The sequence below is a fragment of the Lagenorhynchus albirostris genome, chromosome 19 (genome assembly GCF_949774975.1).
Source record: "Lagenorhynchus albirostris chromosome 19, mLagAlb1.1, whole genome shotgun sequence".
Classification (NCBI taxonomy): Eukaryota; Metazoa; Chordata; class Mammalia; order Artiodactyla; family Delphinidae; genus Lagenorhynchus; species Lagenorhynchus albirostris.
Window position 1 is genome coordinate 41,130,041 of NC_083113.1, and position 72,089 is coordinate 41,202,129.

At 38.6% G+C, this 72,089-nt stretch overlaps 2 protein-coding genes across 6 annotated transcripts in view; both read right to left on the bottom strand.

Annotated features, from left to right (window-relative positions):
* Positions 1–1,614: 1,614 nt before the first annotated feature.
* On the bottom strand, positions 1,615–36,386 carry TERB1 (telomere repeat binding bouquet formation protein 1). The gene is made up of 16 exons (XM_060131762.1): positions 36,278–36,386; positions 35,960–36,088; positions 34,123–34,254; positions 32,926–32,986; positions 32,716–32,831; positions 32,491–32,613; positions 27,917–28,069; positions 26,360–26,491; positions 24,722–24,847; positions 23,437–23,594; positions 11,487–11,836; positions 10,111–10,175; positions 9,723–9,818; positions 4,311–4,460; positions 3,192–3,257; positions 1,615–1,808 (listed from the first exon to the last, which is right to left on the bottom strand). Exons 1-16 carry the CDS (start codon positions 36,384–36,386, stop codon positions 1,615–1,617), a joined length of 2,160 nt encoding a protein of 719 aa, XP_059987745.1.
* A 12,093-nt stretch (positions 36,387–48,479) lies between these two features.
* NAE1 (NEDD8 activating enzyme E1 subunit 1) overlaps positions 48,480–72,089 on the bottom strand; it is a 23,648-nt gene continuing 38 nt past the window's right edge. Inside the window, exons 1-20 of one of the 5 annotated variants that reach the window (XM_060130879.1) lie at positions 72,013–72,089; positions 68,736–68,839; positions 68,586–68,646; positions 66,845–66,875; positions 66,030–66,101; positions 65,710–65,789; positions 65,007–65,116; positions 62,788–62,897; positions 61,820–61,882; positions 61,360–61,423; positions 60,375–60,466; positions 57,846–57,905; positions 57,619–57,752; positions 55,289–55,364; positions 55,010–55,049; positions 53,673–53,759; positions 52,752–52,844; positions 51,392–51,506; positions 51,257–51,306; positions 48,480–48,720 (exon numbers count right to left, since the gene is read on the bottom strand). The exon at positions 72,013–72,089 is cut by the window's right edge and continues 38 nt beyond it. In XM_060130879.1, coding sequence (XP_059986862.1) covers positions 48,611–48,720; positions 51,257–51,306; positions 51,392–51,506; positions 52,752–52,844; positions 53,673–53,759; positions 55,010–55,049; positions 55,289–55,364; positions 57,619–57,752; positions 57,846–57,905; positions 60,375–60,466; positions 61,360–61,423; positions 61,820–61,882; positions 62,788–62,897; positions 65,007–65,116; positions 65,710–65,789; positions 66,030–66,101; positions 66,845–66,875; positions 68,586–68,646; positions 68,736–68,839; positions 72,013–72,065 — 1,605 coding nt within the window. In that variant the 5' untranslated portion in view covers positions 72,066–72,089 and the 3' untranslated portion in view covers positions 48,480–48,610. The remainder of the gene's footprint in view (positions 48,721–51,256; positions 51,307–51,391; positions 51,507–52,751; positions 52,845–53,672; positions 53,760–55,009; positions 55,050–55,288; positions 55,365–57,618; positions 57,753–57,845; positions 57,906–60,374; positions 60,467–61,359; positions 61,424–61,819; positions 61,883–62,787; positions 62,898–65,006; positions 65,117–65,709; positions 65,790–66,029; positions 66,102–66,844; positions 66,876–68,585; positions 68,647–68,735; positions 68,840–72,012) is intronic. The other 4 variants (XM_060130881.1, XM_060130880.1, XM_060130883.1 and 1 more) reach the window with 4 other exon arrangements.

The window sequence follows — 72,089 nt, forward strand, 5'->3', positions numbered from 1 at the left end:
TGATCTCTTCAATAATTGTAACAATCCTATTGCGATAATCTCAAAATCCTTCAATGAAGAAACACAAAATTTTATAAACATTTGATTGTTAATTCTCTCAACATTCCTGTGAGGACAGTTAACAAACAGCTTACCTATCTTACAGATACAGTCTTCCCAAAGGGCTCCATAACTTCATAGAATAGAATCCGCGTCCCCTGCGTTGGAAGGTGGATTCTTAACCACCGGACCACCGGGGAAGTCCCTTAAGCTTTTTAATTCACTATTAATGCACATTATCATTGTGGGTAGATGCAGATGAGGAAGAGTTTTTGTATTTCCAATTAAGTCTGCTATTTACTTTAGTAGGACCTTGAATAGCTATGCTGGGACATCCTTCGAAAATCTTGCCTTTGCATGTCATGACTGTTAGTCCATCTCTCCTCAGATAGGAGCCATAGTTCAGATCTTTTAAAGCAGGAGGGAAAAATCTTACCAGCAGAAGGCCAAGAAATCAATGAAAATAATGTCTAAATATTACTTAATGGTATTCCTTAGAATGCAGGCTCCATGAAGACTGGGATTTTTGTCTGTTTTACTCCCCATGTGTCCCCAGTGCCTAAGACAGTGTCTGACACATAGTAGGTGATCAATAAATATTTGTTGATGGAAAAATGTTACTACCAGTAAAAACTTTTAAAACTTATCAATGAAGTTAATTCTTACTTGGGTCTACTGGAAAACTGTGGTTATCCAAGAAACATGATTTCAACTTCACTTGCTAAATGATTTGAACTCATTATAATCAGGACCAGATGGGTTATTATAACATTCAAGATATTGGGTCCTGGGAGTGTTCATGTAGAGCCAATCCCCACTTTTCCCCTGCAGTTGCCATCTCACTGACTTCTACACTTAAATTAGCATCTGTGCCAAATACCTCAATGGTTACCACAGCAGCATAGTTGACAGACTAGAAGAAGGAAACAGCTCTCTACACCACAAGACTCTCTTCTGTGACTTCTTTAGTGCTCCTCCTAATACTGACTGGGCATTAGAAAAAAGCAGGGAAAAATAGGCAAGAGGGCTCAGTCCTAGAGACTCTTGTTTTTCAAACCCTCTCAAGATATCAATCCATCCTAAAAGAGAGCCTTGCCCCCAAGGCTCTTTAAATACTTAGATACTGCAAATGGTCCCTTCTCAAAAGAAGAGTCTCAAATTTGAGTGTAACCTATAACCAAATGAAAGGTGATGAATGTCTCTAGTATGAAAGGGAAATTTATTAAGAGGGGGAAACATGGCAGTACATCAAATATTCCTGGCCTGCTTGTAAAAGAGATATAAGACCAATCTAATCACTACCTCCTCAAGATGCCTTTCTAAATTTGAAAAAAGCAGGCCAACTTATTAACTATTGGATTTTAGCTAAGCAACTCGAACCTACAAAAAAGATGTAGGTATTTACGAGCTGAAAGTGACTTAAAAATATTTAGGATCCCTCTGTATAATCAATATATAACCATAATTATGTATATTTCATGATGCTCTGCAAATGATTTTACTATGAAAAATGATTATAGAATACTTTTAGTTGTTATATATTTGCTTTTAAGACATGCTGCTCAAGAAATTCTATTATTGGGCTTCCCTGGTGGCGCAGTGGTTGACAGTCGCCTGCTGATGCAGGGGACATGGGTTTGTGCCCCGGTCTGGGAAGATCCCACGTGTCGCGGAGCGGCTGGGCCCAAGAGCCATGGCCACTGAGCCTGCGCGTCCGGAGCACCTGTGTTCCGCAACGGGAGAGGCCACAACAGTGAGAGGCCCGTGTACTGCAAAAAAAAAAAAAAAGAAAAAAAAAAAGAAAAAAAAAAAAAGAAATTCTATTATTTGATGCCAACTCCTTGTCAAAAAGATTTCCAGGGCTTCCCTGGTGGCGCAGTGATTGAGAGTCCGCCTGCCGATGCAGGGGACACGGGTTCGTGCCGCGGTCTGAGAAGATCCCACATGCCGCGGAGCGGCTGGGCCCGTGAGCCATGGCCGCTCAGCCGGCGCGTCCAGAGCCTGTGCTCCGCAATGGGTGAGGCCACAACAGTGAGAGGCCCGCGTACCGCAAAGGAAAAAAAAAAAAAAAAAAAAAGATTTCCAACTGCAACGTTTCTATAGAAAAATACCCATTTTCTAACAGTTTCTACAGAAAATATTACTTCAAAAAGTGGGCTACCCTGTAGTGGTACTGCGCTTAATTTTAATTTGTATGCAGAAATTTTAACCTAGAAAAAGACCTAGTTATAAAAAGTAAATTTGAAATTTCTTTCAAGGTTTTGGCAGTGAAAATGGCCAAACAAAAGTATGTGGCAAAATGTTTCCTGGATGGATCAAGTCCAAATGTCTTCACAATAAATAACTGAATGGCTCTACAGATATTACTAATTTCAAGGTGACTTTGACAAGGAGTGTACTCAACTGCTTAGTCTTACTCTGCACATACTAATTCCATATGAACAGAAGATAATGGTAATGTTCTTTAAGTCTTGTGATAAATTTGAAATGGTGATTAACCCTGTAGTTAAAGAAAAACTCCTGTAAATTAACTCATAGTTTAGAAATATTTTAATTTTTAAACAGGGCTCTAAGGTTTATACTATTTGTCTCTTCAATTTTGATTGTTCAAAGTGCTACAGATGTGAACCAAAATCTTCCACAAAATTTGTCTGAAGCACTTGTGCATAGAATAATTTTGCTCTTAAAACAGAAAAGTGATCCGGAGGATAGAAAAGGGGATTCTGGAGAAAGACAGGCTTGCATTTGAATCTAAGTTCTGCCATTTGCCAACTCATTGGCAAATTTCAGCTATTTTCCTACTGCTATGCAACCTAAAAGAAAACAAATTAAAGTGGGAATAAAATAATACCTTATCTTACAATGTTATTATATCAAATAAAGCAAATAACATGTATAAAACACCTAACACATAGGAGGTTCTTAATAAATGTTAGTTTTCTCCTGCCCCTTCCCCAGACGGAAAGTAATAGATGAGCAAGCAACATGAAAAAGGGAAGAGGGAAGCCTCTTTTGTCAGGAAGTATGACGCTCATCAGAAGCAAGGGTTATCATTTAAAAGCCATTAATGATGTGACTGAGAACAATCATTCAGCTGTTCTTTTTCAGGAATATATGAAATTTATATTTATTTAAAAATTAAATATATTCACTTATTCCTCCAGGGGTAGTAGATTCATTATTGAGTTTTCCTCTTCTACGTGGGGTCAGCAGAATTTCTGAAAAATACAGAAAACATTTAGTGTACTTAGAGTATCAATCTGAGTAGTATCACATCAATTCCATTAGTATGATATTCCCTTTTTCCCTCTTCTAATGGGAATCCTTAGGTGGATTAGGAAGAATTTTTAAATTACTAGAGACTAAACCTACTCCCTGGGAACATTTTAAATCACAGTTGCTCAGAGACAGATTTTCTTTTTTTTTTTTTATTAATTAATTAATTTATTTTTGGCTGTGTTGGGTCTTCGTTTCTGTGTGAGGGCTTTCTCTAGTTGTGGCGAGCGGGGGCTACTCTTCATCGCCGTGCGCGGGCCTCTCACTATCGTGGCCTCGCAGCCTCTCGTTGTGGAGCACAGGCTCCAGACGCGCAGGCTCAGTAATTGTCGGGCCTGGTTGCTCCGCGGCATGTGGGATCTTCCCAGGCCAGAGCTCAAACCTGTGTCCCCTGCATTGGCAGGCAGATTCTCAGCCACTGCGCCACCAGGGAAGCCCCAGATTTTCTTTTCAACATTATTTTACCCTTTATCTTTTAATATACTTAATGTTCTAGATCATAGTTCAGAAGGTATGGTTATAATTACAGTTTTGGGTTTTTTTTAACATCTTTATTGGAGTATAATTGCTTTACATTGTTGTGTTAGTTGTTGCTGTATAACAAAGTGAATCAGCTATACATATACATATATCCCCATATCTCCTCCCTCTTGCGTCTCCCTCCCATCTTCCCTATCCCACTCCTCTAGGTGGTCACAAAGTACCGAGCTGATCTCCCTGTGCTATGCAGCTGCTTCCCACTAGCTATCTATTTTACATTTGGTAGTGTATATATGTCCATGCCGCTTGCTCACTTCATTCCAGCTTACCCTTCCCCCTCCCCGTGTCCTCAACTGCATTCTCTATGTCTGCGTCTTTATTCCTGTCCTGCCCCTAGGTTCCTCAGAACCATTTTTTTTTTTTAGATTCTATATACATGTGTGTTAGCATATGGTATTTGTTTTTCTCTTTCTCACTTACTATAATTACAGTTTTAAAATTGCTGAATTAATTACTTTTGTTACAGATAAGTGATTTCCTTAGTCCATTTTTATATCTGTCTTCAGCTTCCACAATGACTTTGTGACGATCACATTGGTATGGGCAAGAGTGTAAGAGCTTGCTAAAGGTTCGGCTATTCAGGGATTTTCCTACTGCTATGCAACCTAAAAGAAAACAAATTTAAGTGATGTATAGATGTTACAAAAAATCTAATAACAAATTTATGAAAGCAAATATCTTTATGATGGTAACTGAAGTGAAATCAGCAACTTAATTATAAATACATCAAGAAACTCCAAGTCATGTCATGTGAGAGAGTAAAGACACCAAATATAATACAGTGAAATAAGTGTTGCCATAGTGGTGTGAACAGAGTTATGGTGATATAGAAAAGCAGCATCTACCTTGGCCTAATTCTGAGCAGGAGTCACTATCAGGGAAGATATCCAAAGGAAGTGACCCTTATGCCCAGTCGTCTTTTTTTTCTTCTTCTTTTTTTCAATGTTTTACTATGGAACATTTCAAACACACGAGAATAAAGAGAAAAGTATAATTACCCACTACGTATCCATCATCCAGCTTCAACAATTATTAACTCATGGTCTGTCATATTTTATCTTCCCCCACCTACTCAGCTCTGCCTCCCATGTACACACTGGATTATGAAGGCTGCAATTTGCATTCTAGTATCATTTCATCTGTAAATGATATGCATTTACAGATTTGCATTTACATATGCATTCTTAACAGATAAGAACTCTTTTTAACAGATAAGAACTTATCTTAACAGATAAGAACTCTTTTTAAAAAAAAACCACTTACTTTGTTTTATTTTTTTAATGGCAAAACCACTATCACACCTAAGAAAATTATGCTTAATATCATCTAATATCCAGTCAGTGTTCAAATTTCCCCATCATTTCAAAACTTTCTCTTTACAGTTGGTTTATTTGAATCATGATCCAAACAAGGTCCACCATTACATTCAGCTGGTATGTCTCTTGAGTTTCTTTTAATCTACCAATTCTCCTCTCTTCCTCTTTGTCATTTACTTGCTGTAGACCCTGGGTCATTTGTAATGTGCAGTTTCCCAAAGGCTGAGTTTTGCTGATTACATCCTAGCTGCATCCTTTAAAATATTCCTGTGTGCCCAAGAAACTTGTAATTAGATCTAGATGATTGATCAGATTCAGGTTCAATTGTTTTTTTGTGTGTTTTTGTTTTTTTGCTTTTTCGATACACGAGCCTCTCACTGTTGTGGCCTCTCCCGTTGCGGAGCACAGGCTCCGGACGCGCAGCCTCAGCAGCCATGGCTCACGGGCCCAGCCGCTCCGCGGCATGTGGGATCTTCCCCGACCAGGGCACGAACTCATGTCCCCTGCATCGGCAGGCGGACTCTCAACCACTGCGCCACCAGGGAAGCCCAAGTTCAATTGTTTTTAGTAGAACTCCTCACAGGTAGTATTGTGTACTTCTTACTGCATCACATTAACAGGAACATAAAGTTTGACTATCTCTCTTTTTATATTAAAATTGATCAGTAGGTTCAGGTAATGTTAGCCGCATCCATCCATTATAAAGTTCTCTATCCACCTGTCACCTACAGGAAAAGTTAGCCAGGCAGAAAGTTGGCAAGGATGAGGACATTTCAAGTACAAAGAACACGTCAAAAGCACAGAAGAGTAAAAAAGCATAGTATGTTCAGAGAATCACAGTACTATGTGTGGCTGGAGTATAAGGTATGAGAGAACTGTGGGAGAAAAGTTGAGGTTGGTAAGGGTTGCAAGGGGCCAGGTCAAAAACGGTCTTGAAAGTCATCTTAAGGATTTTTAACTACTATCTTCAAGTCAATGGGAAGAACTGATGGATATTTATTAAGCAGGGAAATGACAAGATTTGTCTACAGAAAGCTCAACTGAAGGTAAGAGGATCAGTTGAGGGGTAACTTAAACAGTCCAGATAAATAAGGAGATTCTGAAACACAGCATTTGCAGGGAGAATGCAGAGATTTCTGAGGTAAAATTGGTGAATAATGAGCTGTCGGGGTAAGGGAGACATTTAGGACAATTCGATTGTAATGGATCGAATGGCAAAGTTTGGAATAAGCATGGCACATTTCTGGTGGACTTAAACAGAACAAATTGCAGTAAAATTTAACAAGTGGAAGCAGGACAAAATTCCACACAATTCTGAAAGCCAGGCAGAGAGTTTGATTTAGTGAGTTACAGAGAAGCGCTGAGGGTTATTTAGCATGGTGACATGATACAAAGCACATATGAGGAAGAGAAGTTAATAGCAATACACGTTACTTGGGGGTTGGTGAGACTTGAGACTGAAAGACTGCTAGTAATTTAGGCATGAAGGAAAAGGGGCCTGTGTGGGAAAGAAAGAAAGAACCAAATATGATAGACTAGAAATAGGGGATGTAAGGAGAAAAGATAGTTATAGATGATTCAAGGTTTGAAATCTGGGGGGCCAGAAGAATAATGGCAACACTAATAAAAATGGAGTGGCTGGAGGGGGGGCAGTTTAAGAGGGAGAAAGATGTTTTGTTTTGAATACATTAAGCTTGAAATAACAAAATATTAAAGTGAGTATGTCCTAGGTACAGCTGGATATGGAAGAATGAGGCTATAACCCGAAGTAGAAGTGAAGTGTGGAGATACAGATTTGAAAATCATTGGTAAAATGATAGATGATGCTAGCTGCATCTATGATGCTGCAGCAGAGTTGAGTAAGTGCTGTAGACTATATATTGGGGGGAGTATCTGTAGAAATTTGGCAGGAAGATAAGATAAAGGAATAAAGGTAATAAAACGGAGAGCTTTATAGACTGTAAACTTCCTGAAGTGAGGACTGAGTTCCATTCATCTCTGATTCCAGTGCCTGCTGCAGAATAAGCACTCCCTAAGTGTCTGCAAAATGAATGGTCACTGAGGGAGCAAAGCAACTAGGAAGGAACTATCTCAAACAAACTAAGGGATGAAAGGGAGTTAACAGTTATAGAGCATCCATTCTACGAACTGGAATATTTTTGACCAGAGGTTCCCAACTGTCTCACTCTGTGGCATCTTTAAGAGCTTGGTGATTGGGACTTCCCTGGTGGTGCAGTGCTTAAGAATCCACCTGCCAATGCAGAAGATACGGGTTCGATCCCTGGTCCAGGAAGATCCCACATGCTGCGGAGCAACTAAGCCTGTGCACCACAACTACTGAGCCCACATGCCGCAACTACTGAAGCCCCTGCACCTAGAGCGCGTGCTCTGCAGCAAGAGAAGCCCGCGCACTGCAACAAAGGGTAGCCCCCACTCACTGCAACTAGAGAAAGCCCGCGCGCAACAATGAAGACCCAACACAGCCAAAAAAAAATTAAAAAAAAAAGATCTTGGTGATTTTTTCACAGCACCCTTAGGCCAAAAGAAATACCAAATGTTCTGTTAGGTCCAAAACAACTCAATACGTATTTATGTTCTAACAACTTGGTAGCCATTTAAAAAAATAATAGACCTAAATTTGAAATATATATATATATTTGTATTTCATTCTTATTAATTACGATTACTTCCTAATGGGATTTGTGCAACAATTGGGTACAGCACAAGTTCTCAAAACTTGTAATCAGACTGGACACTGCCACCCTCATTTCCTGTTCCACAGATTTTCACGTGGTGCTTGCTTTTTAAAAATCACAACAACTGGGACTTCCCTGGTGGTGCAATGGTTAAGAATCCGCCTGCCAATGCAGGGGACACGGGTTCGAACCCTGGTCTGGGAGGATCCCACATGCCACAGAGCAACTAAGCCCGTGCACCACAACTACTGAGCCTGTGCTCTAGAGCCCGCGTGTCACAACTACTGATGCCCACAATGAGAAGCCACCGCAGTAAGAAGCCTGCACACCACAATGAAGAGTAGCCCCCGCTCGCCACAACTAGAGAAAGCCTGCGTGCAGCAACAAAGACCCAACACAGCCAAAAATAAATAAATAAATAAATAAATAAATTAAAAAATCACAACAACCACTGAAAACCCAGCTTCACAAAGATGTGACATCATCAAAAGAGATGTAGTACAATCTAATGGTGAAACTGTGAACTACTTTGAGCTAGTAGTTTACGTGGTGTCCAGAAGATGTTGACCATTTTGTGTTTCACTTATAAAATTTTAAATATTGTGTAGGGCCCTTGTGAGTTCACTGCAGAGCCCCAGGGAGCTCGGGTGGACAGTTTGGGAACTATGGTTTTCAAATGAGAGGAGAGGATTTCAAGGAATGGTAGTTGACAGTGCAGAAATACTAAAGACAATAAGAATCTTTTAAAAAGTCATTGGTTTGGGGGTTAAAAAAGAGGTTTCAGGTAACCTTTAACATTAAAGTTTAGTAGAATGGCAATAAAAGAAGCTAGACTGCAGGGGGTTAAGAAGGGAAAGAATACGCTGAAAGAGAAGGGAACAAGAGCAGGAATCTGGTAATAGATGGTGGAAGAAAGAACAGATGAATACTTGAAGGGACAGCAAATCACACAAAGTATTTGGGTATTTTTTAAGATGAGGAGAAATGAACATAGTTTAAGGTGGGACAAATGGAGGTAACGAATAGAAAGGGACTAAAGAGAAAGCCTACACAAGTATTATTATAAAATGGGGAGAAAACATAGATGGGATTTGGATTATAGCTAGATATTAGTTTTAGAGTAAAAGAGATAAACCCTTCATCTAAGACAGAAGAATAGTAATATTTTGAGCCTAGTGTGGAATAGCCTCAGTTTTCTCCAAAGAGCAGGGTGCAACAGTAAGAGTAAACGAAGAGCAAATACTGGGATATGAAGGAGAAGAAGGGAGGGAATAAGCACTGTGGAATTCTGGATTATTTATAATCCAGAACATATACCTATTTATTGGCTCTCTGAAAATATAAAAAATGTTTACCTTACTCAGTAAAGTTAAACTTATAGATGGTGACAGAAAAAGAATAATAAAGTAATTTTTTAAGAGTATTAGCTGCTGAACCGGCTTGCAGGGCAGAAATTGAGACACAGATGTAGAGAACAAACGTATGGACACGAAGGGGGAAAGCGCTGGAGGGGGGTGGTGGTGCTGTGATGAACTGGGAGATTGGGATTGACATATATATACTAATATGTATAAAATGGATAACTAATAAGAACCTGCTGTATAAAAAAATAAATAAAATAAAATTCAAAAAAAGAAAAAAGTATTAGCTGCATTGATTCATATGAGCAAATACTGGGAACACAGACTAATGCAGATAGAAGGTATTAATTCGAGTGTTTTATGAGACCCCAGATTGTTATTTCTCCAAAGGGAATGAACTTTAAATCACACAGGTAGAACTATTACAAATTCTAGTTAATTAACATCATATAAAGCTTTAATTATGAAACAACTACAATTAAAAAAATATTTACCTGAGCATCTATACTTCAATATTTTGGAACAATTGTCTGTTGCTAGAAAACCAATGACTTCTTTATTTATTATATCTGAACATAATGTCAATGGATCTGGGGAAAAAAATTGCAAAATGAAAGATATTTTTGATTAGTGAAAAGGACCTGACATTTATAAGATTTATTAATTCTCAAGAGTTTCATAAACTGTAGCCCAGTACTCCACTTCCAGTCATCCTAGTGGATATACGGAAAGGATATCAATAAAAGGTGACTAAGGCGTTTAGACCAGAAAGAGAGTCAAAGGCATGGCTTATATGTTAGAGGGAAGATATTACTTTTAGCTATATTAATCACCTAAATATGTTTTCTTGAACAATCAAAGAAGAAACATTTTTAGTCATACCTGTTACTGGTAACTGTTGCTTTGTGTTTTTGCCAATAGGAGTTGGATGTTTAAAAATATGGTCGCTAAAAGAAAATAGACACCAGATTAATAAAAGTAAACATATTGTTTGGTATGTGAACAAATCTTTCCATAAGCAGTAGTGTGATTCTGATGTTTGACAGGCAGAAAGAGCTGGAGTCAGGATCTACCAAAATCTACCAAATTCTGCCAAAGTATGGTATGCAATGGTTATAGCCTTGTTTCTAAAAGTGGAGTTAACTACTATATATAATAAAAAATAGATAAACAATAAGGACCTATAGTATAGAACAGGGAACTTTATTCAATATCTTGTAATAATGTATAATGGAAAAGAATCTGATAAAGTATATATGTGTGTGTGTGTGTGTGTGTGTGTGTATATAAGTGAATCACTTTGCTGTACACCTGAAACATTGTAAATCAACTCTACTTCAATTAAAAAAAAAAAAAGTGGAGTTAAACAAGACTCCAGAGGTCAATAATACTGATGCCAGCAGAAACATGGAAAAAAAAAATTATAAAAGAGGAAAACAGGAAGGAAGGAGAGCAAAAAAGAGGAAATAACAAATTCATTGGGCCAGAGGGCAAGAAGGTTGGCCCAAGAGCATATCCCACTACTTCCCAATTCTATATCCCTGAGAAATCGGGTTAAAATTACATGAAGAATGGTTTTGAAAAGGAAAAAGGGGGTGTGATGATGTAATCCATCTGTCTAACACTTAGTTTACCCTGCAGCCTCCCCAGAACATAGCACCATTCTCTTCAGTTTCCCTCCTAGCCCAATAACTATCAGAAGAGCAGAACACAAGAAAGGCTTTAGGAAGAAAAGCTGCAATTCCAGGTCCAGCCCCACAGGCTACCCATGAGCGAGAAAGGACATACACTGGAGGTGAGGTACAGGGAACAAATGAAAAGACAAGCCTAAACCAGATTTTCATCACTCCTTACTCCCTTTTATCAAGTTAAACTTACAAACTGGCTTTTGCTAAATTACTGATGGATTATCAATACGTGCATTGTTATTTCAGCTACAGAGGTTCAGTTTAAGTTTTCTGAGTATCCCTTCTAAAATTCAAATCTGATCGTGCCACTCAATTTAAAATCGTCAGCGGCTCCCTATACGCTATAAGTTATAACAGAAAATCTTGAGTAGTATTACATGCAAGGCCCTAGATAAACTGGCCCATACTGGCCCATCCAAACTCCTTTCCCAACATTTCCTACATTAGGCTCCTCCTAAAACCATGCTTATCATTTCTATATCCCAGTGTTTAAGAGTATGGCACATAGTACTACACACACACACACAAATGCTGAATAAATAAAAGTTAGAAACAATTATTAAACTATACCTTGATTGAGAAACAAAATTCTTTTTTTCAAAGGTTGTTTCTTCACGTAAGTTTTGATTGCAGCTTGAATTGGCTTTACATAAAGTCTTATTTTGCTCACTCTCCCTATAAAAAGCATTAACTGGATTTGCACTCTTTAACAGGGTCTTCATTTGATCATCATTTGTACATGCTTTGGACATGACTTCATGGGACTTATAACTCTGAAGCTTTCTAGACTGGCTTTTATCCCTATCTTCTGCTTTGGAACCTCCACCACTGCTATCTGCATGGAGGTGTTTCAATGTATTTTGAATATTTATGTTCATAGATGAAACATAATCCTTATATTTTTCTCTTTGTACTCTTTCCTGTAATGTAAAAATAAGTAAATAACTTCAAAATAATCATTTGCTTTATAATTCAATTTACACTCCCTTTAAATAATGCAGAAAAAGTTTATGATTGTCAATAGAATATACATTATAAAGGGGGTAGTTTACATTAGGAAGGAAGGGGAGAATATTCTTTAAATGATTTGGGGACATTGGGTAGTCAACTTGGGAAAAAGATAAACTGAATACATATCTCACAATTTACACAAAAATAAAGTAAAAATTAACTAAATATTTAAATATAAAAAAATGAAATTATATATGTTCTAAAAGAAACCATGATGTTTTAATATTCTCAATGGGAGGAATACCTTTCCAAGTATTACAAAAAAATCAATAAATCATAAAAGAAAAACCTATACTTTACCACATAAAAATTTTTTTTAAGTTCTGCTAGAGATGAAGAATATTGGGGGGTGGGGACCCAGAGGAAAAAAGGGCCAAAAGCAAAATCAAATACAAATCAAAACAGCTAGAAAGAATATGTATGTCATATCTTGAGTTACAGTAGAATTTTTCTAGTAACATTTATAAAAAGCTACTACAATGAACTATGAAAAAGATCAGTAACAGTGTAGAAACATAGGAAAGGAGATGAACAGTTCACAAGAAAGGAAATATAAATAAATAGCTCTTACACATATGAAAAATGCTCCATCTCACTTTAATAAGAGAAATAAACATTAAAGGCAAATGAGATATCTTTCTTTATTTTATTTTTTTTACATTTTGGCCCCACCGCACAGCATGTGGGATCTTAGTTCCCCGACCAGGGATCGAACCCGCGCCCCCTGCATTGGAAGTTCGGAGTCTTAACCACTGGACTGCCAGGGAAGTGCCATAGACATCTTTTTTTTCTTTTTTTTTGCGATACGCGGGCTTCTCACTGTTGTGGCTTCTCCCGTTGCGGAGCACAGGCTCCAGATGCGCAGGCTCAGAGGCCATGGCTCACGGGCCCAGCCGCTCCGCGACATGCGGGATCTTCCCGGACCGGGGCACAAACCCGTGTCCCTTGCATCAGCAAGCAGACTCTCAACCACTGCACCACCAGGGAAGTCCCTAGACATCTTTCTTCATCTATGACATTGGCAAAGACCAAAAGGGTATAGGGAAACATTCTGTACATTATGGGGGAGAGTGTAAACTGGTACACCTCTATGGAGAAACAATTTGACAGTATCTTTCATGATAAAAACTGTGGGACTTCCCTGGTGGCACAGTGGTTAAGAATCCGCCTGCCAATGCAGGGGACACCGGTTTGATCCCTGGTCTGAGAAGATCTCACATGCCACGGAGCAACTAAGCCTGTGTGCCACAACTATTGAGCCTGAGCTCTAGAACCCATGAGCCACAACTACTGAAGTCCGTGCGTTCTAGGGCCCACGTACCGTAACTACTAAGCCCACGTGCTACAACTACTGAAGCCCGCGCACCTAGAGCCTGTGCTCCGCAACAAGAGAAACCACCGAAATGAGAAGCCCACGCACTGCAACGAAGAGTAGCCCCCGCTGGCCACAACTAGAGCGAGAAAAGCCCAAGTGCAGCAACGAAGACCCAACGCAGCACAAAACAAACAAACAAAAACATTGTGTATATCTTTTAAAAAAATCCTATAGATATACTTTTACATGTGCAAAATGTTAATGTTATTAACTGCAGTATGGTTTGTAATAGCTAAAAGTTGGAATCTGAAAGTTCATCTCAAGGGGAACTAGCATATCCATCAGTGGAATACTCTGCAATTGTAAGATATATAGGTAGACAGATAGATAGATAGGACTTCCAGGTAAAGATGATGACTTTAACACCCATATTTATTTTCGTTCCTTCCAAAAACACAATTAGAACAACAGTTCTTAAAAAGGCATAGGTGGACTTCCCTGGTGGCGCAGCAACAAAGACCCAACACAGCTAAAAATAAATAAATAAACAAATTTATTAAAATAAATAAATAAAAAATAAAAAGGCATAGGGATTTCCCTGGTGGCACAGTGGTTAAGAATCTGCCTGCCAATGCAGGGGACACGGGTCTGATCCCTGATCCGGGAAGATCCCACACACCGCGGAGCAACTAAGCCCATGTGCCACAACTACTGAGGCTGCGCTCTAGAGCCCGCAAGCCACAACTACTGAGCCCGCGTGCACCTAGAGCCCGTGCTCTGTGACAAGAGAAGCCACCGCAATGAGAAGCCCACGCACCCTAATGAAGAGTAGCTCCCACCTGCCGCAACTAGAGAAAAGTCCTTGTGCAGCAATGAAGGCCCAATGCAGTCAAAAAAAAAAAAAAAAAAAAAAGGCATAAACCCACAAGGAGAAGCATAAATTCCACAAGGAAAAATGGGAGAAGATACAAATGCAACAAAATTTTGGAATTGGAAAGCAGATAGGTGAATGACAGCCTATTTAGCAGACTTGATAAAGTTGAATTTAAATAAATGAAGCAGGGCTTCCCTGGTGGCACAGTGGTTAGGAATCCGCCTGCCAATGCAGGGGACACAGGTTCGAGCCCTGGTCTGGGAAGATCGCACATGCCACAGAGCAACTAAGCCCGTGCGCCACAACTACTGAAGCCCACGCGCCTAGAGTCCGTGCTCCACAACAAGAGAAGCCACCACAATGAGAAGCCTGCACACTGCAATGAAGAGTAGCCCCTGCTCACTGCAACTAGAGAAAGCCCACACACAGCAACAAAGACCCAACGTAGCCAAAATAAATATAAATAAATAAATAAAGCAGACTTAGGCTTCCCTGGTGGTGCAGTGGTTGAGAATCTGCCTTCCAATGCAGGGGACATGGGTTCGATCCCTGGTCCGGGAAGATCCCACATGCCGCGGAGCAACTAAGCCTGTGTGCCACAACTACTGAGCCTGTGCTCTAGAGCCCGCGAACCACAACTACTGAAGCCCGCACAACTAGAGCCCGTGCTCCACAATGAGAGAAGCCACCGCAATAAGAAGCCCGAGCACTGCAATAAAGAGTAGCCCCCGCTCGCCGCAACTAGAGAAAACACCTTGCTTTAGATGCAGGGCCTCCCCATCCCCAGGTCTGCCCAATAAACTCTTTGGGAAAACCAGGAGAAAAAATTAGAATTGTCATTGATATATTTAAAAGAAGAATGCCTTTTAAGTCTTAAGTCCATGAAATGAGAATAAGATAATTGAAAAGGAGTAAAAAAGAGGCTTTGGTAACTAAGAACATAATAGCAGAAGTGAAAAACTCAATAGGTTAGTTTAAAAAGTAAATATGAGAACATTTCCCAGAATGTAGAACAAAAAAAGAGAAGAAAATAAGAGAGAAATGATAAGAAGGAAGACCAGCTCAAGAAGTCCAACAAATAAATAATAGGAGTCTCAGAAAACAAGGAAAGAGAAAACAGGGAAGCAATCATCACAGCATAATGCTATAAACTTTCCCAGAACTGAAGGACATAAGTCGACAGATTGAAAGGGCCCACTATGTATATAACACAATGAATGAAAAGAGACTGACACCACACTGTAAAATTTTAAAACACTGGGGATAAAAATTATATAAGCTTCCAGAAGGAGAACACAGGTCACACCAAAGGATCAGAATGGCTTTGGACCTCAAGAGTAACACTGGAAACTACAAGACTATGGAGCAACACGTTTAATATACTGAGGTGATTTCCAATCTAGAATATTTTGTCCAACCAAACTATCAATTAATTCTGAAGGCAAAATAAAATTATTTTCATATTTACAAGGTCTCAAAAAAATTACATACTATGTACCCTTTTTCAGAAAGCTAAAGAAGAATGTAGCCCACCAAATGGGAAACTAAACCAAAAAACAGAGAATGACACAGGATCCAGGAAATCAGGAATCAAGGAAAGATACAAAGAGAATCATTAAGATGATGGTAAAGGAGTATCCCAGGGTAACAGCTGTGTACATGACATAAAGGATGTACCAGTTCTTAATTTATTGCTCCTCAACTCCAAACCTATCCTCCTTTGTCCTGCATTGTAAAACTTAAACTAGACTCTATAGACCACTATTCTAGGGCTAGCCAGTGTTAGACTCTGACATCAGAATGTGCTAGAGGGGCAATACAAGGATGGAATAAAAAGAAGGGACTTTTTCTTCTTTTGGTGCCGTGTTGTTTTGAGTGGTGGCAAGTGGAGGCAGACTTGTATTATAGGAAATGCTAAAAGAGGTTCGTAGGGCTTCCCTGGTGGCGCAGTGGTTGGGAGTCCGCCTGCTGATGCGGGGGATACGGGTTCGTGCCCCGGTCTGGGAGGATCCCACGTGCCGTGGAGCGGCTGGGCCCGTGAGCCATGGCCGCTGGGCCTGCGCGTCCGGAGCCTGTGCTCCGCAACGGGAGAGGCCGCAGCGGTGAGGGGCCCGTGTACCGCAAAAAAAAAAAAAAAAAAAAAAAAGAGGTTCGTAATTTCTGGGACTTCCTTGGAGGTCCAGTGGTTAAGACTCCACGCTTCCACTGCAGGGGGCATGGGTTCGATCCCTGGTGGGGGAACTAAGATCTTGCATGTCGCACAGTGTGGCCCAATAGAAAAAAAAAAAAAGAGGTTCATAATTTCTTTAAAATATAATTGTCCAGTGATTTTGCTCTTAGGTATTTATCGAAGAGAAATGAAAATGTACACTACAGGCACAGAAGTGTACACCAATGTTCACATAACATTATTGCTAGTAGCCAAGATCTAGAAGCAACCCAAATGTCTATCAGTTGGTGAATGGATACACAAGTTGTGGTGTGTCCATACTATGGAATATTACTCAGCAGTAAAAAGGAGCAAAATATTAATAAAACAACATTGGTGAATCTAAAAAACATTATATATTAAGTGAAATAAATCAAACACAAAATATTATATAATATATGATTCCATTTACATGAAATTATAGAAACGGACACTAATGACAGAAAGCAGATCAGTGAATTGCCTAGGCTGAGGATGGGGAATGGGACTGTCTATAAAGGGACACAAGGAAACATTTTAGGGTGAGTGGACTGTTCTATATCTTGACTGTCCTGATAGTTACACAACTGTATAAAATTATCATAACTCGGGGACTTCCCTGACAGTCCAGTGGTTAAGGCTTTGCCTTCCAGTGCAGGGGGTAATGGTTCGATCCCTGGTTGGGAAGCTAAGATCCCATATGCCTCACAGCCAAAAAAACAAAACATAAAACAGAAGCAATATTGTAACAAATTCAATAAAGACTTTAAAAATGGTCCACATCAAAAAAAAAATAAGAAATAGAAATATGAACAGAACAATAGCAAGTAACGAAATTGAAACTGTGATTTAAAATATTCCAACAAGCAAAAGTCCAGGACCAGATGGCTTCACAGATGAATTCTATCAAACATTTAGAGAAGAGCTAACACCCATCCTTCTCAAACTCTTCCAAAAAATTGCAGAGGAAGGAACACCCCCAAACTCATTCTATGAGGCCACCATCACCCTGATACAAAAACCAGACAAAGATACTACAAAAAAAGAAAATTACAGACCAATATCACTGATGAATATAGATGCAAAAATCCTCAACAAAATACTAGCAAACAGAATCCAACAACACATTACAAGGATCATACACCATGATCAAGTGGGATTTACCCCAGGGATGCAAGGATTCTTCAATATATGCAAATCAATCAATGTAATACACCATATTAACAAATTGAAGAAGAAAAACCATATGATCATCTCAATAGATGCAGAAAAAGCTTTTGACAAAATTCAACACCATTTATGATAAAAACTCTCCAGAAAGTGGGCATAGAGGGAACCTACCTCAACATAATAAAGGCCATTTATGACAAATGCACAGCAAACGTCATTCTCAGTGGTGAAAACTGAAAGCACTGCCTCTAAGATCAGGAACAAGACAAAAGGAATACAATTGGAAAAGAAGTAAAACTGTCACTGTTTGCAGATGACATGATACTATATATAGAGAATCCTAAAGACGCCACCAGAAAACTACTAGAGCTAATCAATAAATTTGGTAAAGTTGCAGGATACAAAATTAATGTACAGAAATCTCTTGCACTCCTATACACTAATGATGAAAAATCTGAAAGAGAAATTAAGGAAACACTTCCATTTACCACTGCAACAAAAAGAATAAAATACCTAGGTATAAACCTACCTAGGAAGACAAAAGACCTGTATGCAGAAAACTATAAGACAGTGATGAGAGAAATTAAAGATGATACAAACAGATGGAGAGATATACCATGTTCTTGGATTGAAAGAATCAATACTGTGAAAATGACTATACTACCCAAAGCAATCTACAGATTCAATGCAATCCCTATCAAATTACCAATGGCAGGCTTCTCTGGTGGCGCAGTGGTTGAGAGTCTGCCTGCCGCTGCAGGCGACACGGGTTCGTGCCCCGGTCAGGGAAGATCCCACGTGCTGCGCAGCGGCTGGGTCCATGAGCCACAACTACTGAGCCTGCGCATCGGGAGCCTGTGCTCCGCAACGAGAGGGGCCGCAATAGTGAGAGGCCTGCGCACCGCGATGAAGAGTGGCCCCCGCTTACCACAACTAGAGAAAGCCCTCGCACAGAAAAGAAGACCCAACACAGCAAAAATAAATTAATTAATTAATAAACTCCTACCCCCAACATCTTAAAAAAAAAAATTACCAATGGCATTTTTTACAGAACTAGAACAAAAAATCTTAAAATTTGTATGGAGACACGAAAGACCCCAAATAGCCAAAGCAGTCTTGAGGGAAAAAAAGGGAGCTGGAGGAATCAGACTCCCTGACTTCAGACTATACTACAAAGCTACAGTAATCAACACAATATGGTACTGACACAAAAACAGAAATATATATCAATGGAACAGGATAGAAAGCCAGAGATAAACCCACACACCTATGGTCAACTACTCTATGACAAAGGAGGCAAGGATATACAATGGGGAAAAGACAGTCTCTTCAATTCAATAAGTGGTGCTGAGAAAACTGGACAGCTACATGTAAAAGAATGAAATTAGAACACTCCCTAACACCATACACAAAAATAAACTCAAAATGGATTAAAGACCTAAATGTAAGACTGGACACTATAAAACTCTTAGAGGAAAACATAGGAAGAACACTCTTTGACATAAATCACAGCAATAGCTTTTTTGATCCATCTCCTAGAGTAACGGAAGTAAAAACAAAAATAAACAAGTGGGACCCAATGAAACTTAAAAGCTTTTTCAAAGCAAAGGAAACTACAAACAAGATGAAAAGACAACCCTCAGAATGGGAGAAAATATTTGCAAACAAATCAACGAACAAAGGATTAATCTCCAAAATATATAAGCAGCTCATGCAGCTCAGTATTAAAAAACCAAACAACCCAATCCAAAAATGGGCAGAAGACCTAAATAGACATTTCTCCAAAGACATACAGATGGCCAAGAAGCACATGAAAAGCTACTCAACATCACTAATTATTAGAGAAATGCAAATCAAAACTGCAATGAAGTATCACCTCACACCAGTTAGAATGGGCATCCTCAGAAAATCTACAAACAGCAAATGCTGGAGAGGGTGTGGAGAAAAGGAAATCCTCTTGCACTGTTGGTGGGAATGTAAATTGATACAGCCACTATGGAGAACAGTATGGAGGTTCCTTAAAAAACTAAGAATTACCATATGACCCAGCAATTACCATATGACCCAGCAATCCCACTACTGGGCATATACCCAGAGAAAACCATAATTCAAAAAGACACATGCACCCCAGTGTTCATTGCAGCACTATTTACAATAGCCAGGTCATGGAAGCAACCTAAATGCCCATCAACAGACAAATGGATAAAGAAGATGTGGTACATATATACAATGGAATATTACTCAGCCATAAAAAGGAACGAAATTGGGTCATTTGTAGAGACGTGGATGGACCCAGAGACTGTCATACAGAGTGAAGTAAGTCAGAAAGAGAAAAACAAATATCATATATTAATGCATATATGTGGAACCTAGAAAAATGGTACAGATGAACTGGTTTGCAGGGCAGAAATAGAGACCCAGATGTAGAGAACAAATGTATGGACACCAAGGTGGGAAAGTGGCGGCGGGGGGGGCAGTGGTGGTGGGATGAATTGGGAGATTGGGATTGACATATACACACTAATATGTATAAAATGGATAACTAATAAGAACCTGCTGTATAAAAAAATAAATAAAATTTTAAAATTCAAAATAAATAAATAAAACTTAAAAGATTATCTCTTGTGGAATAAAAAAAATTATTATAGGGCTTCCCTGGTGGCGCAGCGGTTGAGAGACCGCCTGCCGATGCAGGGGACGCGGGTTCGTGCCCCGGTCCAGGAGGATCCCGCATGCCGCGCAGTGGCTGGGCCCGTGAGCCATGGCCGCTGGGTCTGCACATCCAGAGCCTGTGCTCCGCAACGGGAGAGGCCACAGCGGTGAGAGGCCCGCGTACGGCAAAAAAAAAAAAAAATTATTAAAAGAAAATATATCATAAGTCAAACTGAATGCTTAAAATGTGTGATTACCATTGTATGTAAATATTATTTTATTAAACATTAAAATATTTTTAGAAAAAAGATAGCTGTTTAAAGCAAAAATAATATTACTGGGCAGTTTATGACAAATGTAGCAGTAAAACGTATGGCAATAGCACAAAGAACAAATGGAAATGTAAGCACACTATTGCAAAGGTCTTACAATATTACATGAGTGGAATGATATTATTTGAATATAGACCATGATGAGTTAAAGATGTGTATTATAAATCCTAAAGCAATCCCTTAAAAAACCAAGAATATTTAGCCAATAATCTAACATGAAATATAAAAGAATATTTAAAAATAATATAAAAGGTGGCAGGAGAGCAGGAATAAAAGGAACAAAGAACAAATGGGACAAACAGGAAGCAAATAGCAATATGGTAGACTTAAACCCAAATATATCAGTAATTACATTAAATGGTAATGAAATGATCACATCAATTAAAAAGCAGAAATACACAGGATAATAAAGACCAAACTATATACTGAAACCCATGCTAACTATAAAGACATAGGCTATAGGTAAAAGAGTATGTCCAGGGACTTCCCTGGTGGCGCAGTAGTTAAGAATTCACCTGCCAATGCAGGGGATATGGGTTCAATCCCTGGTCCAGCAAGATCCCACATGCCGCGGAGCAACTAAGTCCATGCACCACAACTACTAAGCCTGTGCTCTAGAGCCCACAAGCCACAACTACTGAAACCCCCGCGTCTAGAGCCTGTGCTCCGCAACAACAGAAGCCACCACAATGAGAAGCCCGCACACCGCAACAAAGAGTAGCCCCTGCTCGCCGCAACTAGAGAAAGCCCATGCACAGCAACAAAGACCCAATGTAGCCAAAAATATATAAATTAAAAATAAATTAAAAAAAATAGAGTATGTCCATCAACTGATAAATGGATAAGTAAAATGTAGTACACACAGGGCTTCCCTGGTGGCGCAGTGGTTGAGAGTCCGCCTGCCAATTCAGGGGACACGGGTTCGTGCCGTGGTCTGGGAAGATCCCACATGGGGTCCGTGCGCCATGGCCACTGAGCCTGCGCGTCCGGAGCCTGTGTTCCGCAACGGGAGAGGCCCGCATGCCACAAAAAAAAAAAAAAAAAAAAATGTAGTACACACAATGGAAAACTCTTTGGCCATAAAAAGCAATGAAATACTGATACATGCTGAAAGATGAATGAGCCTTGAAAACATGCTAAGTGAAAGAAGCCAGTCACAAAAGACCACATACTATGTGATTCCATTCTTATGAAATACCCAGAATAGGCAAATCTGTAGAGTTAGAATAGAAGATTGGTGGTTGCTTATGGCTGCGGGTCAGAGTGTTCAGGGAAATAGCTAAAGGGTACAGAGTTTCTTTTTGAAGGAATAAAAATATTCTAAAGTTGACTTTGGTGATTATTGCACATATCTGTGAATAAAAACTACTGAACTGTACACTTTAAATAGGCAAATGGTATATGAATTACATCTCAATAAATCTATTTTTTTAAAAAAGGAAAGAAGTACTGATATATACTACAACATGGATGAACCTTGAAAATGCACTAAATGAAAGAAGTCAGTCACAAAAGACCACATATTATATAATTCAATTTATATAAAAAGTCCAGAATAGACAAATACAGAGAGACAAAAAATAGATCAGTGGTTGCCTAGGGTTGGGGGAGGATGGATGGGGGAATACAGAGGGTGACTGCTAAATGGTATGGAGTTTCTTTTTTGGGGTGATAAAAATGTTTTAAAATTAAATGTGGTAATGGTCACACAATTCTGTGAGTATACTAAAAACCAATGAAATGTATACTTCAACTGGGTCAATTGTATGGGATGTGATTTATATCTCAATAAAGCTCTTACAAAGATATAAATGTAGCAGGATACTTACTCTAGAGTTGGTTACACTGGTGAGAGATTAAATATTTTCTAAATGTCCATCAATAAAAGACTAGTTAAATCAAATATGGTAATCTATGATATTGAATACTACTCAGTCATTTAAAAGAATAAAATTACTATACTAAATTAGATACTGTGTTTTTATTTTTTAAATGCATGCACATACAAAGACACAAAGCATACATACATAGTAAAAATATGGAAATGGGGTTTCCTTGGTGGCTCAGTGGTTAAGAATCTGCCTGCCAATGCAGGGGACATGGGTTTGAGCCCTGGTCTGGAAGATCCCACATGCTGTGGAGCAACTGGGCCTGTGAGCCACAACTACAGAGCCTGCACTCTAGAGCCCGCGAGCCACAATTATTGAGGCAGCATGCCACAACTACTGAAGCCCACATGCCTAGAGCCTGTGCTCGGCAACAAGAGAAGCCACTGCAATGAGAAGCCCACACATGGCAACGAAGAGTAGTCCCCGCTCGCCTCAACTAAAGAAACCCTGGGGGCAGCAACGAAGACCCAACGCAGCCAAAAATAAATAAATTAATTATTTTTTTAAAATATGGAAATGTGTGTATGTGTATATATACATACATAAACATGTGTATATATACAGTTGACCCTTGAACAACATGGGGCAGTTGAAAATCCACATATAACTTTACAGTCAGCCCTTCATATCCACAGTTCCACATCCATTGAATCAACCAACCTGAGAGCCTGAGACTGTGTAGTGCTGTAGTACATATTCATTGAAAAAAATCCATGTATGAGTGGATTCAAGCAGTTCAAACACCTGTTCAAGGGTCAACTGTATGTGTGTGTATATATACACACACACATACAGAGAGAGAGAGATTATTACTTCTCCATTCTTTTTCCTTCTTGAACGCTTATTATACAAATGATAGATCTCTTGGCTCTATCTTCCATGTCTTTTATTTTTTCAGTCATCATTTCCACTTTTTAAAAATATTTTTTCTGTGTTCAAGGATGATTCCTCAAGTATTACTAATGAATTTTAAATTTAAAACCATTAAAATAAAAAGTAACTTGGCAAGAAAAATATTTTACCCTCCAATCTGTATTATTAAAAAATATTTGAAAAAAGCTCTACATTCTTTGAAACAAAGAAGCCAACCTCATTTCCTTCTCTTTCAAGCTGTTCTATTCTGTGTAGAATTTCCTTCGCTTTCTTCCAGTAATCTTCAAGATTCTTGTCTTTCATATTTATGTCCTTTAATTGTTCTTCATTTTCATCAAAAGAATATTCTCCTAGACTTAGAGATAACTTCTCAGCTTTATAATATGGGAAAAAATAGGAGTTTATCCATTACTAGAAATGTTATTTTAACACTTTTAATAAAGACAAACTCATACCCCATACCCCCTTCTCTAAATTTTGCACATCCATCTTAACTGCCTAAGTGGTACTGAAAATAAGTGGAAAGCAAGTGCTTGGCAGAGGCTGAGGACACAAAGAGTCATAAATTAGATTTTACTCTTCAGAATTATAGAGAAAAGAAAATAGCAAGAAAACATGTTATGCTAGGCATACAAACACCCTCAGGTTTATGGCTACTGGTTTTAGTTTTTTTTTTTTAACACAGTTTCCATAAAGTGGTTCCTTCCTATATTCTTTTAAATTCTCTTTTTACATATTGTGGCAGCAGTTTTCTCCCAAAAGACCAAAATCCTTTTCATGGCCACTTTCTCTATGCTTCAGCCATCAATTCCTTCAATGCACCAGGCTCCCTCCTCTCACAGGACATTTGTGCCTCACTGTTGCATATGCCTGAGACACTGGACCATAACAAACTCCCTTCTTTTCACCTAATTAACTCTCTACATTCAGATTTCAGATGAAGAATCACTTCCTCCCAAAGCCTTTTCTGCTCCAAGTCTAGGTCACAGTCCCTGTTACAGGTTAAGATCTGTGCTCCATCCATTCTTAACCTGTACGTTAATTTATAATAACACATTCATTTTTGGGATTATTCAATTACTACCTATTTCTGTAGTTACACTAACCTCTGTAAACACATAGACTATTGTTTCTTATCACTGTATCCCTAATGCCTAGCACAGTGCCTGACAAATAAGAGACACTCAAACATTTTTTAAATAAATTAATTAAGGTATTTTATGTTATGATTTAATCATAAGTCACTTGTAGCCCTCAAATTTAAGTCCTACAGCTAAATCTGTCCACACTGCATTAAATAAGTGAATTATCTATACTGTTGTTCTCTTCCATATAAGTTTTTTACACGCTGTAGTACTCTAGTTGTCACGTCAAAATTATATAATCTGCTTTTCAAATGTAAGAAGAGCTTGGGAGCTAAAGGGGCTTGGTTCATCAAAGCAGATATAATTCTCTTGCATAAAGTTTGGTTAGTATTTTTTTAAAGTAATAGTAAACTTACTAATTTTTTTGCAGTTGTGAAGCACAAAAGTGGCAGCTTTGTTTAGTTCCTCGTCCTGAGATTCAGTTAAGACTTGTATCATGAGTGGAAGCCCATTGCTTTTAAAAAGGTCATACTGATTTTCCTCTGGAAAACACATCAAAGATTAAAGCAGAAGATAGTTACTTTATTTATTTATTTATTTATTTATTGGCCACAATGCGCGGCTTGCAGGATCTTAGTTCCCTGACCAGAGATTGAATCCCGGCCCCGGCAGTGGAAGTGCAGAGTCCTAGCCGCTGGACCACCAGGGAATTCCCAATAGTTATTTTATCTTAAACTATATGCATGAGGTCATAATTCTTCCTTGTGATAATTATGAACATAGTTCAAATTTTAAAATACAGAAAAACAAAGTTTAAAGGTATTTTCAATTTAGAAAATAATCTACTTATATAAGATACCTAAGTCTCATAAGTGATAATCTCTTAAACACAGTGATAAACACAGCCACAGAGCAGTGTCACACCTCATAAGAGTAAAGAAACTGCCCTCACTTGGTTTAAAAAAAGGTTTTGTTGTCAATTATACCTCAATAAAAAAATAAAAATTAAATTAAAATTTTAAAGGTATAGTGAATCCTAAATTATACAGAGGTGAAGAGAAAGTATAGAGAAATAAACGAATGGAGAGAATGGAAAATGAGGGAAGAGAGAGCAGAAGAAGCAAGAGAGAATAAAAAGAGGGAAGTGGAAAAGTGGGAGGAGGAGAGAGAGGAGATTGGAGGAAGGGAGAAAGGAGAGAGGAAAGTGAAAAGTGTTGGGGGACTTCCCTGGTGGCGCAGTGGTTAAGATCCGCCTGCCAATACATGGGACACAGGTTCAAGCCCTGGTCTGGGGAGATCACACATGCCACGGAGCAACTAAGCCCGTGCGCCACAACTACTGAAGCCCGCATGCCTAGAGCCCGTGCTCTCCAACAGAGAAGCCACCGCAACAGAGAAGCCACCACAACAAGAGAAGCTACTGCAATGAGAAGCCCATGCACCACAACGAAGAGTAGCGCCCTCTTGCTGCAACTAGAGAAACCCCACATACAGCAATAAAGACCCAATGCAAAAATAAAATAAATAAATTTATTTAAAAAAAAAGTGAAGAGGGTTGGAAAGGAGGAAAGTGGAAAGAGGAAGAATGGCAGGAAAGTGGAGAGAAGGAGAAAATGGAAGGGGAAGAGAAAAAAGAGAGAGAGGAGAGAATGATAAGTAGAGAAAGAAAGAACTTTCTAAGGTTTTCAACAAGGAAAAACAGGATCGTATCTGTGCAGCAGTGTCAAGAGTGGATTGAAAAATGGAGATAGAAGGAAGAGGACACAGGGAGGAATCTATTGTAATAACATTGGTGAAAGATGTTGAGGGGCTGAGGGCTTAAATGGGGAAAATAGCACTGGAATTGAGCAGAAGGGAATAAGGAGGGGTAAACAGAAGTAGAGCCACAGGTCTTAGGGACTGACTGAATACCACGGCTGAAGAAGGATGAGGAGCAAAATGACTGGTTTGGGGATTAGGAGAAAGGCAATACTTTTAAGCTGGGTGAGTGGGAAGGAATAGTGTATTTCCACTCCACCGTTTTAACTAACACACAAAATAAATCCAATACTTACCACAATCCTCTGTACAATGACCAACAGTAAGTATGATACTAAATTTTTCTCCTGAATCCAGACTTTCATGAAGCAGTAATGCTAGAAGTTTTGAAACAATGTGGTACTTGGATAGTACTACCCCAAAAGTAGCTAAAACAGGAAAAAAAGAACAAGTACAAACTTAAAACGTATAGCTATACATATAGTATTTTCCAGATATTACATTATACTATTTTTCAGATCTTATCCTGGGAGAATGACATTATGTAACTACATAATATCTAAAATTCACATCTCATATAACATCTAATATATATGTATATATATGTGTGACTATAAACAAATTCATTGTAATAAAATGGTGGCTTATATAGCCCTCATTAATTCCTCTTCCCATACTAACGACATTATACTAAAGCAAGTTTTTTGAAGAATGCTTTCTTCTAAGTTGTGCTGCATAATGTTGTGAATATGAAGTAATAATACTACCTTCCTAAAAGCTACTTACTCTCACCTTACATTCCTCCTCTTATCTAGATTGACAGTAAAGACCTTCCTATGAAATCGATTCCTGCCTGTCATTGAAATACACTATTAACTGGCCACGGTTCTACTGACGTTAATGATGCAGTGGAGCATACCTGAAGCTATACTGAGATGTGAAAAATTCAAGAAGTCCACCAATTTAAGCTACACTTCTCACGGTTTTGTTCTTCGTGTGTATGTGTGGTGTTTTTTTTTTTTCTTTTGTAACAGAGTTCAGAGTCTAACTACTGACAGCAACAAAAAGGTTGTGAATTCCTCAGCAGACTACATCTTAATAATTTTTGTATCTCTAGAGCTCACATAGAGCCCAGCACATAGCAGGCCCTAAATAACTGATTTTTTAAAAAATGATCTATTTTTTTCAGTTATTTGTGAATGTCGAGAATTACAGAGATTTATAGACTATCATTCCTCAGTATCTGTACATGTGAGAAGCAGTCATGAGTTCAAGTGTGGTTCTGTTACTCACTGGTTACAGTAGGGTAAGTCTATCTCACACTTATCAGATAGAGGCATACCTTAATTCTTTATCTCACTTTTTAAAATCTATAAATTGGGCTTTCCATTCCCTATGTCTCCAAAATGTCCCTTGATTTCTCATCTAAAATTTTTTTTTTATCACAAGTTGCCAACAGCACTTTATTTTTTCTTTTCAACATCCTGTTCTGCGGCTTCCTTGGCCCTTTTTGCCCGGATGCCAAAGAGCCGGGCATTGGCACGGGCCATGTGGAGTAAACTTTTTCATTTAATGCAGCTTTTTAAGTGAAACAAAGGTTTAGGACTGACAGACTCTTATCTTGATTCTATCATCAAACCTGAACTCAGAAGACCTAGATTTGAATTCTTAGGGAAGTCATAACCTCCATGAGAAAATAAGGAGTTGGATTAGATAATTTCTAAGTTTCTCTCCCACTTATGAGAAACTGGAAGTCCAATCCATGTTAGCGTTCAATCTATCATTTTAACATTCACCATGCTGAATTGAAGCAAAATGCAATTGCAGAAAAATTACTAAGTGTTTTCACTCACGATTATCAGCAATACATGCATCCACTGTCTTTGTCACCACCACTGCAAGCTTAGCACTGGAAAGAGTCTTGTGTGAATCAGATTCCAACTGCACAAGAACTTGAGACAATATATCCAGTCCACCCACAGATATAAAGTATTTCTGCACGTATGCTTAAGGAATAAAGTAGCAGAACTATTATACTTCAAACAAGTATATGGTTTCATTAAATTAATTTGCACTAAATATAACATTAACTTGACTTTTTAAAATACTTACTAAAAATCCCAAAATGAAAAATCCAATCTTTACCTGTGCATATACATAATCACAAGATTGATTTTATTTACTTACATAAGAAACTCACTTTGACATAGTACAACTACATGTATAGTACAGTACTTCTTTCTTGTATGTTAGATATCTTGTTTCATTTAGCAAGAACTGGTATATTTTGCAAGAATGACATTAAATTCAAGTCCTTCAAGAGCTATAAAGAATAGATTCATTCATTTAGCTTGGTATTACAATTAGCAGGCTGACTACTTTCTGAATTCCAACATAACTCATTCCTCAAATCTGAATCAACAAAGGGCAGAGAAAATTAACTGTTTCAAAAAAACCACATATTTCATCCATCTTATTTAAGCCTAATTCTTTTACTTCTTGGAGCATAAAAGTATAACATATTGTTGAGAGTCATAACAACTATTCCAAGCAAAGATTGGATGACAGATACATTTTTAAAAAGCATTTAGTCTTTTGTTCCCCTGTAGGAAATGATTCTGATGGCAAAGTACCCCACAGGTCTGTGAATTCAACAGCCCCTATCCCAGCAATGGGCATATATCAAATGGATATATGGGCTAGTGATTATAATTCTGTCACAAACCTTCTTCCCAGTCTACCCTAGTACCACAAATTGAGCCAGGATGATTTAAACACAAAAATTACTTTTTGTATTGTTCAATAAAACACAAAAATCTTAATCTAAAAAAATCATGTTCAAAAATTTCTACATCAGAACAGAACTGTTAGGAAATGTTATTTAAGGATAAGCAAACATTTTCAATATTATGGAGACTCCAAAATAGGCTTCTTTACTACAAAGTATTTTCATTAAAAAAATCTTTAAAAAAGGAAGTATCTTAAAATTCTTAGATGAAATTGGGCACTATGTTACCACAAAGATTTTCATTTATAGTCTATGTAATGAAAATTCAGGCTTATAAGCAGAAGAACATCCTAGTCTACACCTGTACACTGAATATTTCAAATTACCTCTAATCTATTTCATGTCAGTTTGCTGAGAGTAATAAGGTCCTATAAGTAGGACACAGCAGTGTTACTCATCTAAGTTGGTACTTAAAGAAAGAGGAAATGTCAAAGCATCATGGAAATAGATTTCAATTTTTGAAATTATAGAGATATGTTCCTTTGCATGTGAAACATGACTATTTGCTTTAAACATCTGAATATAGATACACACCAGGAACGTGTGAGAAGGTTCTAGTTGTTCCACATCCTCATCACTATTTAATATCACTAGCCTTTCTACTTTTAGCCATGCTAGTGGGTGTATAGGGCTATCTCCTTGGGGTTTTCCTGGGTACAAGTTCTTTATCAGATGTACATTTCACAAATATTTTCTCCCACTCTATGGCTTGCCTTTTCACCTTAACAGGATCTTTTGAAGAGTAAAAGATTTTAATTTCAGTGCAGTCCGATTTATAATCTTTTCTTTAGTGGCTCATGCTTTTTGTGTCCTAAGAAATCTGTCTACTCCCAAATTATAAAGATTTGCTCCTATGTTTTTGTCTAGATGTTTTATAGTTTTAGTTCTTACATTAAGGTGTAGGGATCATTTCAAGTTAATTTGTGTATACTGTGTAAGGTAAGGGTTGAGCTTCGTATTTCACAGATAGATAAGTACTTTTTCCAGCACCATTTGTTTCTACCTTTTCCAACACAGAGTTACTGTGGCACCTTTATAGAAAATCAACATTCGTAGAAAATCAATCATATATATATGTCTATTTCTAGGTTCTCTACTTTTTCCATTGATCTATGTCTACACTTACACCAATGCTACACTCTTGATTACTGTATAGTAAGTATTGAAATCAGGTAATATAAACCCTACAATTTTGTCCTTTTTCAAAATAATTTTGACTATCCTAGCCCCTTTGCATTTCCATGTAAATTTTAGAATCAGCTTGTCAATTTCTGCAGAAAAGCCCATTGAGATTTTGATGGGGAGTGCCAAGAATCTAGAGGTGAATTTGAGAAGTGACAGTATAACAATATTGAATCTTACAATCCATGAATATGATATCTCTCCCATTAATTTAAAGTTCTATCTCAGCAATGTTTTATAGTTTTCAGCATATAGATATAGCAGATGAAATCATTAAATGTACCCCTAAGTATTTTGTTTTTTTAATATTATTGTAAATGGCAGTTACTTTAAGTTCCCAAGTGTTGCTAGTATTTCTGTATATGACCTTGTATCCTGCAACCTTGCTAAAATCGCTTATTAGCTCTGTAGCTTTTTGTAGATTCTTCGGACAATCATGTCATCTATGAATAAATACTATATTTTCTTCTTCCTTTTCAATCTCTATGCCTTTTATTTCATTTTTGTGCCTTACTGCACTGACTTGGATGTCCAGTCAAATAATGAGAGTGGCCATCCTTGTCTTTTTTACAATCTTAGGGGGAAAGCATTAAGTCTTTCACCATTTAAGTATGTTAGCTGTAGTACTTTGTAGAAGCCCTTCATCACATTGAGGAAGTTCCCTTCTATTCCTGGCTTACCAAAATCTTCTGTCATGAATGTATGTTGAATTATGTGAAAAGCTTTTCCTGCATCTTTGGAGATCATATAGTTTTTCTTTTCTAGTCTATGTATATTGTGAATTTCCTAATGTTAAACCAATCTTGCATGCCTAAAGTGAATGCCACTTGGTCAGAATATATTATCCTTTCTATATATTGCTGGATTGATTTGTTAATATTTTGTTATGGATGTTTGCATCTATGATCATAAAGGATATTGGGCTACAGTTTTCTTGTAATGTCTTTTTCAAGATTTAGTGTGGAAATAATGCTGCCCTTAAAAGTTTGTTGGGAAGTGTTTCTTCTACTTGTATTTCCTGGAATAATTTATGTAGAATTTTTTTTCCTTAAATGTTTGGTAGAATGCACCAGTGAAGCCTTTTTTCTTTTCTTTTATTTATTTTTGGCTGCGTTTGGTCTTTGTTGCTGCGTGCAGGCTTTCTCTAGTTGTGGCGAGTTGGGGCTACTCTTCGTTGCAGTGCACGGGTTTCTCATTGTGGTGGCTTCTCTTGTTGTGGAGCACAAGTTCTAGGCACGTGGGCTTCAGTAGTTGTGGTATGTGGGCTCATAGTTGTGGCTTGCAGGCTCATAGTTGTGGCTCGTGGGCTCTAGAGCACAGGCTTCAGCAGTTGTGGCGCACGGGCTTCGTTGCTCTGAAGCATGTGGGATCCTCCCGGACCAGGCCTCAAACCCATGTCCCCTGCACTGGTAGGCGGATTCTTAACCACTGTGCCACCAGGGAAGCCCCAGTGAAGCCTTTATGACCTGGAATTTCCTGTGTTAAGGTTTTAAACTATAAATTCAATTTCACTATTAGATATAGGAATATTCAGGTTATCTATTTCTTCTTGAGTGAGCTTTTGTAGTTTGTGTCTTTCAAAGAATTTGTCCAGTTCATTTAAGTTATCAAATTTAATGGCATAAGGTTGTTTCTACTATTCCTTTGTTATCCTGTTAATATCTGTTAAGATATAGAGATGTCATCTCTCATCTCTTATAATTTGGGCCTTCTATTTCATGGTTAGTCTGGGTAAAGGATCCATTTTAGTGATCTTTTCAAAGAACTAGCTTTTGGTTTAATTGATTACTCTGTTCTTTTTCTATTTCATTGATTGCTAATCTTCTCTTTGTTATTTCCTTTGTTATGCTTACTTTGAGTTTAACTTGCTCTGATTTCTAGTTTCTTAGGTGGAAACTAATATAATTGATTTGAGACCTTCCTTCTTTCCTATGCAAGCCTTATTGCTATAAATTTCCATCTAAACACTGATTTTGCAGCATCCCACTGTTTAATTTTGTGTTTTCATTACCATTAAGTTAAAAACATTTCTAATTTCCTTTATGATTTGTGATTCATAGGTTTGTATTTTTATTTTGATGTGGGTTTTTTTAGTACTGTGTTGCTTAATTTCTAGATATTAGGGACTTTTCTAGATGTTTTACTTTTATTAATTTCTAATTTAATTCTATGTGGTCAGAGAACACTCTCTGTGGGTTTTTACAGTTTTGCTGTGTAGGTGTTCTGTTTTGTGAGGATATATGGGAAGACTCAAAACTATGCTGCCACCACCATCTTCCCATATCTTCTTAACAACATCTATTTTTAAGATTTTCTATGTATAAGATTTTAACTTATACAATAGTATAAATGGATCCAAAATGACACAACTTACTGGAATTCATTAATTCAATAGGTTTTTGTTATGCTTTAAAATATGTTTTTTAAAGTATAACCTAGAGAATAATGAATACTTACTGTTATTTGCAAGAGTGAGTCCAATAAATGAGCAAATAGGGCGAATTATCTCAGGTTTCGTGCAATTTATTAGCCAGTCATTAGCATGTGGAAAAAGTGAAGAGCAAAGCATTTGATTTTCATCTGAAAGGAAAAAAGGCAATCATATTTTAATATACTTGGAAAATATCAGTTTTTTATTTGTTTTTATCTTTATTTTTATATGTAAATATTTGAGATAATTACCATTTTGAGGATTGTTGACACAGACACACAGAGTACTACACACTGAAGACCACAACTGATAACTCTGGAAAACATTTTCATCTGACAAATTCAACTCATATTTTGAAAGGACTGTCCTATTAGGTTAAATAGAAAAGGAAGTAATTAATACAAATGTGTTAAGGTCTTAAGAAATCAATAATTAATAACAAGAAATGTATATTTACTTACTTGAACAACTGTGATAGAACTGAAATACAACCTGTTTCTCTCACAAGCGTCTGTCCAGTCCCTTAAAAAAATAGCCATATATTACATGAATATGACTTCTGTTTAGAAAATAATTTTGTAGAAATGGAGAACAACATTTAAGTAGTATTTTTTTAAGTAGCTTTTTTTTTTTTTTTTTGCGGTACGCGGGCCTCTCACTGTTGTGGCCTCTCCCATTGCAGAGCAACAGGCTCCGGACGCGCAGGCCCAGCGGCCATGGCTCACGGGCCCAGCCGCTCCGCGGCATGTGAGATCTTCCCGGACCGGGGTACGAACCCGTGTCCCCTGCATCGGCAGGCGGACTCTCAACCACTGCACCACCAGGGAAGCCCAGTAGTATTTTTAATAAATAACTTTCAGTCACTTTAAAGTATTATAAAGTACAATAGAGAATTACAGTAGGTAAAAATCTGTAATCAAGATTATTACGGAAAATACATTACTTACGTTTAGAGAATGATAGTATTCAAATTTCCTCTAAAAATTGCAAAACACTTATTTTGCATGGTTCTGTGTTACAATACCAAAATATGCTCCAAAATAGAAAAAAAATTAATTCAAAACATAAAAATAGAAAAAATAAAATCTAGAAGCATTTAAAATGCATATAATATTTCTAACAATTTGAAGATTTAAATAAGCAATGTTAATAAAATAACCTTAGCCTGGGCAATAGGTATACAGGAACACTCTATACACTACCCTTGCAACTTTTCTGTAAATCTAAGATTGTTCCAAAATAAAAACTAAAACAACAACAACAAAAACAAAGTAAAACTTTCGCCAAGAGATACATGAAATTTAACACCATTGCTGACTGATAAAATGACCTTAAATACAATGATAATTAAATGGCCAATTCAGTGGAAAATCAACCAAACTAATTCATTAAACGCTCCCCTTTTGCTTTTAAAGCTGTTTCTTTTCAATGTTAATTAAATAATGCAAATCACTTTAGTATTTTTTAAAATACTAAATTAATAAATATCAAACAATTAAATGCATGCTATTAATTCTCTTTTCTTTAAAGCTGTAGTTCTCAGAAGTTAGTAAGATTAAAAAAGGTACTGACATAAAGACTAGAATAAAAGGACTAATAATGACTGTTCCAATTTATTATTTTAAAAATATTTCCATAACATAAGAGAATGTACTTACTATTATTTGAAACTAGAACCAAAATAACATAGACAGACATTCTTTTCAAATTTGTGTTTGAATCATTGTTAGATAAGAACCAAGTTAAGTCTTCAAACAATTCTGAAGTGCACAAAGTCTGCTGACAGTAAACTGAAATATGAAAATATAATTTTAATTTCTATGTATTAGCACAGACAAGTTTTAAAATATGCTGAACAAAATATAAAATTGCCATGTGGACAATTCTCAACCAATTCTCATTTCACTGACATTTATTAGTCATAAAACAAATTCTGACAAACTTATGTGCTTACTCAATTAACAGACCAAAGAAGCAATATTTTAATCAGAAGTAGTTGACTAGGTTCTAAACATGTATTGCAATCTCACAGAATTTCCAATAAAAGCCTAACTGAACAAAAATTTAAAATAAAACATGACCAAAAAATTGACGATAAGTAACAAAACATAGCCAAAGAAAAATTTAAGAAAATTCAGAAACCTGCTTTAGAAAAGAAGGACAAATGATACTTGTGGTATTTTTAAAGACTTTTCTAGATATAAAAATATCTTTCCCAAAGACAAAAATGATACCTACACGACAGGACAGGCTTTTTGGTGATAATCATGCAATAAGCAGAATTTTTAAAAAATAATTTGAACACATATATCCAGTGTCTAGAATAGCTTTTAGACACTCTCAAAGGCAAAGGCAATGTCTTATTTATCCCCAATGCCTAGCACACAGCTTGGTTCTCAACAAGTGGTGAAGAAATATTTGACGGTTGAAAATATAAGAATATAAAGTTATTTGACAAACTAATAGTTTAGATTTAACCTCATTTCAGGTATGCTACAGAAACATGTTTTTGTTGGCCATACAGAAAGCATATTTATCCACATGTAAGATGGCTGTAAGTTATCTTCATATTTTGATTCAAGTACCTGGATATATAGATAATGAACAGAATAGAAAAACTAGAAATAGACTCATTAAGTGATAATGGTAGCATCTCAAATCAATGTGAAAAAGATCTACTTTTAATAAGAAGTGTTGGGATAGCTGGATTGCCATATTAAAAAAAAGATAAAACTGGAACCTTCACCACATCATATCCCAGGAAAATTCAAAAAGAATAAAACATGTATAACTAAAAAATAAAATCATACAAGTACCAAAAGAAAACATGGGTGGATTCCCCTGTAATCTGGGAGTATGGAAAATTTTCTTATGATTCAAAATCCAAAAGCAAAAAAGAGAAAGAATGATGAATTTTTATTTTTATAAAAATAAAAAACATTCATATGGCAAAAAAAAAGCATAGTAAAAGACAAAGTAAAAAAAATGTTTCCAACTAATGGCAAGAAAAATTGTGAAAGATTTTGAAATGGATGATAACAATTACTGAATGTCCTGTCTAGCACACCCTTCTAGATTATTTGTCTTTTACTGTCTTTGGGCTATTTTATAACTCTGTAAATTGTAGAAAACTGATATTAATGCAAGTTATTCTTGTCCACAGAAATGCAAAACATTTCGACTGGTAGAACATAATTGATTTTTAACCTGCAGACACTGACCAGTTATGTGCCTATTCCTAAATTTCAGCTTTCCCAAATGCCTATAGTATTGTTTTTTGCCATTACTTTTGAAACAGTTGTAACATTTCACTCGTTCCCTCATTAGTTAATAAGATAAATAAAATCTTTGGTATGCATTAATTTAAATAAAATACCTGGAAAAAACTATCCAGACATGTAAAAAAGGAATTGAATTCTAAAATTATTTTTTAGTAGTTTGTTGAAGTATAACACAATGATTAAAGGATAGTGAAATAAAGTTTTCTTATTTTACCATTTTGTTCTGCAACAGCTCCTAATGTATATAATGCTGCTTCTTTTACCATACTATGTTCACTTGACTTTGCAAGATCTTTTACAAACATCAAACCACCAATTTCCCGAAAATAAAGACCTGCATTACCTGTAGAGTGTGCAGACAAAACAAAGAAGAATATTTATTGTAATTATTATTTTAAGGACAATAAATCACATGAACCCAGTAACATAATATGTAAAATAACTGAGTAGAAGAGAAAGAACTATGCATATTTCATATATCACAATACTAAACAACTAGAATCACAAATAAAAATTCACTATCATGTCTTACTGTTTTGTTGGCAAATTGAATGAATAGTGACCAGAGCTTCCTTTTGCGAAAAAGCATTGTCCATTTGATACTTCAGACACTCCAATAATAAGTTCAGGTCAGTCTTCATTCCTAAAGAACAAAAATTTCATTATTTTAAACCAAACATTTCCTTTCAAAATTTAACCATTTAAATTTCACACTCTAAATACATATCTTTGTATTTGCTTTTTAAATAATATGTATTACTTTTTAAAATCTAATAAGCAGGGGCTTCCCTGGTGGCGCAGTGGTTGAGAATCTGCCTGCCATTGCAGGGGACACGGGTTCGAGCCCTAGTCTGGGAAGATCCCACATGCCGCGGAGCAACTAGGCCCATGAGACACAACTACTGAGCCTGCGCGTATGGAGCTTGTGCTCTGCAACAAGAGAGGCCGCGACAGTGAGAGGCCCGTGCACCGCAATGAAGAGCGGCCCACGCTCACTGAAACTAGAGAAAGCCCATGCACAGAAACGAAAACCCAACACAGCAAAAAACAAATAAATAAATAAAATTTTTAAAAAATCTAATAAGCAATAAAGATATGTAAAAGAAAGATGTTCCTTAGATAATATAACTTGAAATGAACTTGTTATAATTATTTGATTTTCCCTTTGCATGAAATATATGAAAAGAAAATCCAAATATTATTCTCTTTAATTAAAGCCACATTGGTTTAAATATCTGCTATTTAGAATGAACTGAATGAAAATGAAAATACACTATATTAGGGGCTTCCCTGGTGGCACAGTGGTTAGGAATCCGCCTGCCAATGCTAGGGGACACGGGTTCAATCCCTGGCTCAGGAAGATCCCACATGCCACGAAGCAACGAAGCCCGTGCACCACAACTACTGAGCCTGCTCTCCAGAGCCCGCGAGCCACAACTCCTGAAGCCTGGGTGCCTAGAGCCCATGCTCTGCAACAAGAGAAGCCACCACAATGAGAAGCCCACGCACTGCAATGAAAAGTAGCCCCGACTCCCCACAGCTAGAGAAAGCCCGCGCACAGCAACAAAGACCCAATGCAGCCAAAAATAAATACAATAAATAAATTTTTAAAATACCTTTAAAATAAAAGTAGTGTTTTCTGAAGTGAAGATAAGCCACAAATGGAGAAAATACTTGTAAAGCACATATCTGATAAAAACATATCCAGAAAACATATAGACCTTTCAAAACTCAACGAGAGCAATAAAACAATGAGCAAAAGATTTGAACAGACAAAAAAGATACACAGATAGCAAATGAGCACACGAAAAGCTGCTCAACATCATTAATCATTAGGAAAATGCAAATTAAAACCGTAAGGAGACATTATTACATGCCCACTAGAATGACTAAAATTTAAAAGACTGACCACAACATATTTTGACAAGGATACAAAGGAACTATAACTCTCATATACTGCTGGTGGACACATAAAATAGTACAACCACTTTGAAAGTTTAGCAGTTTCATAAATTGTTAAACATACACCTAAAATTTGATGCAGTCATTCTACTCCTAAGTACTTACTCAAAATAAAAGGAGATATATGTACATACAAAGACTTGTACACAAATGTTCATGGTGACATTATATGTAATAACCAAAAACTGTAAACAACTGAAATGTCCATCAGCAGATGAATGGATAAAGAAGTTGTGGTATAACCATACAATGGAATACTATTTAGCGATAAAAAGGAACTAACTATTCATACATACAACCACATGGATAAATCTCAAAATACTTATGCTGAGTGAAATAAAGTACACACAAAGAAGAGTATATGATAGTATACTGTACAATTCCACATACTGAAAAAACACAAACTAGTCTACAGTAATGGAAGGCACATCAGTGGTTGCTTAGGGAAAGGAGGTCCAGGAAGGCATAGAAGGGAGGTATTACAAAGGGACATGAGGCTATGTTCACTATACTGATTATGCTGATGTTTACACAATGCTGGGTATATACACATGTTAAAATTTATCAAAATACAAAGTTTAAATATTTATTTACGGGCTTCCCTGGTGGCACAGTGGTTGGGGGTCCGTCTGCCGATGCGGGGGACGTGGGTTTGTGCCCCGGTCCAGGAGGATCCCGCGTGCCGCGGAGCACCTGGGCCCGTGGGCCGTGGCCGCTGGGCCTGAGCGTCCGGAGCCTGTGCTCTGCAGCAGGAGAGGCTGCAGCGGTGAGAGGCCCACGTACCGCAAAAAAAACAAAAAAACAAAAAAAACCATATTTATTTACAACTAAAAGGAAACAACAGACAATCATTTCCCTATAAAATTCTTTACAATAGCCTTTAAACAATTTCTTGTCTTGGTTTTAAGGATTTAAATAAAATTGTACATAGACTTTGACATAATGCTTGAATTAATATTTAAAGTTTTCAAAGATATAGGATGAAAGGAGGAAAAAAATATAGAGAAGCACACTAAAAAAAAACAACTAAGATCTATTGTGAATCAATTAGTCTTCCTCTTGACAGAAATTCAACTGGCAATTTGGTTCAATGAAATAATTCATGACTCAATTTGTTAGTAAAATATCATAGTACAAAGGTTATCACTGAGTTGTCTTGGAGTAACAGCAAACTTTTATTGATCATGTTCTACATTAATAGAAACCATAAGAAGGTTAGTGTGACTGTACAGATATCAATAAGCCATTCATCATCAATAACAAGCCAAAGAGGATTTTTGATGGGGCATGGTGATTTTCAATTCTAGGCACAGAAACTTTTTATGTACTTTTCTTAATTCCTTCTGTACTTCTTTTTCATACTTTAATATTTCCTATCATAATCCCTCCCTTCCCAGACAAAGCACCTACTGATAACTACAACTGGGTTTTTATCTTCTCCAGGCTATGCAAGCTAGCTCCTTCAATAACTCCTGAAGAAAATAAACAAACAAACAAAAACTGAAGTGTTTACAATACCAAAACCACAAGCAATAAAAGCAAATTCAATAAATTGGACTTAAAACTGAAAATTTCTGAGCTTCAAAAGGTATCATTAAGAATGTAAAAAGACAACGCACAGACTGAAAGAAAATATCTGCAAATCAGATATATCCAATAAGGAAGGGGCTTGTGTTCAGAATACATAAGGAACTCCTAAAACTCAACAATAAAAGACAACCCAATTAAAAAGCATGCAAAGGATTTAAATAGACATTTCTCCAAAGAACATATACAAATGGTCAATAAGTATATGAAAAGATGCTCAATATCATTAGTTCTTAGGGAAGTACAAACTAAAGCCACAATTAGATACCACTTCACAACCACTAGGATGGCTATAATCAAAAATAGTCTAACATTCTGACCAAAGATTTGGAGAAATTGGAACCCTTATACATTGCTGTGGGAATGTAAAATGGTACAGCTGCTTTGGTAAACAGTCTAGCAGTTCCTCAAAAGGTTAAACATAAATTTACCATAGATTCAGCAATTCCACTCCTGGGTATATACCCAAAAGAAATGAAAACATATGTCTACCCCAAAACTTATACATGGATATTCATAGCAGCACTATTCATAATAGCCAAACAGTGGAGACCCAAATGTCCATCAACTCTTGAATGGATAAATAAAATATGATATATCCATTCAATGGAATCATTCCACAAAAAAGAGGAATGAAGATACTGAGACAACATGGATGATCCTTGAAAACATTATGCTAAGTGAAAGAAGCTAGTCAAAAAGGCCCACATATTATATGATTCCATTTATATAAAATGTCCTGAATAGGCAAATTTAGAGACATAGAACAGCTTAGTGGTTGTCTAGGGTTAACAGGGGTGTGTGTGGGGGGGTGTGACTGCTAAAGGGTACAGGTTTCTTTGAGGGTGATGAAAATGTTCTAAAATTGATTGTGGTGATGGTTGTACAACACTGTGAATATATGGAAACAAGTGAACTGTATATTTTAAATGCGTAAATTATGTGGTATGTCAATTACATCTTAATAAATTTGTAGGTATATGTATATATTTTTTTAATTACTGGTATGCTCTGCAGTTGACCTAATGACTGAAGTGGCCCCAATCACAGTTCTTTTGGGTGATTGATATGGATGCTGGGAAAGACACAGTCTCTCTCCTTTGCAAGTCGCAAACTGTATGTAAATTTGGCTATTCACTTCCAAGGCCAAATCTGGACCCTTGTCATTCATTAGTCAGAACAGCTCTACCACTGATATTTTCAACTCCATTATTTCATTTTCTGAATATTACTCCTAATTCTTTCAACTGGCTTACTTCCTTATTCTTATATTTACTCCTTGACCCCAATGATCTCTACTTCCTTTACTCATGTTCTCAGAGACTTGGTTTCATTTCCTTCCCTCTTCATCCCAGATCCCATGATTCATCACCTCAACCATTATCTTGCTAGGATTCCTTGGACCCCTTCTCCTTCTACCAAACATGTTTTATAATCCTAATTGTGACTCAAAACAGTTTCTTTTCTCTGTTCTTTCAGCTCAAATTTAGGCATTGCTAAAAGGAAAAAAAAATTAAGCAGTTATGCCATTGCAGATATTTGGTATGCATTCCAGGTTACACCCCCCAACTCTACTCAGCAACCCCACATGGTCAGCTCCATCTCCAATTCCCTTCTGTTGATTCTCCCATTTTCCTCAATGGCTACTCCAAATCTTCAGCTCTCTTCAAACCTCATCTCCTTCTCTTCCACTTCATGTTTTAATTTCAGGCCTCCCAGAAGTAGACCATGAAACAAAAATTTGAGTGCAAGTACTTTTTTGAAAAGATGAAACAGAAAGGGAAGGTAGACACAAGCAACTCCACCAGGAAACTCTGGGAGCTAGGGTAGAGCCATGTGTCTCAGAGTCATCCCAGTGAAAGTGTGAAGAGTATTTATCTATCAGCTCCCGTCAGTTGTTTAGGGCTGATTCCAGAGAATAAGCCGTTAATTATTTGTCATCTCTGTCTCGGCCTTGCTCTCTGGGCAAAGCAGGTTATAAATGCTATAATAAACTCTCAGTCAAAAAGACACAGATGTTAGGCCTTCACAGAATTCCCAGAACACTTTCCACAACACAGAATTCCTACAAAAATATCTGCAGCCACACCCATTCTTACCTCTTCCTCTACAATATCACACCAGGACCCAGCTCCCATCCTGTTCATGGTTAACACATTCACCTGTGTTTTGGGATCCTGCAATGACTACAACTACAGTTGGCCCATGAACAACACAGGGATTAAGGGCACCGACCCTCCACTCAGTTGAAAACCCACATATAATTTGTAATCCGCCCTCCATATTTGTGGTTCCACATCCTCATATTCAACCAACCTCAGATCATGTAGTACTATCAAAAAAAATCTGAATATAAGTGGACCCACACAGTTCAAACCCATGTTGTTCAAGGTTCAACTGTACTATAGTTTTTTTCTTGCCCAGAATGATTTCCCTCTTCCTTCTTGTGGTTCCTTCGGAGAACATTTCCTCACAACTCTGAGTTTCCCAGTTGTATGAACTGATACGTTTCCTTTTTTTTCTTGAACTAGTTTGAGTTGTATTTCTCTCGCATACAACTCAAAAGGCACTATTACAGGCCTATGACCTTCTTTAAAATATATTCATATAACAAATCTTTATTGAATGTCTACTATGCATCCACTCTGTATCAGATAGGGATTCTGATTCCAAGGAACTCACAATCTGGTGATAGAGACAGAAGAGGATGTAAGTAATTCCCATAGTGTGATAAATGATCTGAGAGGAGCATCTCCAGCAATTATCCCGTCTTTCCAGTTTCCTCAATTTCTCCCTCTCCATAATCCCCACTCCCTCTTCACATATTCTCTTATCTCTATACCTCTTATAAGACTCCTTAACATTACATCCTCCCTCTAGTTAATGCCATATATCTTCAGACAAGCTTTTAAGAAGAGTAAGCTATTCATACTGTCTCCAGACTATTTCCCACCCAGACCTCAATATACTGCAATCTGGCTGAAATCTATTAAATTTACTATTAATAAAACAAAAGACCTCCTAAATGAAAAATCCAGTGGATACTTCAGTCTTCGTCTGTGATACTTAACACTGAGGCTCTTGGGTAATCTTTCTCAAAGCATTCTCCTAAGGCTGATTTCCAAAATACCACATTCCTGACCTTTCTGAAATGTTTTTCTCGGTCTTTTTTTGAGGGTCCTCTTCCTCAGTCAAACCCTGATGTGATGGGGTCCATTAGGGAATACTATTCCCCATCCTTTTCTATTTTAATATTTCCTCTCTGGTTAACCTCCTTTATGCCCATGAATTAAATTTCCATTTTTCGGAGGACAGCTCTGAAATTTGATGGTGGTCCTCTCAGGTTTCCACTGTTCTTATATATACCTCCATTAAATCAGCTATCATATGATATTCTAATTATCAACATGCCATCTCCCATTAGAATGTCAGTTTCCTGAAGTCAGTGTGACAGACACAGAGTAGATGCTTAATAAATATTCATGTAAATTGCTGAATAATTCTTTTATTTCCTGGAGCCTGTCAGATAATCTGCAGTATATCCCACAAATACACTATAAAACAAATTCCAGATATATGATCCATAAATTTCTCACCTTGTATTTTCTTTGTGTCCTCACTTTCCATGCTTGTCTGCATTCTTTTACCTATATTTCATCTATAAGATAAAGGTATTTTCTCAATTTAAATCAATTTTGAGAATTCCAGAATTATATATGCAAAGGGGTAGGAAAAGAATAGTTTTCTCAAACCAGAAGAGCAAAGATTGAATCTGAAACTTATTAGGTGTGTGGTATTAGGTATGCTTAAGTTCTCTAAGGCTCAGTTTCCTCATCTGTAAAATATAAATTTCCAACTTCATAGAGTTGTTACAAGAATTAAATTTGAAAACATACATAAATGCACCTCGCACTCAAGTACTACAGGCATTCAACACATTTTATTAAACAAACACAGGAATGATTGGTTGACTGAATCTAGTTGCTCCACTTCTGGTTCTCCTTCCTTATTTTCTTTTCTGTAAATTTTTATCCCATGATTTCAGATTGGGCACTCCTCCATGAACCAGAGGTTTAAAACACAAATATGCACACACTCTTCAGATGTGCATTTCTCTTCACAAGCTTAGCTTAATACTAAATATTTTTCTAACAACTCATGGTTATTTTCAAGCTTAAACCTCTGTTTATATTCATTAGATGAATTTTAAAAATAACTGGCAACCCTGATACGGCCTCTCACATTCTTTAAAATGCTAAACTGATTTTTTAGAAAAATACATCAGAGTCCAATTAATTTCTTAGAGCTATAATTCAGGACTCACAAAACTCTAAAATTCTTATTTACTAAAGCACTGGGTGGTTAAAGAGAGATAGTTAATTATCCTTTCTTTCATTTTAACTCTCAAACTGAAAATTCCCAAACAAAAAATTTAATGATAAATATGAGAATCTTTTATAAAGTAATATACAAATATTTACTAGTTTTGTCATTTTTTTAACCTAAATATTCCATTTAAAAAGGAATGGGTAGGTACATCATAGTATATCCACAGGACAGGATATTGTTACAAGAATATTGACATTTACTTGAAATGTTTGACAGTATGGAAAAATGCTTATGATACAACGTAATCAAGGGCTTCCCTGGTGGCGCAGTGGTTGGGCGTCCACCTGCCGATGCGGGGGATGCGGGTTTGTGCCCCGGTCCGGGAGGATCCCACATTACGCGGAGCGGGTAGGTCCGTGAGCCATGGCCGCTGAGCCTGTGCGTCCGGAGCCTGTGCTCCGCAACGGGAGAGGCCACAACAGTGATAGGCCTGTGTACCGCCAAAAAAAAAAAAAAACAACAACAAAAACAATGTAATCAAAAGAGCAAGACTCAAAATTTTATCTACAGTATGACCCCAATTATGTAGAGGCAAACATAAAATAAAACTTGATGGAAAAGAGCAACATATTAACACTTGTTGTCTTTAGCTGGTGGTGTTTTATTTCACTGTTTTTCATTTTTCACGAGTTTTATAATAGAAGCTTCTAATGTTCAGCAAGCCCAATGATAGACCAGGCTCTATAAACCCCTATAAACCTTATAAATACTATCTTTTTAGTCTTTACAATAACCCTACAAGGGAGCTGTAAGGATAAAGATAGATGAGGAGAAAGTAAACAATTTGCTCAAGTTCAAACAGCTAGTAAGTGCCAGAGCTAGAATGGGAACCAAGAAAATCTGAGGCAAGGGCTACACTCTTATCTTGTTATACTGCCTCCTACATATAATTTGGAGACATATTATAAACAAACATACTATATGTCTGTTTCATTTATACTATATATAAATGAAAATTTACAGGAAAATTTACATCCTTTTTTAAAGGCTGCATTATCTTTGAGCAAATGGGTTAGGATTTGGAAAAAGACTAGATTAAAAAACAGCCTGTTAAAAAAAAAAGACGTACCACACATGGAGGTTTTTGCTTTGTGAGGGAGTTTAAGGACTATTTCCTTAATTTTAATTAGTCAATCTATTCTGCTTTTTAATATAATTTTCATATTTAAAGAGGGATATGTTTTAAATTGAAGCTGACAACACAAACTACCTTCTGTTCCCCTTTGCCTGTCTTTCTTATACTGTTTTCTAATAAATGGTTACTTTGCACAGTAGAATAAGATAAAGTTTGCCAAATATCTAGTAGTATTAATACAAGTCATCTATTTACCTGCTACATGCTTAAAAACATCCACAGCAAAGGACAAGTTATGACTTCTAAGGGAGGGATAACTATAAAATTATATTTAAAAGTATAAAATATAGTATAATCCCAAGAACAAAATCATCTGCCCAATAAAACATATTATTAAGTATTTTCAGTAACTTAGTGAATAGATGCAGACTGCCATGAACAAGATTTCAAAATTATTTACTGTATTCTCACAGGGGGAAAAAGGGATTTTTTTTCCCGGTAACAGGAAGAAACTATCCTACTTACAGTTTGCGCTCAATCAATTCCCCAAAACACTACTGTTAAATTCAAATTTAAGCAAGAAAATGAGCTGAACATTCCTCTTTTACGTGGCCTAGAAAATGTTAACATGAAAAGCTTTTTGAAATCTAAATAGCACCCTCAAAATATCTGAAAGATAAATGACATCTTTCTGTGCATAAGGCTGGCAGGGCTGAAAATCCCACCATATCTGCCACCACTAAGTTGTTGACAGTGGATCCCCAGCTTGGGCTCATACCAAGTGGAAACTTTCCCCTAAAGTAGGAGAGGCAAGGGAGAAACGGCCAAGATGCAAGTAATGTAACGTAAACTTTCTGTTACAATAGTTTAGACTGAGAAAAAACAGTCGATCAGGTCCAGAAACAGGCTGAGGGTACCAGGAGCCATTTCACTACAACATCAACACTCCCGGCCTCAGGAGACTGGAGCAGCCGTTCCGCATTCATCCTCATCACCTCATCCCAGTTTCCACAGGTAACCGATAGACACCTTTCCCAGGAGAGAAGACTAACTCCACCCTGTTTCGTCCATTTGCGCTCATTAACACCACGACCTGGCTCACCTAAAGAGCTGGAGGAACTCCTTTTGAAGAGCACAGGTGGTCCCTCGGCCCTTCCCTCCTAGACCAGGGTTCTCCAACTCCTGCAGGGACGTGGCCGCTCGTTAGCGACCCGAGGCCGGCTCCACCACGGGCGATTCACCGGCAGGGCAGCGGGTGGGTCTGAATGTCCGTCCCGTTAACGTGCCCTCCCCCTCAGGTGATGCGGAACACAGGTTCCCACCCCCCGATCTGAGAAACAACTGCCCCAGCAGCGCCCACCCCCTTCATACATCAGAACCACCTAAGGAGGAGCCCGAGAATTCTGAAGTACAATCGGCCAGGCTCTAGCCGCCTAAGTGGTACGCGACAATTCTCTTTTTCCCTGTGCGGGCCTCAGCCCGGGGCAACCGCCTCCTCAGAAAGGCCTCATCCCGCCTCATCGCCCCATCCCCTCATGTGGGTCGGTTAAGAAGGTTAGAGGGGGGCGTTCTGCATCCCAGACCTTCCACAGGAGGCGACGGGCGGGTTCCGAGGCGGGGCTGAGGCAGGACCCAAACGCGCAGGGAGTGGAGGCCGCGGCCTTTACCCTTAAGTCGCAGCGCCCTGGGATTCGCCCTTTCTCCCTCGCCGCCCGCCTCGCACGACGCCCGACCTGGTTTCCCGCCGAGAATACCCGGCGGACTTCGGTGGGGCGGGACTTCCGGCCGCACCGCCCCCACGCCGAGTCTCTCGCCGGCCACTGCTCACCCACATTCCAAAGGGCAGCGGATAGCAAGTGTGCGCCTGTTTAAGTAGTGGAAAGTCGCAATATGAAGGGGAAATCCTCTAAACTCACTGCTCCCTGTGTAAAGGGCTTTCTTTGCTCAAAGGGGCGTTCGCCCGAAGGAGTTAGAACGGGCTCTGGGGTCGCTGAGGCCGGCGTCGTGGCCTCGGGTAGGTGTGCGCAGGCGTGGGGAGGAGGCCGTCTGAACCCCAAGCACTGCCATCATTAATCTTTTACAACCTTCCCTCCTCTTTGTATCCTGTTCTTGTTTTCTGATAAAACTATACATATGAAATATGACTTTTTAAAATTGTATTTAAAAATAATTTTTTAAAATTTATTTTTATTTTTGGCCATGTGCGGGCTCTCTCTAGTTGTGGCTACTCTTCGTTGCGGTGCGTGGGCTTCTCACTGCAGCGGCTTCTCTTGTTGCAGAGTGCGGGTTCTAGGCGCACAGGCTTCAGAAGTTGTGGCACATGGGCTCAGTAGTTGTGGCTTGCGGGCTCTAGAGCGCAGGCTCAGTAGCTTGTGGCACACGGCCTTAGTTGCTCTGCAGCATGTGGGATCTTTCTGGACCAGGGCTCGAACCCGTGTCCCCTTCATTGGCAGGTGGATTCTTAACCACTGTGCCACCAGGGAAAGCCCCTTTTATTTTTAACATCTTTATTGGAGTATAATTGCTTTACAATGTTGTGTTAGTTGCTGCTGTAAAACAAAGTGAATCAGCTATATGTATACACATATCCCCATATCCCCTCCCTCTTGCATCTCCCTCCCACCCTCCCTATCCTATCCTTTTAGGTGCACACAAAGCACCAGCTGATCTCCCTGTGCTATGCAGCTGCTTCCCACTAGCTAGCTATTTTACATTTGGTAGTGTATATATGTCTATGCCACTCTCACTTCCTCCCAGCTTACCCTTCCCCCTCCCCGTGTCCTCAAGTCCATGCTCTACATCTGCATCTTTATTCTCTACATCTGCATCTTTATTCCTGTCCTGCCCCTAGGTTCTTCAGAACCTTTTTTTTTTAAGGTTCCGTATTTATGTGTTAGCATACAGTATTTGTTTCTCTTTCTGACTTACTTTACTCTGTATGACAGTCTCTAGGTCCATCCACCTCACTACAAATAACAATTTCATTTCTTTTTACGGCTGAGTAATATTCCATTTCATATATGTGCCATATCTTCTTTATCCATTCATCTGTTGATGGACACTTTGGTTGCTTCCATGTCCTGGGGGAAGCCCCTTTTAAATTGTATTGTAACAAACAGTGACGGTATTAAGATGTCCACAGCTAAAATCTGCACGTGCCTTAAATTCATTAAGATTATAAGAAAAAATATTTTAAGCTATTTCTAATGTAACACAAGAACTTTTTTTAAAATTTTTTAATTTATTTTTGGCTGCATTGGGTCTTCATTGCTGTCTGTGGGCTTTTCTCTAGTTGTGGTGAGCAGGGGCTACTCTTCGTTGCAGTGTGCAGGCTGTGCGGGCTTCTCATTGCGGTGGCTTCTCTTGTTGTGGAGCACAGGCTCCAGGCGCGTGGGCTTCAGTAGTTGTGGCACACGGGCTCAGTAGTTGTCGCTCACAAGCTCTAGAGTGCAGGCTCACTAGTTGTGGTGCATGGGCTTAGTTGCTCCACGGCATGTGGGATCTTCCTGGACCAGGGATCGAACCCATGTCCCCTGCATTGGCAGACGGATTCTTATCCGCTGAATCACCAGGGAAGTCCATACAAGACATTTCTATGTTAAGTAACTTTGAAATAGCAAGCCAGAAATAATGAGCTCAGTTAGAAATGGATAGCTTTTATTCTCTGAGAAAACCGTTTCCTTCCTCCCTCCACCTCAGCTCCCCAAAGAACAAGACTACATTATTACAAATGAGAAAAATGTTTATTAAGGAAACAACTTAACAGTTCTCCCTTAGCAGAACTTTACAGACTGGAGCACAACCTGAAGGCAATTACAGTTTCAATCATTAACACACTATAGGGTACTTATTCTACAACTGGAAAGTTGCTGAAGTTTGTGACATGCCACTATAAATGTAAGTGTTATTAAAAATTACAAATTGTTTGGTGATTACTTTGATAACCTCTTGAGCAGCAGCTCCTGCAAGGAAAAAGGAGAAAAGCAAATCTTTGAAAAAGGTAAATTTCAAGAGTTCTATAAAAATATTCAATTCTGTACAGAAAACCTTTCCTTTCCAAAACCAAAGATGTTTAAAAGCAATCCAAAACAGACATAACTTACTGAGTCATATCAAAACAAAGGACTACAATTTTTTATAACTATGTTACTAAAGGAAATAAAAATTTTGTTATATACATTCACACCCTGGCATATTATGCCACAGTTTAAAAGATGTATTTTTAATTATGGTGGTTTAAAAAGACTGGCAAAATATATTAAGCAAGAAAAAGTCAAAACAATAGTATGGATGACTGCACTTTTTTTAACGGCTAAATATAGGCAGAAAGGATTCTCAAAGGATACCCTTCTGTTGCATTTGAATTTTACCCTGTGCATGTTTTATAATAAAAAGGGGGGGGGCGTTTCCCTGGTGACGCAGTGGTTGAGAGTCTGCCTGCCGATGCAGGGGACGTGGGTTCGTGCCCCGGTCCGGGAGGATCCTGCATGCTGTGGAGCGGCTGGGCCCGTGAGCCATGGCCGCTGGGCCTGCACGTCCAGAGCCTGTGCTCGTAACGGGAGAGGCCACAACAGTGAGGCCCGCGTACCGCAAAAAAAAAAAAAAAAAAAAGAGGGGATAAAGGGGCTTCCCTGGTAGTGCAGTGGTTAAGAATCTGTCTGCCTGCCAATGCAGGGGACACGGGTTTGAGCCCTGGTCCAGGAAGATCTCACATGCCACGGAGCAACGAAGCCCGTGTGCCACAACTACTGAGCCTGCGCTCCAGAGCCCGCAAGCCACACTCCAGAAGCCCGGGCGCCTAGAGCCCGTGCTCTGCAACAGGAGAAGCCACCACAATGAGAAGCCCGCACACCACAACTAGAGAAAGCCCGCTTGCAGCAACAAAGACCCAATGCAGCCAAAAATAAATAAATAAATATTTTTAAAAAGGGAGGGTAAAGGAATATCTGTAATTTGGAAGGGATCTATATTAGATACCCAGACTGCTATACTCAGTAACAGTCTAAGTATATAGTAACAGTAACAAGTTTTAAAGTTACTATTCAAAACAAAACAACAGAAAAAAAAAAAAAAACGACCAAGAAAACAATTTTTCATCTTTTATAATCTGAAGCTTCCGCTTTCACATTCATTGATTCAATAAAATTTGAGACTCTACTGTGTACCAGATACTGTCCTAGGCACTAGGGATACAGCAGGGAACAAAAGACAAAAATCCTTATCCTCATGGATCTTACTTTTCAGTAGTGAGGGAGAGAGAATTTACAAATAAGTAAAACGTCAAGTGACTAAGTGCTAAGGAGAAAAAGCAAGGAAGGGGGATATGATGCAAGAGGAGGGACTGTTTTAAATGAATCAGGGATGGCCTCACAGGGAAGATAATATTTTTAAAAAGACCTGAAAGAAATGACTTGTGCAGAATGATTATAGAATGCACATGTTATAGACCGAATGCATGTCCCCAAAAATTCATATGTTAAATAAAGCCTTAACCCCCAGTGTTACCATATTTGGAGATGGAGTTGAAGTCTTTGGGAGGTAATTAGGTAATTGAGGTCATGGGGGTGGGGCCCTCATGATGGGATTAGTATACTTATAAGAAGAGACACCAGAGAGCCTCCTCACCTTCCTGTACAAAGAAGAGGTTATGGCACACAGCAAGATTGTGACTACCTACAAGCCACAAAGAGAGGCCTCACCAGAAACCAACTATGCTGGCCCTGACCTCAAACTTCCAGGCTCCAAGGAGTTTTATTTAAGAGATGGTATTGTTGAGTTGGGTCCTGAAGAACAGGTAGATTTTAGACATGCAGGCAAGAGGGAGACTTAAGGCAAATGGGCCCAGATTGGGGTAAAGATTCAAGGAGCGGGAAATCAAAGGGCATGTCTAGGGGAAAAGCAAGTAACTTGAAAAAACCAAGGCCAGAAAGGCTGGGTAAAACCAGAACACAGAATTTTTTTTTTTTTTTGTGGTACGCGGGCCTCTCACTGTTGTGGCCTCTCCCGTTGCGGAGCACAGGCTCCGGACGCGCAGGCTCAGTGGCCATGGCTCACGGGCCCAGCCGCTCCACGGCATGTGGGATCTTCCCGGAACAGGGCACGAACCCGTGTCCCCTGCATCGGCAGGCGGACTCTCAACCACTGCGCCACCAGGGAAGCCCAACACAGAATGTTTTAAATGTCAAATGAAAGACTCTGGATTTATTTTCCGAGGACTACTGTAGTGTATATGTGTGTACTGCCAGGTGAGAGGGTTAAGTGAGAGACACAATCAGAGTTATGCTTTAGAAAGATTAATTACTCTTCAGGAGTTTAAAATGGACAGCAGTGGGAGAGATGGAAAGCAGGGAGACCAGTTTGGGGGGGTACCAAAATAATCTAAACTCAATATTAACATTGTGCTTCACTGACCTCCCTAGTTAAAACAGCTGGGAAAACAAAACTTCATAACTGTACTATATAACAACAGGTGACAGTCTTCTCATCTCTGGAACTCACCCCCTAAGAATGCAGCAATGGTGTGTGGTTCAGCAGCTCCGTATCGGCAACTACAGGAAAGGATGGAGACATGAACATAAATTAGCCTTATGACAGGACAGTATTGTCTCTTGCATTCCCTAAAAAAATACTCACAATTCATGGACATAATCATCTTTCACTATTATGGATAATCCATATTCCTGAAGGAAGCCAGTGAGACAAGACTTCAACTTGCCTATATCTTCTTCAACTTGATAGTTAGATACCCCTAAAAAATATATATGCAAATTAATTTTCATTAAAATAAATATGTGACTCAAAATTATTGGCTATCTCCTTTATTTAATCCAGTTTTAGGTATTCTAGTCAAAACATTAAGGTGTAAAACTGAATTAAGAACAAAAATAATGGAAAGTATGAGACAAATATTTGCAGCTATCACAAACCTGTAACAATCAAAGAAACCATCTAAAATCTATTAAAAATTTGAGTTTGACAAATCTGCTTTGTTCAGTGCTCCTTACCCAGTATCTAGAAGAGTATCTGACACGTAGTGGTGCTCAGTAATTATTTGATAGAACTGAATGAATGAGAAAGTAATGTCCTATTTATACCCTTTATAAAACTTACAGCGTTTATTACCCATTTCCAGGAGATTAAATGACATATATAAAACTATAATAATAGGTAACACTTACGGAGCATTAATAGATGCTGGACATTGTTCTAAACACCATCTAAAATATTAATTCATTTAATCCTTACAGCAACGCTACGAAGTAGGCACTATTATTATCTTCATTTTACAGATAAGGAAACTGAGGCACAGACAGATTAAGTTATTTGCCCGAGTTACTTAGCTCATAAGTAGCAAAACTGTGATATGAGCCCAGGCAGTTCTTAATGATGAAACTATGATGTCTCCAAAGGTAAGCTATTATTATTATTACTACTGGAAGGAAAAATGTAACTGCCATAATATCCAGGTATTACTAAAACCCTCTAGTTTATTTTTTAACCCCTCTAGTTTAAAAACTATCATTGGGACTTCCCTGGTGGCGCAGTGGTTAAGAATCTGCCTGCCAATGCAGGGGTCATGGGTTCGAGCCCTGGTCCGGGGAGATCCCACATGCCGCAGAGCAACTAAGCCCATATGCCACAACTACTGAGCCATGTGCCACAACTACTGAAACTTGCATGCCTAGAGCCCGTGCTCTGCAACACAGACAAGCCACTGCAATGAGAAGCCCGCACACCACAAGAAAAGTAGCCCCCGCTCACTGCAACTAGAGAAAGCCTGCGCGCAGCAACAAAGACCCAACGCAGACAAAAATAAATTAATTAATTAAAAAAAAAAGATTTTATTGGGAATTCCCTGGTGGTCCAGTGGTTAGGACTTGGAGCTTTCACTGCTGTGGCCTGGGTTCAATCCCTGGTCAGGGAAGTAAGATACCACAAGCCATGCTGTGCGGCCAAAAAACAAGATTTTATTGTATTTGATTGCTATTCTTACCTGGATATCTACCATGTTGTTTATGAAATCTATCAACAGCCCGTAACATTAAGTATAATACTATCTCATTATCTGGATTGTCCATGCTGGAAACTGAAAGGAAAAAAATTTCAGTATAATTTGTGTAATTCACGACATAAAAACAAGGAAGGACTGAATTTACTATATACTCAAGTTTCAGAATACAAGGCAATTCTATCATAAAATTTAAATATTTTGAGACAATAAAATAGAAAATGATAACTATAAAATAAAGGGAGATACGTTACTGAGATAAAACCCAAAGGTCTTATAGACTATTACCTATGGTCACATAACCTCTACTATGGTAGTAGTATGCTGACTTCAGCTCTTCTACATATCACACAACTTACTCAGTGACCTAAATAGGATTTTATGTATGTATATATTAAGTTTTATATTTGAAATTATGACTTCTTGGATAGGTTTATAGAATAAAATTTAGAGTATAAATATTTACATTATCCTTTATGTTATCACCATACACTCTACTATACATTCTGTTATACATAAAATATTTATATCCTTAGAATTAATTAATAACCTAGCATCAAAAGGTTATTACTGGGGCTTGCCTGGTGGCGCAGTGGTCGAGAGTCTGCCTGCCAATGCAGGGGACACGGGTTCGAGCCCTGGTCTGGGAGGATCCCACATGCCGCAGAGCAACTGGGCCCGTGAGCCACAACTACTGAGCCTGCGTGTCTGGAGCCTGTGCTCCGCAACAAGAGAGGCCGCGACAGTGAGAGGCCCGCGCACCACGATGAAGACTGGCCCCCCCCTCGCCACAACTAGAGAAAGCCCTCGCACAGAAACGAAGACCCAACACAGCCAAAAATAAATAAACAAATAAATTTTAAAAAGAAAAAACCTCACTTTAAAAAAAAAAGGGTTATTACTTACTAATTTCATCCTTGTTAACTGTATGCAAGCCATATTCTTCAGCTAAGGATCGACATCTCACCACTCGAAGAAATGCAGAATTGCTGCCTGAACACAGAAAAGACATTATGGAAGTAAATGGTTAAGATACATGACTATCCCAATTAAGAAGAGGAAATTCTGTGTATCCTCTTTACAGACATGGAAGTATGAAGAAAAGGTTCTAATAGTTAGCAGAGATGGCACCAGAACACAAGTTATCTTAAATTCATGTCCTTGGCATTACAACCAGTTCAGCACTGACTACACAGGTGATGGCACTTCTCTGAGCCTCAGTTTTCACTTGTGAAATGGAGATATACTGTTTACCTTTGAGCTGTTCTGTGGATCAAAAGTGTAACTGTGTACAGTACGTACCAAGCAGAATGCCTGATAGGGCTCAATGAATAGTAGTTTTTATCATTATTATGGATGAGCAGTACTGAAGGAGTGTTATACATACTGTGCTCTGAGAATATGTAAGGCTTTAAAAAAAAAAAAAAAAAACTTTGTATTACGGAAATTTTCAAACACATTCCAATAGAGACCAGAATAATAAACTCTCAAATACCCAACACATCCAGCTTTTAATCTGGTATCATATAATCTAGTAGCACAAACACTAATGCATAAACACGGTATAAGATTAGTAGTGGAACAAAACATTGAAACTAAGCCTAAACAAACATGTTGAAGAGTCTTAAAATGAATAATTTGGATAAATAATTTTAAGGATGGGTAATATACAAAATGTAGACTTTTGCAGAAACTAGGGGTCATAGCTACAGGGAAAAATCCTCAGATGGCATGTAAAATAGATTTTATTACTCTTAAACTAACTCTTAAATTCTCTGGGTCTACTCAGGAGTTATCAAGAAGACCCCGGGCGCCTAGCCACTCTGAAACTAGATGGCAAAATTCTTAATTCTATCACAGTCATTTAACACTGATCGAAGTTAGTATTTAAACCAATACTGTCAATGTACATGTGACTCAAGACTTCACACCCAAAGTCTTCAGATAAAACTTTCCCAAGTTATTTAAAATGAGTAAGCTGAAAATAATTGTGTTACTGATAATTTTCAATTAATTGATCTTCATGTCTTTTTAGCATTAGATAAATATGCTCTACCTCTGACCAGTCTTAGAATACCCTCTCCATTTATTATGAGAAAAAAAACCTTACCCAATAATTACCTATGTCAATACCACTGAGACCATGGAAAATTTTTAATTTCAACCATTTAAAATTGCTGGGAACATTTCCCATGGCACATTTTTATCAAACAAAATAAGGAAATTAAGTCAAGGTGACTTACAGAGTAATTTTAATTCTTTCTCTGAAATGGACTCTGGTGCCTGTAAAGAGATAAATGCAGATTTTGCTCCAGTATAAAAGCAGATTAACAGAGGGTGCAGCACAAAGCCCATCACTATGACAGGCCTTCTCATTAGCAGGCAAGTGAGGACACCTCTAAAGAAGCTTTGAGGCAGTGCCACACCTTCTCTCTAAGCCTTTTCTGGCTGGAGTTACATGATGCAATCAGGCCTATATGGAGCTGTACTGTCCATCAAAGGCAGTGTGCCCGGCAGCTTACCTGGCCTATAGACTGAAGCAATTTGGCAACGTGATTACCCACAGCAGCAGCATCTTTCTTTGCTTTTTCACGGTAACTGGAAAAGAACAACAAAAAGCTACTATTAACGAATATTTAAATTACCAAATTTGGGGACTTCCCTGGTGGCGCAGTGGTTAAGAATCTGCCTGCCAGTGCAGGGGACACGGGTTCGAGCCCTGGGCCGGGAAGATCCCACATGCCGCGGAGCAACTAAGCCCATGTGCCACAACTACTGAGCCTGAGCTCTAGAGCCCATGAGCCACAACTACTGAGCCCACGTGCCACAACTACTGAAGCCCGCGTGCCTAGAGCCCATGCTCCGCAACAAGAGAAGCCACGGCAATGAGAAAACCGTGCACCGCAACAAAGAGTAGCCCCCACTCGGCACAACTGGAGAAAGCCCGTGCGCAGCAACAAAGACCCAACGCAGCCAAATATAAATAAATAATTACCAAATTTAAATCTCACCATGAATCAAACAAAAAATGTCTTTCCCTTTCATGAAAAAATACTGATCTGAAAACACATCAAATGTGACAATGCCATGGAAATTCTACCAGCACCTGTTAGTGGTTGGTGATGGATTCTTGGACTGCACTAATAACCTAGGCTCCCTCAATACTAACTTAAAAACTGCCCTTCTAGAGAGATCCATGATCCATGCTTCTCTGACAGAGGACCTAACAAAATATGTTGCAAAAGAACACAATCTCCTTGAAGTCAAGTCCAAGGAAAGTTAAATACTTCAAAACTGTCCATCTACAAATTCATGTAAAACTTTTAAGTCTATTTACATTTTCACCCTCTAGAGATGATCAGTGTTAAGCTGACTACCTCTGATATGAGGTCATAATTCTTTTGTCCTCAACTGACTTTTCCCAAGTTTTAGGTAGTTGAACTTTTAGGCTAGGGCAATAAAGATGTGTTAGAGAATGACTGAGATGAAGCGTACAATCTGTCTAGGGAACAGAGACCTTCTCTGTGTGTCATTATCTGGCCCCTGAAGAAACAAGGCCAGTGGCCCTGGATTCATCAGCACCATGCCCGAAGTACACAAGGGTAATATCCATTGAGACCTGTCCTTATGACAATCTACCTGGGTTCAGGCTAGTGATACCTGGATAGCAGGTGTCTATCTATAGTCATGAACTCTTTAAATTATGAAAATTAATGACAAAAAATTCATCAAAACTAAAGACTTCAAACTTTTAAATTACAGATAAAAGAGAGTATAGGGCCATGGTTAAGAGTATAGAGGTGAGTTGCATAGATTCAAATCTTGGTTTTGCCATTTCCCAGTTGTCAGACCCTGAAAAAATTACCTCTACTATGTCTTAGTTTTCTCACCTGTAAAACTGGGACAATAATAGTATCTCTCTCATAGGGCTATTGTGAATACTAAATTAGTTAATACATAGAACAGTTGACAGCACAGATTTAAGTGTTCAAATGTTAGGTTTTATCTTGAAATATGAAAAACAAAATCTGACCCTTCAGGGGGTATATGGGAACTCTATACTTTCTGCCCAATTTTGCTGTGAACTTAAAACTATTCTTAAAATTAAAATATGGGCTTCCCTGGTGGCGCAGTGGTTGAGAGTCTGCCTGCCGATGCAGGGGACACGGGTTCGTGCCCCGGTCTGGGAAGATCCCACAGGCCGTGGAGCGGCTGGGCCCGTGAGCCATGGCCGCTGGGCCTGCGCGTCCGGAGCCTGTGCTCCGCAACGGGAGAGGCCACAACAGTGAGAGGCCCACGTACCGCAAAAAAAAAAAAAAAAAAAATATATATATATATATATATATATATATATATATTTTAAAAATCTGCCCCTAAGTTTTTTAGCTTATTTTTATAAATTTATTTATTTATTTTTGGCTGCATTGGGTCTTCGTTGTTGCACATGGGCTTTCTCTAGCTGTGGCGAGCGGGGGCTACTCTGTCGTGGTGTGCAGGCTTCTCATTGCAGTGGCTTCTCTTTTTGTGGAGCACGGGCTCTAGGCGTGCAGGCTTCCATAGCTGTGGTTTGCAGGCTCTAGAGCACAGGCTCAGTAGTTGTGGCGCACAGGCTTAGTTACTCCGCGGCATGTGGAATCTTCCCGGACCAGGGATAGAACCTGTGTCCCCGCATTGGCAGGGGGATTCTTAACCACTACACCCCTAGGGAAGTCCCTTAGATTATTTTTAAAGTGATAAGATTATAACAGGTTTCCATTTGATTTCTGATTTCTGGTAGACTGATAAAATATGTTCATCTCTAATATAAACAGATTGATTTTTCTACTACACAGTTTGAAAACAGGTGACTTACACATTTTGCAGTTTTATATATTTGCCTGAATCTGCAATCATATCAGGAATTGTGCCTCGAACAGGTAAATTTCCTTGACCCTCTTTGGCCACAAATTCCTTTAAGGCACGAGCTAAAATCCAAAATGTTGGAGTCTAAAAGAAGCAAAAAAAATTAATATTAAGTGACATCTGAATTTGACCCAAAGGTTAAGGTGGCATTATTTTTACTTTTTTTGTTATTGTTACCTGTTTGGTGATATTTATGCAGCGATCATCATTAAATATATCTTCAATACTGCTTGGGATCTAACAAAGGAACAGGAAACATTTACTTATAATAAGAATTAATATAAGTTCACTTTTATTTTCACTGCCCACTTTAACTTCCACTGCAATTTTCCAAACAAGTTCAAATACAAACTTAGACTTTTATTCAGAATCACCACCAGATGGATTTATTAGCGAAAGAGCGAATGGAAGAAAGTCCCCTCCTGCCCACTGCTGTTAGCATTAAAGACTGACCTATTCTCTTACATCATAAATAGAGTAAAGAAGGAGCCTAAGTAAATCTTTTTATAGATATATTTGAAGACAGAACAAAGATAACAGACATTAATACCAAGCTAGATTTGTAGTCCTTCATGTTTTTCCATCTTGCCAAAAATCTGAAACCCTTACACCCTAATTAGTGACTGCTGAAAGAGACAACCACTCTGACAGAAATAAGGTAGTTAAATTAAGGACGTTTAATGCTAGTAAGAACATCATACATTAATAAAAACTATAGAAATCTTAGGCTTTGATTCTACTGTTGTGTGGAAAATAGAACTTTCTTACTGGTAATTCCTAACTGCTCTCTCTGCTTCCACTCCCAGTCCCCTACAGTCTTTTGACCTCACAAGAGCCAGAATAATTTTTTTAGAAATATAAATCAGGTCACTCCATTCCCCTGCTCAAAACACTTTAGTGGCCTGCAGTGCCTTTATGATCAGGCCCTTTCTGCCTCTCCAAACTTAAATCCCTCCCACCTCTTTCCCCTTTGTTTACTTCATTCCAATCACAGTGCTTTCATACTGATCCTTGAACAAATGCCAAGCATCATCCCACTTCTGGGCCTTTGAACATGTGCTTCCTTGGCCTGAAAAGTTCTTCCTCCAGACCTCTGCATGACACTTCACTTAGGCTTCTGCTTAAACACATCTCTTTGAGAGTCTCCCTGGGCCCTCCTGATCCCAGACCTCCTCTCCATCATACTCTACCCCTTTGTTCTACTCTAATTTTGTTCACAGCACCTGGTACATTTGTCTGTTTGCTTAGTTCACTGTCCCCCAACCATGAGAACCTTGTTTTTTTTAATTGGGGTAAATTTTACATTCAGCAAAATGTACAAATCTTTTTTGTTTGGGGTTTATTTATTTATTTATTTATTTTTGTGGTACGCGGGCCTCTCACTGTTTTTTTGTATTTTTGTTGTGTCCATTATAACTTCTTTTTCATTTCTAATTTTATTGATTTGAGTCCTCCCTTTTTTCCTTGATGAGTCTTGCTAAAGTTTTATCAATTTTGTTTATCTTTTCAAAGAACCAGCTTTTAGTTTTTTTTGTTTCTGTTTTTGTTTTTGTTTTTTGCGGTACACGGGCCTCTCACTGTTGTGGCCTCTCCCATTGAGGAGCACAGGCTCCGGATGCGCAGGCTCAGCGGCCATGGCTTACGGGCCTAGCTGATCCGCGGCATGTGGGATCTTCCTGGACCGGGACATGAACCCATGTCCCCTGCATCAGCAGGCGGACTCTCAACCACTGCGTCACCAGGGAAGCCCCAAATGTACAAATCTTAAATGTAAAATTCAATGATTTTTGATAACTATACACATACTTCTAACCATCACCCCAACTGAGACACAGAAAATTTTCATTACCCCAGAAAACTGTGTGATTCACAGAGCACACACTTTTAATCACTCAGCAACACTACCTCATTGTCTCCAAAAAGTATGTAATGACACCTTGAGTGCTTTCCTAACTGGAAAGGTAGCATTTTTTCCTGTTTTAAATTATAAGAAAATTCTGGGAATTCCCTGGTGGTCCAGTGGTTAGGATTCCACACTGCTAACTGTTAGGCCCTCACTGCTGAGGGCCCAGGTTCAATCCCTGTCAGGGAACTAATATCCCACAATCTGTGTGGTGCAGCCAAAAAAAAGATTAAAAAAAAAAAAAAGGATTAAAAAAATTATAAGAAAATTCTAACTTACACTACCAGTTGTATTATTCCAAAGTTCCCCAAAGAACTCACTGGCCAGAATTCAAAAACAAAACAACAACAAAACAAAGGGCATCTAAACTAGGTTATCCTCCAAGTAATTTTTAAGGTATACAATGTCATTAAGAACATCTTCCTATATATCCAAATAATTACTGTCAAAAGCAAAGCAGGGTAAGATTTAACTTTTCAGGCAACACTATTTTGGACCAGCAAAATACCACCTTCATTATATAATTCCTACCCCAAAACACTTATTATTCACAAATCATGTACTTCAAACAATTAATTTATATAAATCACTGTATCAAATTATATGCTGAAGCACTGAGATCCATTTTAACAAGGACAATACAGAATCTTATTAAAAGAATATTCAAGCTGTATTATAGACATTAACTTCTAACCAACTCTACAGTTTGAGAAATATTAAATTAAAATTAAAATCAACTATTTCACGTATGAGGACTTCAGAAAACACCTTTCATTTGTGAATACCTCATCAGCTCTTAATACCTGAGTTGTATTTAGTGCTGTGTTCACATTTTTAATAGCTTCTTCAAAATTCTCTTCATCTTCCGGAGCCCCATTTTCATTCTTTAGAATTCCTATTAAAATAGAAATTGATTAGCAAATGACAGCCCTTTTCTTTTCACTCTTTCTCTCCCCCCAGCATTATGGAGATAACCTTGTCAGATTCTGAAGGGAGGACTGGATACTGAACCTTAAGAAGAAATATCGCTAATCACTAGTCATTCTTTTTTTTTTTTTTTTTTTTTTTTTTTGCGGTACGCGGGCCTCTCACTGTTGTGGCCTCTCCCGTTGTAGAGCACAGGCTCCCGACGCGCAGGCTCAGCGGCCATGGCTCACGGGCCTAGCCGCACCGTGGCATGTGGGATCTTCCCAGACCGGGGCACGAACCCGTGTCCCCTGCATCGGCAGGCGGACTCTCAACCACTGCGTCACCAGGGAAGCCCACTGGTCATTCTTAAAACTACACAAGGAGTGGCTCCTTAACCTCCCGAGGAAAATAAAATAAAAGCTCATGATGGGGGCTTCCCTGGTGGCACAGTGGTTAAGAATCCGCCTGCCAATGCAGCGGACACCAGTTCAAGCCCTGGTTCAGGAAGATCCCACATGCCGCGAAGCAACTAAGCCCGTGCGCCAAAACTACTGAGCCTGCACTCTAGAGCCCACGAGCCACAACTACTGAAGCCCACGCGCCTAGAGCCCGCGCGCCTAGAGCCCGTGCTCCTCAACAAGAGAAGCCACCGCAATGAGAAGCCCGTGCACCGAACCAAAGAGTAGCCCCCGCTCACTGCAAGTAAAGAAAGCCCATGTGCAGCAACGAAGAACCAATGCAGCCAAAAATAAACAAATTAAAAAAAAAAAAATCTCATGATGGCATCATCTGACAAAGGTGTTGACAGAAATTCAATAAACATTAGCTTCAAGCAATATGCTTTTCCAACTTTATACATTTAATCACATCCCATATTACCTTGTCTAATCAAATCTCTGAAGTCTTCTTTTTCTTTATACGTTTTAGGTATTCGTCCATTTGTCTAAATTGGGTTAAAAAAAATTTTAATCTAGTTGTAAAAACTCAAAATATGGAAACTGAAAGTCCAGTTTCCCCCTACCCATATGAGATTTCATCAGCAAATCTATACCTTGGTGAAATCAGCTGACTTGATAGAAAACAGAAACTGTGGGCCATTTCTCTACATTCATTCCCCACTGCCAGTTTCAGAATGACATTTTTTCAAATTTCATTTTGTTAATAAAAATGTCAGTATCAAAAGAGAAACTGCTAGATTTAAACTAGCAGTTTAAATCAGCTGCCCTATAACCACATAAGGAAAAAAAATCAATGTCCCACCCCCTCCAATGAAATTCTTTATAATAAACTGAAAAAATACAGTCATATATGGAATTTCTCTTTTCAAGAAAGGACATACTTCACTATACCACTGTGCTAAATATTTAGCTATGATCACAATCCATGGAGTGTGGCTATGGTCCTAAAAATAAAAGAATCAAAGGAAATATCAGTATTAGTTAACATTAATTAGTTAACATTTATTTTTCACTATACCATATCATTTTCAACAAATTCAACAATATTTATTAAATTCAATTATTCAACAATGTTTACATCTCTCAGTATATGTGGAATAATGAACGAAGGAAAATGAACTGGGTTAACAAAAACTGCTTTACAAAGATTTTGAAGGCAGTGTCCAATTTAATTCTAATAAGGCAGGTATATACTATGATTGTCCCCATTCTACCATTAAGAAAACTGTCTCAGGGACTGCCACCCAAAAATAAAGCTCAAGTATCCTGATTTCAGATACCAATCCTAGACTAAGGAAAAGGGATCCTTTCTGTGTTTTCTGATGAACCAAATACCTGCATTTAATTAATGGGTAGTCAGGGGGAAAAATATGTGTGTGTGTGTGTGTGTGTGTGTATGCCTTAAATTACATGGCCTGTTATAAATATCATTATTTCTATAATGAAATATGCAGTTGCCTTGGTAATTCTCAAACACTAAAAATAAGTTTTAAGAGGAGTCAGTTTCAACAAACACCACCCCAAATTCAAACTGTTTTAAAAAGGACATCTATTTGTTTAGGAAAGAGCCATGAAGAGGGCTTCTGGGATATGTTAATGTCCAATTTCTTGATCTGGGTGTTGATTACACAGATATGTTCAGTTAATGTACTTTTCTTCAATAAAAAAGTTTTTAAATTTTGGGGAAAGATAGATTTATTTAAAATAAATTAGGTACAATGTTGTTACTATGTGACCTGGATGACAGGACTATGGAGGTTTATAGTATTTCCTTTGTAATTCAAAAACCTTAGGTTAAAAACAAAGTTTTAAGTATACCTATAAATGGAAGGTCACTCACACTACCAACCTTTTTTTCCATATGATCCAAATCATAAGACTGAAAATGTTCTCTCAGTTCAGGAAATGGCTTATCCAGTCGTAGATCCTCTAATGCATTATCTGGATGAGATTCTATTACTGTGAAACAAATAATCCCAAAAGATAAACTTACTTCTTTAGCAATACTGCTGGCAGTACATACATTATAGGAACTTAGGAAATCTGTAATTTTTTTTTTTTTTTTTTTGCGGTACGCGGGCCTCTCACTGTTGTGGCCTCTCCCGTTGCGGAGCACAGGCTCCGGACGTGCAGGCTCAGCGGCCATGGCTCACAGGCCCAGCCGCTCCGCGGCATGTGGGATCTTCCCAGACCGGGGCATGAACCCGTGTCCCCTGCATCGGCAGGCGGACTCTCAACCACTGCGCCAGCAGGCAAGCCCGGAAATCTGTAATTTTTAAATGGGCATAGGGCCTACAGGTTTTTCTCATTGTTTTGTTCATTATTGAGTTAAATTTACATATACATATAAATTTGTATTTTACTAAATGCATAAATTTTAAGTGGACTATAGTTTTTGTTTTGTTTTGTTTTTTTTATTTTTTTTATTTGCTGTACGCGGGCCTCTCACTGTTGTGGCTTCTCCCTTTGCGGAGCACAGGCTTGGGACGCGCAGGCTCAGTGGCCACGGCTCACGGGCCCAGCCGCTCCGCGGCATGTGGGATCTTCCCAGACCGGGGCACGAACCCGTGTCCCCTGCATCGGCAGGCGGACTCTCAACCACTGCGCCACCAGGGAAGCCCCTGGACTATAGTTTTAATAAAAGTAAAACGAAGACTCCTTTAGTGAAGAATTTTCTTATTACAATTGGAAAAGATCAAAATAGGTAAAATTTGCGCTCCGATAGCACCCAACAACCTACCCTTCCTCCGCCTGTGGTCTTCAACAGACAGCATCACCATCCACCTAGACCTCTTCCCTAGAAATGTGATGGTCTTCCCTGACTTCGAGCTTCCTTGGCCCAGTATCAGTCCCTCCCCACATCCTGATGTCACTTCATACACAGCTCTCCACATAGGGGAGCATGGGAAAGTGTGTAGTTTCAGTGAGTGTTTAAAGCTAGGCTCCATTCTGTCACTTGCTAGCTGTGTGACCTTAGGCAAATAGCTTGATCTCTCTATGCCTCAGCATCCTTATCTGTAAAAAGCAGATAAAACAGTATCAGCCTTACAAGGATGTTGGAAAGATTAAATGAAATAATCCACATAAAGGCAGGCACACAGCTAGCAATGTTAACCTTCATTACCATCTACCCCCTCTTCCCTATCCTTATAACATCTGCCCTCAGTCAGGGGCTCTCTCTCTGTCTCTCTCTTTCTCTCACCTAGACCACTGAAAATCTCCTAAAAGCAACCCTTGTCTCCAATCTTTACCCCTTCAAATCCATTCATTCTCCACCGGGTTTCAGAGTGACCTGTTTAAAACAAAATGTTTGCCTTGTCACTTTCCTACTTACAACTCCTAAATGACCCAGCACCACTGCCAAAAACTTATCCTCAAAAGCCACTCCTTAGCTGCCCAGGCAGATACCACTTTTCAGTGATGCTACCAATGCCAATGACTGGCATTACACTAGCAGAGTACCTGGCTCAGAGCAATGCAGGAGTACTGAACGAAAACTTTATATGATGATTTAAGATTAAAATTTTCTAAATAAAGGGACTTGAACTGATGCAAGCCTGCCTATGGATGAGTTCAGTCTCCTATAAACACTGTTTCCTTGGAACAGTAGTTAGGTAAATGCCTTGCTTGCTGTGTGCAATTACACCTGAACTGGGGAAGCCTAATGCCTGTATGAGAATGGAATAGAATACTGGTGGGGGAAAAGGTGGCATATCCTTTCTGTGTCAGTGTAACCCACATACCTTGGCTCTTACCTGTGCCAGACATACATGCCCTATGTAGGTTAGGAGGCAAAAAAAGCTAGGTATTTGCATAGCTGCTGGGCCTCCTAATAAGATGAAGCAGCTGCACCTGTTGTATCTCCTGCTTTGTATCCTTCTATAATGCTAAGTAAAGGAAATACAAAGATTAAAGCCTACTGATTCTGACTGCCACTTTGAACGTGTAACCAGAGTTGAGCTGCTACAAATTTACTCTGTGATTTAAAATTGACTTTCTAAATTGTCAAGTTCCTAAAATTATAGCTAAAGCAACCAATAGGAAGCCCCATATGTGCAACAATTTTACCTGGATGTTCTTTTATAATGATCCTCATATAACCAACTAGTCCATATGTCCTACAGATCAAAAGAGGGATTTGGGAACTCCAGAGGACATCTGCTAAACGTAGTAATGTACTGTAAAAGAAGGCACAAAAGATAAGAACATAAGCAAATGGAAACATGCCAAATGTGAAAATGCTTTAAAATAAAGCAACTTTCTTACTAAATAATAAATGCAAAGGTATATCTATTGAATTTACATAAACAGCATATTTACATAAACATATGCTGAAAAGCAAGAAATTCCACAAGGTTGCAGTCTCAAAGAAAGTATAGACTAGAGAGATATGAAAACCTAGTCCTTTGTATTAGGGAGAATGCTACTGAAAGACATCTCCTAAACATTTCCATAATAAAGAAGAAAATATTTATAAAACCTTTGTATACAGCGCCAAGCACTCCCTATAGTTAATTCTAACTAGTTTTTTTTTTCACTAAAAAAATAACCAATGTTCAATTTAACTGTTCTAAATATATTTTTTTTAAAGTTTCACATCTCAGTATTTTTCTCTTCCCTATCTTTTTAGTGCTGGAGATCTATAAGCACTTCTAATTAAAGATTTCTATGGAGTTTAAGAATTTTAAGGACCACAAACTCTGCAGTGAAAACAAAACTATGCAACTCTAATAAGAGATTAAAATAAAAACAAATTAACTTAAAAATTTACCTTTCAGGAAGCTGAGTTGCAACTACAATGGTAAACCTACAGAAAAATGAAGGATCATTGTCTAGAAGGTTTTCTGGACTCTAAATAGGACAGGGGAAAGAAAATCCAACAATTTGACAATCATATTAAAGATGACAGAAACAGTTAAGCTACTTTAGAACAAGTGAGGTAAATGCTAGACTCCAATGTTAAAATAATTCAACTCTCAACATAAATATACAAAGATTCAAAATTCTAAATTCCTAGGGCTCTGAATTACTAAAAAATTAAATTTCTGATCAGAAATAATAATGTGTATATATATACATATATATATATACCTCTTCCACAAAATTCCCAGAGACATCGTTATTTAATTCTTGTAAGAATTCCATGGCGGCTTGAGCTCGGTTCTTTTTAAAAACAAAACATTTTACTTGAATTAGAAAAAAATTTGGTTAAAATTAACCCCTTAATTTACAGATCAGGCAAAAACACTGTAAAACAACCCAAATTCCATGCACAGATATGACAACTCTGCTTTACATATTGTGTTTAAACTGGGACTAAACCAGAGTATTACTTAAAACAGAGCTAAACCATCATTATTCAGAATTCTTAAATGCTTACATGACTTGCACTCTACTTTTCTGATTAGGCAAATGACCAGAAAACCCTGGGGAGCAGGTAGGGAGATTCTGAGTCAAGCTGAGACTTACTCTAACCTCCCACATTTACAGTCCTGCACATGAGAGGTCAGTCATTAAAGAAACAGTCATTTCTATTCAGAATACTACACTAAGTTGACCCATATGGTTTTGTAAGATTTTTAATATGAAATACAAAACTAAGACACATTCTGACTAACTCTTGGTAAAAAAAAATCTTCTTAACCAAAATACTCCAACCTCTGAACATTAACATCACTGAATATTTAACTTTAATACAGGATAATAAAAACACGAATAGTACTTCTAAGTTCTTAAACTACCAAGCATATAAAGATTTACGAGATCAGAAAAAAAATGAGATAATTAGCTTTCTTCTCAGAGGAATAGTAAGCTCTTTTAAAGTAAAGCTTTTCAAACAATCGAAACACAGTGGCATCACTAGATGTTCAAATACAACTATATTCTATAACAAACTGATTTTTTACCTTGCCAATACTGCTTCTCTGAAGGAAAAAACTAAAACAGAATAAAAACAAATTTAATGGCTTCTCTGACTATAAAGGAAAGGTTATTTGTAATACCAGGGGCATTTCATTCACAGTTTAAAACAAACTATATTTTAATTTCAGACTGTAACAGCCTTCCTGGAGGAAGAAAGCTGGATGAAACTTGTAACCAAAGACAGGCTAATAAATCAATGTTACCCAAAGTATGTACCACAGAACATGGATTTCACAAAATGCTCTGAGAAAAGGGTTCCCGGGCTTTAAAAAGTTTGGGAAACAACATATGTTATATTCTCTCTTGGAAATTCATAATATATGTAATACGCATGATGTTGAAGTCTTACACTAAAGAAATATTTAGTTTCATTTGACCCATTTCCCAAACTCATTTGACCATGGAATCCATTTGCCCATTTAACAGCTACTGACCACACTTGGGAAATGCTGCATTGAATAGTCTGCTTTTGCAGGTAACTATAACAGATTTATTCAGGCTTCCTCCCACACATACCCTTGTTATGCCCCAAGGTCCAGATCTGAGTCTGCTGATCAGAGTCAGGGTACCCTTGGAGCACAAGCTCAGCAGCTCCACAAGAGAAAGAAACCTCATTCTGTTCTAACCAACCAAGCAAGCAAAGATAAAAGGACTTTTTCTTTATAGATACCAATAAAAGGGTGTTGTGGTAGTGAAACTTGTATTACCACCCAGAGAAAAGATAACAAAGCTCAATGTGAACCAAATTCTGATTTCCCTTCTATTTACTCATTGTTGTTGTTTACTGACAAATATAATGAGAGACCCCAGATTCCAAGTCCCTGAAAAGGCAAGCATGAAATCCAAATTGGGGAATGCTCTGAAAGCCTAAATATGATCATCTTTAAAGAATGATATGCAGGCCATCTTTAAAACAGCATTTTTAGGGCTTCCCTGGTGGCGCAGTGGTTAAGAATCCACCTGCCAATGCAGGGGACACGGGTTTGAGCCCTGGCCCGGGAAGATCCCACATGCCGCAGAGCAACTAAGCCCGTGCACCACAACTGGTGAGCCTGCACTCTAGAGCCCGCGTGCTGCAACTAGTGAAGCCCACGCACCTAGAGCCCGTGCTGCGCAACCAGAGAAGCCACTGCAATGAGAAGCCTGCACACCGCAACAAAGAGTAATGCCTGCTCGCCGCAACTAGAGAAAATCTGTGCACAGTAACGAAGACCCAATACAGCCAAAAAAATAAAATAAATTAAATAAATAAATTTATTAAAAAAAAACGAACAGCATTTTTACAGACAGTGTAGTGTAGAAAGAGATATACCTGGACTAAGCTTAGAAGACACCACAAACAAAAGGTAGCTTTTACTATCTTATAATCCGAAAATACAATTATTGTTAATTATATACTAACATCTAGGAATCAATATAAGGACTCAGGAAGGATCCAGATTTCACAAATAAAGTAATAATGACTACCCTTTTTCATTAATAACAACAATAAAGACAGTAATGATGGGTATCTTTTACTAAAGGCCTATTTGCCAGACACTGTGCTAGCACTTTACCTATATTAACTCACTTCATCCTTGCCATGATCCTAAGCATAGGGACTATTTCCACCTGGAAGTTAAGTCACCCTGATTGAGGAGTTGAAGCTGGAATTCAGGCCTTGCTCTCCCATGACAAGGCACTGCCTTCCCTAACATGCAGGTATTTGAAAAGAATAGAACATACTTATTTCCAGCATCTTCTCCGCTGACCTGATTTCCATCAATAATCGTAAATGAACCAATACCTGGGAGACAAAACAAGAGTCAGTCAAGAATATATATTTCTAGCTCAAAACCTTAAAGAAGTAAATTTACAACAACAAAAGTATAATACCTGGTAGTACTAAGTTTTTAAGAATTTCAGTTCCTGTAGCTGTTGCATTTATTAGGCAAACATGAGCAGATTCTAAAGCCTCTTGCCCATGATCACCCCACAATCTACAAAAGAACACACAAATTTAACGTTTTCAAAGCTTTCATGAAAACACAACTTTATTTGAATCATGATCTTTGATCTTTAAAGTGTTCTCGTATAGAATAACTGATGTGACAACCACGGCAAATATGCGAGACAGGAACAGCAGGAGGTGTTACGGGGATTATATAGCTGACTAACCTGAGACTCAAACAGGTTGATGCCTGGCATGGTTAAAGGGGGGGTTAAATCAGAACTAAAAATTTGGTCTTCCAGCTCCTAGTCCATTATTCTTTTCAAGCCAGATAACTTACAGAACAGAAAGTCTTTGTAGTCATTAACATTAGAGAAGAACCTTAGATTTATTTATTATTATTATTCTTTTTTTTGGCCGTGTCACGTGGCATGTGGGCCATGTGGGATCTTGGTTCTCCTCCCAGGGATTGAACCTGCGCCCCCTGCAGTGGAAGTGTGGAATCTTAACCACTGGACCGCCAGGAAAGTCCCGAGAAGTACCTTAGATTTAAAACCTATTATTCTCTATTTCATTTCTCCTTAAGTTATAGGGATCCAGAATATTTAAGATCTTGACATAGGACTTATCACCATGACGTCTGCCAAGAGTGAGAAAAGCTTTACCAAGAAAACTGAATTATCATCTGAAAAGCCTTCACACTGACTTCAATAAGAGTGCTTTAAAATGTAATTCCCAATGAACATTCTAATAGCATGATTAACAAATGCATATATTAAAAAACAGAAAGATGTAATAAGGATTAGAAATATATGTTATAACCTGAAATATATGTTATATCCTGTCACACCAGCATATCATCAACATGGCAAGGTACATGATCAAATAAGCATCATGACAGCTGATCCAACCTGGTTACCTTCGCCCAGAAAGCCTATTAACTAATGTATCTTTTCTTGTCAGTATAGGAACTAGTATAGGGGGAGCAAAAGTCATTAGAAAAGTTTCATAGCCTGGAGGACTGATAGACTTTAAGGTGCTTTCCCTGTCACCTGATCTAAAGCAGATTCCCTCTTTTTATATAGCCCATATGTCCTCCAGATCATATCACAACTGTAACTGCCTCATTTGGGGTTTTTTTCTTTAATTAATTTATTTTATTTATTTATTTTTGGCTGTGCTTGGTCTTCGTGGCTGTGCCTGGGCTTTCTCTAGTAGCAGTGAGCTGGGGCTACTCTTCGTTGCGGTGCGGTGGCTTCTCTTGCTGCGGAGCACGGGCTCTAGGCGCGCAGGCTTCAGTAGTTGTGGCTCACGGGCTCCAGAGCGCAGGCTCAGTAGTTGTGGCACACGGGCTTAGTTACTCCGCAGCATGTGGGATCTTCCCAGACCAGGGATCGAACCCGTGTCCCCTGCATTGGCAGGCAGATTCTTAACCACTGCGCCACCAGGGAAGCCCTCATTTGGTGTTTTATTTGCTGAACACCCATCTCTCCATTCCACTCTAAGCTCCATAAGGGTCCAGACCACTCCCACTGTTCACCACTGGAACCCCAATGCCCGATACAGTGCTCTGCCTAGGATAAGTGATCACTGAATAACTGTCAAATGCATGGAGGAATAGCCTAGAAGAACCAGACAGACTGGAAATGTCTGTTTTTTTTGTGAAAGTAGGGCATACAGAAGACACCTGACATATTTGGTTGATGGATACCCGGGTAGTTGGAAAGTAAGCCTAAAAGAATACTGGTGCATCTCTAGGTAATATATTTCAAGAAACGGCCCAAACAAGAAATCAATCCTCTCTATTCTCTTGCTGGCCTAAGGAAAGCAGGGCCTGCTGACTGCTAGCTGGCTCAACAGCTTTGCTGCTTTGCTTGTAACCGCTTCCCTCTGACACTTCAAAGCCAATAAACAGTTCTCACGGTGAAAGGTAAAGTTTGGTCCTTAAATGGACTGGACTCAGCAAAAATGCTTTTTTGTCACAGTTACTTAGTAATCTAAAATACCTTCTCAGCTCTGTCATGTATGGTTACATCTGCATTCAAAACACAAGGATCTCCAAGAATTTACAAGAGAACACAAGTTGGTTACAAGGGCTCTGCCACCTTGCTTCTTTCCCCAGAAGCTCAGGAGCAGATAGTACCAGCTCTGAAAAAGCCAGAAGGACCTGAGTTTACATCTTGGTTCAAATACATGGGAAACTGGGCAGGTTACAGAACTTCTCTAAGACTCAGTTTCCCCATCTATAAAGCAGAGAGAATATCTATCTTCAAGGCTGGTCTCCGAATTGAGTGCATAAAGCCCCTAACACAGCACTAAGCTATAGGTACAAATGGGTTCCAGTCCTTAGGGACACACTGTAACTTCTGGCTTGGGGGCTCCAGAAAGGAAGCGGGCCAAACATTTGTGTTACTTCTGCTGCCTTAACACACAGAAGATGATCAATAAATAAGGAATGGGGAGTGTTAGGAGAAAAGGCATGGGAGAGGAAGTAGTCAAGAACCAGCCCGATGGCTTAGACCTGCAGTGTCCATTAAGGTAGCCATTAGCCACATGTGGCTAATGAATAAGGCTAGTCCAAACTGAGATGTGCTATAAGTGTAAAGCGCTGGATTTCAAGGACAGAATGGAAAAAAATGTTAAATATCTCGAATAACTTTTTATACTGATTATGCATTAAAATGGTAATAATTTGGATATATTGGGTTAAATAAAATGCATTATTAAAATTATTTTCACCTGTTTATTTTTCCTTTCTTAATGTGGCTACCAAAAAATATATATAACTACACAGGTGGTTTACATGAGACTAGCATTATATTTCTAGTGGACAGCTCCGGCTTAGAACAATACCTAAGACTCGGTGCTGCTCTCTGCGGCCGGGATGGGGTATTCCCGATCCCCTCATTCTGCAAAACGAGAAGCCTGAGCACAGCGAGGTGGAACTGGCAGCCGCCCCGGTGACCCGGCTGACGCTGGGACGGTGCACCTCGACCTGCACACAGCGTGGCGAGCGGGCGGGCGCGCCCCTCGGGGAAGGCGAGTCCCGGCCCTCGAGAAGCACCGCCGGCCCCAGGCCGGAACCCTGAGCGCCGGCTGCACGGCCCGGCCCAGCCCGGTGGGAGGCCTGAGGGAGGCCCAACCACGCCGCCCGCCCGCTTAGCCCCGGCCCGGACGCAGAGGAACCCGCTGGCTCGCCCGACTCGGTGAGCCCTGGCTCACCTCAGCTGCCGGTCGTACTTCTGCTCCTTAAGCAGCTTTCCCGGCTGCGCCATGGCCGCGCCCGCCGCGCGGAGAAC

What these genes read in the sequence shown, in the direction of transcription:
- TERB1 (XM_060131762.1), bottom strand. Translation starts at nt 36,386, where the DNA reads ATGAAGACTGACCTGAACTTATTATTGGAGTGTCTGAAGTATCAAATG. An exon ending in TCATTGTACAGAGGATTGTG is followed by an intron (nt 24,848 to 26,359) that starts GTAAGTATTGGA and finishes TGTGTTTTCCAG; the next exon opens with AGGAAAATCAGTATGACCTT. An exon ending in AATTTTGTTTCTCAATCAAG is followed by an intron (nt 10,176 to 11,486) that starts GTATAGTTTAAT and finishes ATTTTCTTTTAG; the next exon opens with CGACCATATTTTTAAACATC.